The 72,089-nt window shown below is 31.2% G+C and overlaps 7 protein-coding genes across 7 annotated transcripts; 2 read left to right on the top strand and 5 right to left on the bottom strand.

The window, feature by feature from the left end:
* Nucleotides 1–4,146: 4,146 nt before the first annotated feature.
* On the bottom strand, nucleotides 4,147–5,660 carry TRIADDRAFT_9432 (uncharacterized protein; the record flags this gene model as incomplete). Its single annotated transcript, XM_002111304.1, has 2 exons — nucleotides 4,147–4,188; nucleotides 5,523–5,660. Coding segments are annotated over 2 exons (180 nt in total), but the record flags the coding sequence as incomplete, so codon positions are not given.
* Nucleotides 5,661–27,442: 21,782 nt separating this feature from the next.
* TRIADDRAFT_3407 (uncharacterized protein) lies at nucleotides 27,443–28,501 on the bottom strand (the record flags this gene model as incomplete). The annotated part of the gene is made up of 1 exon (XM_002111303.1): nucleotides 27,443–28,501. A coding segment is annotated over one exon (1,059 nt), but the record flags the coding sequence as incomplete, so codon positions are not given.
* An 8,769-nt stretch (nucleotides 28,502–37,270) lies between these two features.
* TRIADDRAFT_24388 (uncharacterized protein) lies at nucleotides 37,271–39,963 on the top strand (the record flags this gene model as incomplete). Its single annotated transcript, XM_002111780.1, has 10 exons — nucleotides 37,271–37,430; nucleotides 38,146–38,277; nucleotides 38,384–38,472; nucleotides 38,696–38,761; nucleotides 38,894–38,941; nucleotides 39,139–39,253; nucleotides 39,347–39,439; nucleotides 39,524–39,624; nucleotides 39,706–39,774; nucleotides 39,898–39,963. 10 exons carry the CDS (start codon nucleotides 37,271–37,273, stop codon nucleotides 39,961–39,963), a joined length of 939 nt encoding a protein of 312 aa, XP_002111816.1.
* Nucleotides 39,964–40,891: 928 nt separating this feature from the next.
* Nucleotides 40,892–47,604, bottom strand: TRIADDRAFT_23692 (uncharacterized protein; the record flags this gene model as incomplete). Its single annotated transcript, XM_002111302.1, has 19 exons — nucleotides 40,892–41,025; nucleotides 41,121–41,172; nucleotides 41,283–41,393; nucleotides 41,472–41,594; nucleotides 41,681–41,734; nucleotides 41,827–41,898; nucleotides 41,990–42,046; nucleotides 42,134–42,202; nucleotides 42,332–42,394; nucleotides 42,514–42,558; nucleotides 42,666–42,752; nucleotides 42,933–43,015; nucleotides 43,110–43,282; nucleotides 43,487–43,534; nucleotides 43,673–43,720; nucleotides 44,043–44,095; nucleotides 44,938–45,045; nucleotides 45,439–45,483; nucleotides 47,542–47,604. The coding sequence occupies 19 exons, from the start codon at nucleotides 47,602–47,604 to the stop codon at nucleotides 40,892–40,894; spliced, it is 1,488 nt and encodes a 495-aa protein (XP_002111338.1).
* A 1,285-nt stretch (nucleotides 47,605–48,889) lies between these two features.
* TRIADDRAFT_55224 (uncharacterized protein) lies at nucleotides 48,890–50,817 on the top strand (the record flags this gene model as incomplete). Its single annotated transcript, XM_002111779.1, has 7 exons — nucleotides 48,890–48,986; nucleotides 49,159–49,226; nucleotides 49,487–49,513; nucleotides 49,889–49,948; nucleotides 50,030–50,110; nucleotides 50,603–50,660; nucleotides 50,738–50,817. The coding sequence occupies 7 exons, from the start codon at nucleotides 48,890–48,892 to the stop codon at nucleotides 50,815–50,817; spliced, it is 471 nt and encodes a 156-aa protein (XP_002111815.1).
* Nucleotides 50,818–51,731: 914 nt separating this feature from the next.
* Nucleotides 51,732–56,490, bottom strand: TRIADDRAFT_55223 (uncharacterized protein; the record flags this gene model as incomplete). Its single annotated transcript, XM_002111301.1, has 16 exons — nucleotides 51,732–51,861; nucleotides 51,945–52,048; nucleotides 52,148–52,217; nucleotides 52,396–52,507; nucleotides 52,606–52,720; nucleotides 52,792–52,834; nucleotides 52,949–53,065; nucleotides 53,431–53,495; nucleotides 53,976–54,034; nucleotides 54,289–54,412; nucleotides 54,725–54,848; nucleotides 54,992–55,057; nucleotides 55,281–55,504; nucleotides 55,932–56,005; nucleotides 56,167–56,208; nucleotides 56,388–56,490. The coding sequence occupies 16 exons, from the start codon at nucleotides 56,488–56,490 to the stop codon at nucleotides 51,732–51,734; spliced, it is 1,572 nt and encodes a 523-aa protein (XP_002111337.1).
* A 2,049-nt stretch (nucleotides 56,491–58,539) lies between these two features.
* Nucleotides 58,540–65,541, bottom strand: TRIADDRAFT_24608 (uncharacterized protein; the record flags this gene model as incomplete). The annotated part of the gene is made up of 23 exons (XM_002111300.1): nucleotides 58,540–58,709; nucleotides 58,798–58,896; nucleotides 58,972–59,020; nucleotides 59,151–59,228; nucleotides 59,363–59,485; nucleotides 59,606–59,653; nucleotides 59,790–59,881; nucleotides 60,026–60,086; nucleotides 60,184–60,259; nucleotides 60,363–60,497; nucleotides 60,598–60,650; nucleotides 60,726–60,806; nucleotides 60,906–60,959; nucleotides 61,113–61,251; nucleotides 61,993–62,168; nucleotides 62,260–62,371; nucleotides 62,760–62,846; nucleotides 62,951–63,064; nucleotides 63,698–63,811; nucleotides 64,377–64,474; nucleotides 64,601–64,807; nucleotides 65,010–65,198; nucleotides 65,317–65,541. Coding segments are annotated over 23 exons (2,580 nt in total), but the record flags the coding sequence as incomplete, so codon positions are not given.
* Between the last annotated feature and the right edge of the window lie 6,548 nt (nucleotides 65,542–72,089).

The following is a 72,089-nucleotide window of genomic DNA, read 5'->3' as shown; positions in this document are numbered from 1 at the left end:
CTTTTTTGAAATATAGTTATACGTATAATATAAATAATTGCAATAACGGAATTTTTGATTATTACTACCTTTCAGTAGTTTTATAAACCAACATATCAGTATACACGTAAATATCATAATTATAATTATAATTAGACAGTTGTAAGATCACGATTATATTCAATAACATATCTTATGCCAGCAATTTTTACTACTTGTAAAATCTATCGCATAAGTAAACTAATACATTTTCTTTAAGTTGATCACGTCATCACTTGTTTTAACAGAGAGATAAATTTGTAGTCATGCAGAGAATTTTTCATAGAGGTTCAGTAAGTCTACACCTAAAATAAAGTGCTACACTGAGATATCGCACTATTGTACATCATCAAAACCGCTACAGATTAAGCGGATATTACGATGACCAATACATAAATTTAATTGCAATATCTCAGTATCTTCTACCTTATTGATTACTTCCAGTTCTATAGCAATATTTTACCAATAAAACATAGATTCACCAGAGGATAATACTAATACAAATTTAGTTTGAACAAATAAGAATTTATGCTATACTACGATAAGATGTAATCTCTTTTCTAGACTTAATCAGGAGAATATAGCTCCATTATAATAAATAATTAGCGGGTGAACGTCCATTATTTGCGATAAATGCATCAATGAGAGTGAGAAGAAGGACTAAGAGAACGAATTGGCTGATTAATATCTACGGGTATTTTTCCATATTTATACTGAATAAATATTTTTTAAACCTCTATTGTTAACTTAGGTAGAAGTTCAAAACATAAGCTATACCAGACCATGACTTACTGTTCACTTTTAATACATTAGGAAATTTGATATCTATGGTAGCACTTTCAGAGTACTAATCAAAACATAACTTTAACACAATCTAGGTAAAACTTCAGAATAAAGCTTGAATCATTTAGTTACTGACCATGACAGCACCCTTACTTCTATTCTAATTACTTTATTAATACGGAAAATAGTCTTATATAATATGATGTTAAAATGATAATAATAATGTTGATTAAAGAGTGCTTTAATACGATGATAGAGCTATAGATAGTGATATGATAACAAAAAATTAATTAAGCCAAGTTAATCACTTTTGTTACCAAAATGGCAATACTTTATAATACTTATGTATTAATCAATAACTTCATAAATCCATTTTTTTAGACCATTTTACTAATTTACTAGCAATTGCGGTATCTTTTGATTAAATCGATTGATTTATAAGTAGATATCCGCAAGAGTGTTATTTTCTCAATCGCAAATGCCTTAAATTAACGAAATAAATACCGATAGAATGATAATGTGCAATCCATAAGAGTAAGATCTTAACGGATTAGGATCAGGTATAGTTCGCAATGATTCATACAAAGGCCTTTAATACTCGAATGTACTATTGAAACTCTACTTGCCAAGACCAGCACGATTAATTAAGTGGTCAGTTGATGGTTGACCAGCGATGAAAGGTTGAGTACCTCCACGCACAGCTACCGATGGTAATGGCCGATAAACAGCAGATCGTTGAGTAGGATGTAAAAATGAAGTTGCTGGTACAGTTGGATCTAAGTGAACGCCTAAGTTAAAATATTTTAAAAGAAAGTTCTAGTTAATAAATTAGCAACATAAATTATATCAGAAGAAGTAATCAATCCTCCTAAGTAATTGGTATTGATGTAATTCATTTTAGGAAAAGTATTCTATCAACATCGAGCTGCATGTAAAAAAAACGCTTACTCCAAGTAACTGTGCACTCTATCAATCAGTCAGCGTTAAAAGGGTTTAAGGGAGTGCTATCATCTCATTCAACAACTGGAATTCGCAATAAGAAATATTTTAAAGATCTTTAATTTATTCATATATAAGAAAGTACATGTTACGATTTATAACTATATATATTGATTAATAATAAATCATGGATAAGACTACGGATAAAGATAAAAATTAATTAATTAATTTGAATAATCTCTTACTTCTATTTGTCGTATTTGTATTAATATTTAATATGATTCTACCAACAGCAGGTTTTAGCTTGTCATAAATGGCATAACATTAAGATACTTATGATGCCAGGTTGTTGGGAACTTTTATCTAGCTTATCTCTCAATGTTTACTTAATTGTTGCTTATTTTGAATTATTACTTTCGATACTTTTATTAAAGAAAAGTTGCTATTATATTAAATTTCTAGTCAATTGTTATAGCTATTTGAAAGTCATTAATCTCAAGCTATTGTCAAAGTATATAGAATACTTGTTATTGCATCTGGCAAGTAAGTAATTATAGATATAAATAAGAGGAATTATTAGGTTCAGTATAGTATACATAATTGATATGACCAGAAGTCATCACCATACTTCAATATCATAATCGTATCTAGTATACCAGTGGTAATGCGTTTAATTACTGTTGTTAAATAGTAATCCTCTAGTGACTATATATATCGCTTTTCTCTAATTAACTGAATATTAAAGTAATAATTTTAATCTAAAGAAAAAATATTCAAATCACTAAAATTTCGGTCATAGTGTAAACACATGTCAGTCAATCCAATTCTGTTTGAGTGAAAGTAAATTTTCGCAGCTTTTGGATATCTACCAATATGATAAAGCATTCTTAAAGTAAATGAATCACTACTGGACAATTACCTAGTTGACTGCAAGAAAAACTACACCTTCCGGTACTACGTATTTTTCAGCCGATTAATCATACTTTGCTAATTATTTATTAGTCAGATTTTAGGTCCAATCTTTGTAAATATTCTGCGGAAACCAGTCACCATCGAAAATAGAAATCATTAATCATACTGGTAACTACCGGATAGCTATATACACATGTCTAAGAATTATGCATATACCGATATGGTACATACTATTTATGCATCACTAATAGATTAATTATTAGTACCACGACTTTTGTAGTCTGAAACAGTAAAAAGTGTTGCAATGAATTAAAAAAAATGAGATAATGCATGTTTTTTGGGTCTTATTAATCACAGCCCGCATCCATAATTCATTAACTTTAAATAATAATTAGTGGTAAATCACTGATATAATCATTTATATTTAATATGTCAACAAAATGCCACCATTATGTCTACGAATATATGGCGAATAGACTAATAAAAATATCAATTATTGCTTTACTTTAATATAAGGTATTATTCTTCTACGTGGAATTTAGACAACTTCCGAAATCTATTTACCGATATTTATGAACGTACTAATTACTTGGCAATAAAATCAGAAATAACAGCATTGTTTTCTTGTGCAATTCATATTTGAAGGAGCTAAGTATGAGTACATCTAAGCAAGCTACTCTATAGGCTTTTGATCCAATTCTATTATTGTGTATTCAGAATCGTTTAATCCTGATGTTATTATAGTTTTACCATGATAATATTGTCCAACTTTGCCTGCTAGCAACAGAAAACTATCATTCAATTTATTTACTCGTAAGGAAGTTAACTTAGTTTCGATAGTTAACCTTAATAGCCTAATGTTATGCTTGAGTTATTTTCTAGGCTATAACGACTGTTTTGTTAATTTTCTAAAATCTAACGTAGCCAATCTTAACCATCACAAATATCTTTTAGGTACAGTAAAATATGAATTATTAATTTTAAAAAGCGATTGGTAATAAATTATTGGAAATACAATATTCAGATTATGAAGGGAGAAAACAAAACAATAACGGAAGTCTATTTAAGATTATGCTTTGGATTAATTACAATACGGGCTATTTAATATCAGAAAATGTTAAGTATAGACAAAGAATTATTGATTGCATAATAAAATTGAAGTCAATAAAAGCCATATTAGATATACTTCTATAACAAGAATTCGTAAGACTAGACTTAATGAGGTCCCTTTGATATATTTTTTACGAGTCAGACAGTTCATAAGGTGACAAGATATCCCACTATTCATATTACATTTGTTATTACATACTCATCCACTCTACTATAAATCATATCAATGTTTAAAAATCTGAGGAAGAGCATCTCACCTGTTGTAAAGTTGGAATACATGATATTAGGATGATAAGAGCTAGTAACATGGCTACTTTGATAAAATGGAGCATAAACATTGGAGTGGACAATTGATCCATTTCGATTGCTGTTATTGACAAATTTTTCTTTTTTTCTCCATTTGGCACGCCTATTTTGGAACCAAACCTATCATAAATCAATTATGCAATGTATTTAGAATAACTTAGTTTATCGCTTTCACCACCAAGGTTTAGTATAGTGTTAAATTGCATCAATTTCTTTACTTCGTTTGCAATATATCTATCTAATTTAGTTCTAATAACACCTATATAGAGAATCTACTTTTAATTACGGAAATATAATAATAAAAAATACCCGCCAAATGATAAAAATATTCAGGCTACAAGCAGTTAATATCTTAACCTCGATCCAACCGTTAATATGAAAATAATGTAGCAAATTGTCTCAAGAAAATATATTAACCAAATTAATATATAAAAAGTGTCGATACTAGTATAGCTTTTATCTGAAATATTAACACCATACCGGACATTAAAAAATTAAGGTAATAGAAAAGTATCTGTTCTAGACCTTAATAGTCATATGGAGCATAGGACACAACGATGAATACTAATACTGATTGCTGGCCAATTCTCAAATCAACCTATATGCGTCAATTTAAAAGGAATAGTTATGATTCAATATCTTCTTTCGATACTATTAATTGCCAGTACAGAACGCTTTAGATACGTTTATGACAATATAAAATATATCGCGACTTCCGTTGCAGTCACAATGAAGCGAAATAATGGCGAATATGTTCAACTTGGCGCAATAATAGACGTTTAATGACCTTTAAATTATTATGCAAAAGCATCATGCTAACATCTTTCCCGAAATCATAGAGATATTTTCGCTTTTAGTATTCTGCAATACAATCATCCCAATAGCAAATTGACTAGTTTTCCGGGAAATATTTTTACTTTATGGCAGTGATTGTCTTAAGATCTGTGACATGTTCGAATAACAGCTACATATTATTAGTATTTGGCAGATCTTCATACAGGTAAACCTCGGTAATTAGCATAAGTGCATCAAAATAGTGAATTAAGAAGTATTTTGAATGCTATTGGCTTGAAAAACTGTAAGGAATCAAGTTTAAATCGGATAACTAAAAAATAATGAATTCAATAAACCAACATTTTATATTAAAGCCAATAATTATTAATCCTAAAATGATTATTCAATAATCCAGCATATTTCTATTAAGGCATATTAATTTTTAAGTCATTATCGTGCTCGGCTAAAAAATTGACTTTTAAATTACAGTTGCCAAATACTTCTAGCATCGATTTATCGACAGAAAATTAAAAAATGGATATTTAATTTTTTCTCCGAGTGCTATCCATATCATAAATAAAATAATGATAAATTAATTGTGTTTTTTAGCTATATCAAGGCCAAAATTTAAGATCATAACAATAAAAAAATGACTGTAACCCGTGATTACAAATTCTTACCTGGACGCGTGCTTCAGTTAAGGAAATTTTAGTTGCTAAATCTTCGCGAGTAAATACATCGGGATAAGGCGCCAGTTCAAATGCTCTTTCTAGTTCTTCCAACTGTTGACTGGTAAAAGTTGTTCGATATCTTTTCCTTTTCTTACCACTAACTAAAACCTTACTAGGTTTCTCATTGGATGTCGGCTGATGAGATGATTGTTGAGGAAGTGATGGTGGTGGCATACGAACATCATCTTGATCCTGTTGATTAAATTTTCTTTTCTTTTGATTCATATCGATGTCATCAGAATGGTCACTGTATCGGCTACTTCGTTTATTATATTTCAAATCGCTCGCTACATTTGTGCAATTATGACCAGATTATGCAATGAAAGAAATAAAAATTATTAAGATGGTTAAATTACATTAAAATTAGCCTCTAGATTGACTCATCCATCCAATTATTTATTACTTTATCCTTCATTTTTAGCAATTGTCAATATTAATCCTTCTTTCTCATTCAAAATACCCAGCCTACCTCGTTAATAATACCTATTATTTCAAAACATTTAATTTATTTCTAATCTACCAACATCTTCCATCCTCATATGATTAACTTTTAATGAATTCATGTTATTATAATAAATATTAAAGTTTCCTGCTTTATTGAATGTGAAGTTATCCAATTCATCTTAATTTATGAGAAATGAGTTGAAAACGAAATACGTAATTGCTATATCCTGTGCAGTCGTAGAAATCAGAATATATAGATGCGAGGTTTCTACAGGTCAAATTTAGGCAGGATTATTACATTGTCATAGTACTCTAGTAGCCATTAAATAATTATGATGCTGTAATCGATGGAGTCACTAAATCCCTTCTAAAATGAAAGAAAAATATTTTTAAAATTTTGTAACAGAATAGACTTTTTTCATTTGAAAATTTGCAGTTATGCTTGTAAGTTAAGCAAGAACATTAGATAAAATTCTATTGACTGCTATTATTCACCTTGAAGGCACAATGATTTTGTTATGGAGCTATTATCACTAGAATTGAATACACTCAATGATTGTTACACTGTTCTAATAATTAATCAGTGTATCGATGAGAGGATAATTTATGTTTTTATTACGTTAATTGATTTCATAGATTATCGTCTGCCTTATCTAATGATAGGGAAGATGTAGAAATTAGTCTTAGATAATTTTAATCAATCCATTAATTTCCAACACTTGGTTGCACCTTTACACTTGTCATAGCCGAAATAGCAAAGACTACAATAACTACGGATAATCAATTCAATTAATTTTATACTTTTTAATTGCAAAAAGTTGAGCCTAGAATGATTTATAACTAGTTTAATCTATATTAAGACAGTCGATAAGGAGTTGCAATCATCATCATCTAGAAGCAACTTCACTTCGAATCAATAAATCAGATTATTCCATCACCTCACTTCTAAATAATAGCTTAATATTAAATGCGAATCATCTATTCTAAATGCAAGAATTACTTCTTGCGGCTTCTTCTAAAATCGACTACATCTTGAAACAATACCAAGTCTAATAAATACCATACAGTTGTATCCTAAGAGATTGGCTAGTCTTGGAGTCCTACTAATGATCGTTTATTATATTTCGCTCAAGCCTAATAGCGTTTTCACGCTATAATCAGTGTAATAGAATAAACTTTTTAATTAACTCTTCAATTCAAAAGATAGTAACTACAGGTGAATTTGAATGATACCTATAGGATCGCTTGCTATGCACAGGATAGATTTTTATAATCAATAGCTGTGATATTTTTAAAAAGTATACGGGTAATGTTTGGAATAACCAATCGAAAATAATTGAAAAATTCTCGCACAATACTTGCTGTATAAGCTAGTGACCTTTATGCTACTCAAAATAGGATAGATAGGTAGATCTTGATAGATTTTATAATTGTAATTTACAAAGATAGCATTAGGTAGACGAACTCTACACATTTTTTTCTCTACAGGGCCGTTCTAATTGTTATACAATATAAGAATCATCCTATTCTAAATAGTAATTTAAATATATTCTCATCATTAATGTAAATGATAATAATATTGGTAAACGTTCTATGGACAAGAATTAGTAGGTTTAAACTCAATTTCAAGCGTTGCCAGCAGTCGATCGCGCCAGCTTAATAATCGCTTATTAATCCCGACACTCAGAAATGTTATAACGGAATAACGATAGAGAAAATAAATAATTCTTTAAAGGTCTAGCTTTGAGATACTGACACCTTCCCTCTACGTGAACATGATACAAATTGAAAGCTGAAACTACTGAAAAAAATTAAGTACTTAGAATGCCGTACTAAAAATGATCACAAATAGGATAGTAAGAAAGCAAAATAATCTTATCCATCATTTGAGCCATATGAGTTCATGGATGAATGATAAAATTTAGGTAAAACTTAATTCGTTTGTCAATGTGGGGTTTCAATAACTAGACGCTGTAAGCTCAAACAGATTGACATAAGTTGCTATACGTCTTCGAAATGAGATCAAGACTATGGTACTATTTGGACTTAAAATACTAAAATTAATTGAACCGTATCTATGCGGTCAGTATTTCCCTTAAGATTAGCATCAAATAATGAATGGCATCTTAAGATGAGATATAACATTGGTAACATTCACTTAGTAAATTGGTAGAGAGAATATCTATCTTACTCTTACCAGATTTCTCTCCAGATATCCCTAATATACCATCGATGGAATGAGTACCATTACATTCAAATGAATTAGAACTGTTAGATGTTTTATGGGCCGTAGTGGTATTCATATGTCCTAAATGGAATAAGTAATGGTGACCGTGATTGAAAATTCGGATGGATTCTACATGCCTCAAGTTATTATTAGTAATATTAGTTGTAAAAATGGCCTTTTGACTACAAATAGGATACAAAAATTTTCTTTCTTCAATTAAACTATTGAATCAACATAATTAATGGTGATAGAAATAGATTGATAAATTGTGCAAAGATTGGCGATCAATGTCCGAAGTGAATAACATCCACTTAAATTTGGATAGCTTTTACTAACCTCTTCTTCTTCAGCCAAAAACAGCAAGCGTTAAAAAGATTTGAGCAACCTTTTCCCACTTTCTCCTTTCAAATTAAATCTTCTTCACGTCAATGATAAGATTGTAACTTGGATCGCACTCTAGTTAATGCAAATATGCACTAATCTCGTAGCTTGTTCAATTGGAGCTTTCTACTATTTCTTAATGGAAAACAATCTAACTTAAAAAAGTTACGACTGGGTAAAACGGAAAGTAATTTCAAGGTTAAATCAAGACTGAATCGATATCAAAAGTATGCAAGACTAAATGGCAATTGCGGCTGAAAGGCTTTCAGTTAAGATGATATTCAACTGTCAGGATAAAACATACACTAATTAATAATCATTGAAAGGATAACCTTTTATATACCATGGATTGCAATAATAACGACATGTAGGATCGAACAAAAGCTAGGCGAGACATGAAAACAAACGTAAGTTCTAAATCTATCATTTGATTGAAATATCAATGGGCAAATGGCAATCAATCACTTTAAGACACTAAAGCTATTAAAAACTGATTTCAATTATTATTATAATAGTCGCAACAGACATCGATTCCTCACTCAGGCTATTGTTAATTAGCTTAAATCGACAGTATCATCAATCCTGGTGGTTATAAATATTTGATCCTATTTTGATACAAATTCAACAATAGACTAATCAAAAATCAAGCTGATCGTACACTAATCGTTCCGATTGAAATATCAAGTATGCTGATAATATTTAAAAACTTCTTTTGCTATGGATGAAAGGTCAAGAAAGAAAGAATTAGAGAGTGATCTTTCCATCATTTCATATTAGATTCTCATTTTAAATGAGGACTATTTTATAATTATTTTTCCATGCGTTTTTCCATTCACTTTTCTGTAACATGACAATATCACTTGAAGTAACCTTTCAATAGATGGTAATTAGAACAGGTGCATAATTTTATTTAATGACAAAAGTCATCGAAAAGTTATAACTATAATAGGAAAACAACTAATCTAGCTGACTTAATAAAAAAGGAGTGCATACAATTATTCAAGTTGATTTGTAAAAAGTCCAAAGATACGGCTCCAGAATGAACAAAACAATAATCTCCATTCTGTACCCTATTTTAGCATGAATAACAATCTTTTTCTTAATGTAATGGAGTAGCTGAGTAAAAAATATTGCAGCTACTTAAACTGAATTTCTCTCTTCATCTGCTCATTCAAATCCTTTTTCACGACTGTAGAGGATTGTGTCGCTGAAATGGATATATTGATGATATTCGATAAAATTGAATCTGTATGCATCAAGGTATTTGTTTTTCTCTGGTTATTGATAACTTCCTATTTTGTTGTCATGTCATATAGCAAATAGTCTACTGTTGGATCTATTTTTATTTCATTGATGAAATATTATTACATGACATGATCGTGTTATAAACAAGTTGTAATAGCGAATACAATTGGTTGAAAAATTTAATATCATAATGTAATTTTCCAGAGTCAATTTTTTGATTAATTTTCACGCAAATCGCCCTTTCTGTATCGCAAACATACAATAATGTTCATGATCAATCTTAGTCTTAATAGGTAGCTTATTTTAAAAATAGCTAATTGAAAAAATGTTTAGTTTGGATACTTTAAGTTCGCTCAAGGCTGTAATCAATAACTCTAGTTTTACTATTTACATCAGAAAATCAATCAAACGGCTGTAAGCATGAAGATAAAGTTGGACTGTATTTCTTAGCCTATTCTTATTCACATACAGCACAACATGTTAATATAAAATGTATACGTTAGAATAATGATATTGATTGTGAAATAATGAGCACTAGACTTTACTGTGATAACAATAAAGACTAAGACATTAACATGACCATGTTGAATGCATTTTATTGATCAATATAATACATCACATTAAAATGTAGAAATCAATCAAAGACATCATCAGTTTGCATCAATAAATCAGAAAAATATTAGCTACCGAGACAAATGTTTTCTTTCTTGATTTCTATTAATGTATGACTATATTAACCTTTTTTACGTCAAGAATACTTCTATTTACAACAAAATAATATCAGTAATTGAGTAACCTTTATAGTCGGTTATGGTTAATATTTTGGACAACGATCAAGGCTTGCATTAATAGATAAATGGACCATATGTTACCCAATTGGCTTAGATTATCTATTATTTTAAAGCCAAAGAGTAATACTAAAGTATTTTAGCCAACAATGATAACGCACAAGCCGCTAATAATCTGAAGATTAAGTACGAAGTTGCTATATTATCAATACAGCAAATCGTTCATATGGAGTAAATAGTAATAATTCCCACGTCTCGTAACAAAGTTAGATAAAATTTGAATGTCTTTGCCTCATATAGAATCACTCAACTACCTTCAATAAGGCAATATCTATCCACTTCAATACTAGAAGCTATCAACGATAGATAAAATATGTTACCTTAAGCGTAGAAAAGTGATTTGCATATTAGAAAAAATTGATACTGATGATTTAAAGCCCAAAAGAAAAAAGTTCTCAACGTGGCTAACCATCCATGTGTCAATAATATTGGTTTCATTATTTCAGTTAATTCAACAACAATTAATAAAGACTATATTGGTAATAGAGCTATCAATCACACCAGATTAACTCGTTGATGATAGAAACCAGCTTACCATTATTAAAAATTGTTCAAATGTAATGCATAATTAGCACCCATTCAACATTAGCTGAAAAGAGTGGGAGTTGTAAGATTGCCATTAGAATGGAGAAACTGTCTTGTCAATGCTTTCTCATCTCAAAGATCATAAACATTTTACCATCTGGCTTATAAACTTGTCCAGGTTTTTCATGCTAACCCTACAAGACTGATCTAATCCTACCACTTGGTTAGCAATATCGATTAAAGATTAAAAATCAACCTGTCACGCTATTTTAATCAAATTCTTATCAGGGTCATAACATTTTATGCGTAATTGTTTATTTCTATCTTGATCATTTTCAATCACATCCAATCCAATCAATCTAATCAAAATTGATTGTTAACTTTGCTTGCACCTAATAACATCATTCTTTTTCATTGTTACTATCTGTCGGTCTCTTAACGTTATTTGCATGTTATATCATAAATGAATGTTGGCTTGACAAAAATCCATTCGGTTACTTGTTCAATAGGTCTGCCTTTCTATTTCCTGACGCCATTGGGTACGCATAGGAAAAGTATTGCAAGAAATAGCCAGCATAAAGAGCTATCCAATATATTTAATAATGAGTTGTGTTAACTTTTACTAACTAGATAATAGCCGGATAGGTCAAAAAGTACACTTTCTACCTACTAGATTGAGATTGAGCCAATATCGACTAATGTGATTTCACTCTATTTCAATATCTACTGTATGTTTGTTACGACAACAGTGAGCTTTCCTATTTGATTCTGCAACATCGTACTTCAGTACAAGGTACAAGATCAAAATAGAAGCTCTAATTATTTAATTAGAATTACTTAACGATAGTCAAACATTCACTTTCGTTAAAGATCGAAGATGATAATTTAAGCATTAGCTGCTAAAAAAGACGGTATCGATCATCTCTTTAAAATCACAGTACTACATTGTAATTCAGGGTAAAATAAGAAATTAAAAAACATTTTAGTTTACATCTTTCTTCTTTAATCTATCAACCTTAACGAAAATTAACTTTTCTGCTTATAATTAGACACCCAAAGCATCCGAGAAAAGAAAAAGAAACGAAAATTAGATGCACTGATATGATAACATTTTTGTTGAAGTAATCGATTGCGTATACGTATGAGTCAAATGCTATTTTTAAAAGTCTTGGTAAGACGATCTTTGACAATACGTCTAGAAATAAATTTATCAAGCTAATGTTAGTCATTAAAGCTCGAATTGTATCGAAAATCCTACATGATTACGCAGATTCTGCCAATTTGGAATTGCTGATGTTCTACGTGAAAAAATTGAAATATTTGACCAGATTTCCAAGGCACATTGAAATTAATTTGTAACAATATCAAATGAATATCATTGGAAATAACTTTCTGCTGATTTATTGTACTAATCAATGCAAATGATACTCGCGAATCAATTTATGCTTCCTTGCAGCTTACTCCGCCTACTCTCATTAGCAAGACAATTTGAAAAAAATAACGACACAAGTATCGAATTCAGTGCTACCATTTAATTGTTTTCTATCACGCAATGATCTCATTCAGAGAAATGTCAACTTTTCCATAATACAAAGATAACCGAATAAAAGTAGCAACAATAAACGGCTACAATAACAGAATAATAACATTACACATAGACTCGATGTCTATAGCACCCGTCCCAAGGATATGCTAGAAAGCTTCCGACAAGGGAATATCATTCTTAAGCAGTTTTTAGATACTGTCATCAATATTAGATTTACAAATAAAAGCTTAGCTGTCTACCTTTAACTTTACCTATTGCTCTACGTCAATAATACATATTTCTAGCTTTTACTAATAAAATCGATCATTTTTCCACTTACCTGATTCAATGGACGTCAAGCTCTATATTAGCAGATCAATACAGAGACATAAATATTACATTTACAAATAAAAGCTTAACTATCTACCTTTGACTAATAAAATCGATTAATTTTTAGCTTGTTTAATTCAATAAACGTCCATCATAGCAGATTTATATAGCACAAATACTGTACAATTGATGAAAATATCACAGCATTATTCGTAATCATAGTCTGCTATTTTATTCAAAAGACAAATTTTTATAAAATTTCTACGCTAATTATATCAAGCATACAGTAAAGAAAACGAATGTTTACTTTTATCTATAATGAATAGCTATTTTACCTACTAACCTTGTTAGTAGAATAATATAGATACTTATACCAGTTTTTAACTAAGAAATATTAAAATAATATCCAATATATTCTGCACTATAGATTAACGTCATCATGATAACTAATATCATAATTAAATGAGGGTAAAATTAATTGTAATCCGTTAATTAATATCATAGTTCATTTATTAGCATGGGATTCTGTCTCGATTCAATTTCATCGATACAATTAAAAAGGAAATTTGGATTATTGTTGGCCACAAAAAATTGATTTAATAATTAAATGATCGTTATCGTTATAAATTAGACATCTTGATGCTCTGCTTAAAGCTTTTTTAGTTAATAAATAAATTAATTTATGTTTATTTTTTAATTTAAAAAATTCACATCTTATGATGCTTGCAAGGAGAAAAAGAGATGACAGTTACACCATTGAAAGACGTAAACCGTTTATATTGTACGGAATTAAAATTGGCAGACTGAAGTTAATGTTTATTTGCAGGAGATACAATTACATACAAGGAAAGTAATACAGTAGAACAAATTGAATATTGCGATTGAAAATTAAATCAGTATAAGCCGATAGGTCAATCTTTTTATAACGTAATCGTAATCATCAAGCTAATTTTAATTCAAACAATACTATGTTAGCAAGAATCAGAAATAATATATTTTTTTAGACTGAAGTAGTAGTTATGAGATTTCGAACAAACACAAAGTTTTATTGTTAACCTCTAGGATGAAAGTAAAACTACAAATCGGATCAACCAATTTTTATATACATTATAAGAAATAGCTAATTTATGGCCTAGATACTCATACGGCTATATTTGTATTTTGGAAATACATTATATGTGATTATATTGTAGCATTTAATTCAGTTAGTCAGACATTATTGTGCTAAATAGAACTAGCCTACCTTGTTATTTTAATTTACAACAATATCTGTACATATTAGTAAGTTCAATTTGCGTTATTTCATCATGATTATTCATCATAATTATTTTTTTAAACTGACAATATCCTGAAGATAACAAGTAGCCAGGATATTTATTCAATTGCCTTTCAATTATTGTAAGCAGGTCGTTTTCGAAAGGCTGACTTTCTATGTCATTATTTATTCGGATATTCACGAAATACTAAAAGTGAGGATGAATTTTGATTGGTTTTCAATGATTTTTTTATTTAAATCGTCAAGATGTGATGAGAAAAAATATAGTCCTAAATTAAGTCTAGTTCATGGATACATTATCTAATAATCATGGAATAAATTCTCTTCTGAGGTAAAAAAAATACCAAACTATTTCCTAGAACAATAATTTGTAATAACACTAATGTCGGTACGGATTTTAATTAGAAAGGATTTATTCCTGTTTTATACTATGCTTATTAATTAGTAATAATTATAATTACATCGTAATCACGGATGATTTAATGATTCCAATTATCAATGTTTGCTCTTAATTTAATCTCTCGATGCAGTAAAGACTGATTCTCTATTTAAAACTTACAATTGATCTTCAAAAGGCAACTAAGCGATTTTTCATTTCACCTTTGTCTGTCTCTTTTCTAATGATCAATCTATATTGTAATTGTTTAAGATATCAATAACATTTTATTATTTCAATTACTGACAGATGGGATTGAATGAAATAGTAAATAAAAGAACAGATTTCATCCACTTCCTCTCACGTCTATAGGAGGAAATTTAGTGTTCTGAATAATGCAGTATTATTAATGAGATACTCTATCCCGTTCCTGATCCGCTTTAATTACTATAGCGCCTTCTGTTGCAAATTGTTAATACATCATCTTAAATTGACCCCATAATTATAATTATCCATTATACCATAACAATGCTAGAATTCTACAGTATTAACTGAGCGTAAATGGATCAATGTAGCTCTTAAAGACTAACTATCCACCAGGAGATACATCGTACTGCACTGTGTGCTATCTTAACCCATTGCGATAACTAAAGGGCAATTTTGATCAATATAAATAAATTAAAATAATCAATTTCTGATATAATTACTCAAAATTGTATATATACATATTTCAACTTGATAATCGACTAGGTTATTTAAATAATTTGCTTATTTATTATTGACCAAGTGACTGTTAGAAACCTGCGCAATTTTTTCCGGGTCGATAATAATGGTGCGTTTACATGCAAAACTCAATAGTAGCTGTTTAAACAACGAACTTGATAATTAGTTCATCAATACCATTGCCATAACTATTAAATGTGCTCATTATGATCTATTAACGACGTGTATACGGCAGGAGTCTGAAAGTTGACTATTTAATTTGTCACTTGGCAATCTTATTTCTTTTACCTATTCGCTGTCACTTCTAACACCTCGACGCTAATTAAATCCTATCATCACTGATTAAATAAATGATTGCTATCATATTGAAATATTATTAAATTGATTAAAATAACTAACATGATTAAATTCTCTTATGTAGGATAAAATTAAATTTAATTTAATTCTCGTTGTCATTCAATCAATGAAGAAAAGAAGCCATAAACTAAAAAAAGTAATACAAAACTATCTGTTTTACAACCTCTTAGACCTTTACCATTTCAAATTCAATTTTGAAATTGCTATTATTAAAATTTAATAGTGGAAGAAAAGAATGGATAAGCTAATAACGCATAAATTAAAGTCTTCATCTTCATGATCTTTCGTTGAATCTATGATATCTACGATAATGAAGGTCCTGTTGATAATCAATTGCTAGACGTTTATGACGACTTCCTTCCTTTCTATTTTTAACTCAACTTAGGACATCAAACAAGTTTTGGTAGACTTTCGGCATCATTTCCTCTATAGAAAAACAGTTGATCAGATGTAACTAAAGTCATTCAAGCTGTTTTCTTAACCGGTCAATTGTAGACAACAATGCGATCGTAAAAACAATCCTATACGCAGACATCCATCTGCTATGATGTTAATTATTTCCTTCTCCATGCACTAAAAGATTACTAATTCTAATGTAGATAGTGCTATTGAAAGTCGAATCATTTGACGACGTCAATCCAATTTACCTTATGCGATAAGCGACTAGTCTTATTGAAACTATATGATCATGAATGATTAGATCAATAACGATAACGAAATTATTCGATAAATTAACGTGTTATTCTTATCCACTCAAGTCTATTAATCACTGCTGTAAATTATGAAAGCAATCCTAGATTCCGACTTGTTATTGTATTATCTGCTAGATTTAATTAGTCGCTGTGACTAATATTTTTTACGTAATAAAGAGAAATTGGAATCGACTTACATCGATTCTATGCAAAATCCAGCCACTCAACTTACAAACAATATTAATTTCTATAAAACAATTCAACTTATTTACCCACTCTTGACTATTGTTGACTTTCCATGATAACTTCACGAATAGGCAACATTTATACACGTGTGCTACTGATCAGTCAATCAATTTATGCCCGCAAGGCAAATAACATTTGTCTTATAAATTGAACAAAACAACGGTTACATTCAAGCCGTTCTACAATTCAAAGGTGTATTAATCGATTTACCTTGCGATGTATAATGTTCATGGAAGGCTAGTGAAGATCATATTCTTCTACTGACTGTAATGCTTTCAAATCATCCTGAAAGCTATATTCAAGAAATGACGTTAAAATTTTAGATTTCTTTCCATCGTATTGCACTAAGATCATCCGCTGAACACAATGATTGAGTACAAGCTGAGCCAGTAGAAACTTTAAGACCTAAAGAATTTATTATAAACGCTAATTTGTTGATTTTATTCTCCTTCAGCATTTTCAAATTTATCTTATTTAATTAATTGCCCTATAATTTCTTTGTTATGTTATATGTACTACAGTTATATGATAAAGTGTCTTCTCTAAAATACAACAAGAACTACAATTTCTTACAAACTTCACTTTATTACGAAAGATTAGGTTCGTCTCATAACTACCAAATTTCGGATATGGTCAACTCTTCTCATTTACATCTCAAAAATGTAGTATGACAGCATATACGTTGGTAATAAGCTTATTAAGCGTACAGTATGGGTTCCGTATCCTCTAAGAGAACCGAACTGTAGTGACTATTTCCACTGAAAGCTAATTTAAACTAGAGAATATTTGTATACAAGTATATAATCCTTAATCAATTGCTACGATGAACTTATCGATAGGGAAAGCATTTCCTTCTCGCAAAATAAAACGATCATTTTTACAGTCAACTACCTCTCGTAGGCTATAAATAATTAATTTCGAAGCATAAAAATGCGCTATACACTTCACTAAAGGTTTTTAACTTTCAATTCAGCTTCATCGTATTAAATTATCATTTAAATTGATCTTGATATTAAGTTAAAGTAAATTTCGAAGAAATAGTTTCATTAAAAGCCTATTTATACTTAAAACTTATCAATAAGAGAAGTATTTCGCTTTCATAAAAAAATAATTACTTTTATAGTTAACTACACCTTGTAAGCTATGAATAATTAATTCCCATGCGTAATTAATGATACGCAATATATTAAAAGATTTTTCCTTTCAACTCAGTTTCATCGCACTAAATCACCATCAAAACGATCTTGAAATCAAATTAAAAGTAAACGTTCGTGTTTCGATATACTATGCAAACACAACAAATTACTATCAATTGATTTTAGATACGATATTCACTGTTATATTAAAAATATTACTTGAGCTTAAATTTAAGCAATAGCAAGTAAAAGTACACCCAAACATAACACTTTGATATATTACATATGACACGTAATAGTAAAAAGTTTTATCATCTTTACTTCCTATACCCTACACTATCGTCGCAAACTTACGCTTACCAACGGATTCAACAGATACGATTAACTTCCTCGTATAGAATCAAAACTACTTTTATTAGTTTTATTGTACGGAAAGGCAGAATACCGTTTAGTATCTTGTACAATAAGGAAATGATCAAGCATATCTTTATTCCTTGTTATGCATACTTGCTGTAGTCTGACTGTATAAATCTGCCTCTTCTTAACACTAATTTATGTGCCGCTCGTTCTACTTTGCGTATTTCATTGTTACTTACTATTAAATGTAATGTTTGATTCTATCCTCCTTGGTTTATGAGCAAAGTACTGTATTTTACGCGGATATTGTATATTATTCAGTCAATAGTAATTTGTAAGACGGAGTACAATTGGCCCTCTGTCGTGTAATATCATAGACATAAATAATTAAGGGAACCTTATTACTGTGCTAAATCCTTTCTTTCCTAAGAAAGGCCAGCTTCATTATACGTGTACGACTAGCCGTAGTGATTTCATTAATAACGGATATAGGAGTACTTAGTGTGTGAATCATAATGTGAGAATTTTCACTTTTCAAAATAAACTTATTCAGAAAAATGCCGTATTAGTGCATTTACTAGTCCTATCATATCAAAGATGCACGTCATGGTGGCGATAAGACTTCTGCTAAGTTGCTATGGAGCATACCTTGCTCTTAAACCGTAAATCTTAAAAGAAGTATCACGAAGTAACTGCCACCAATACGCACATATATTCTCGTGACAAAGACGCAGCAGAGATACTTTCTGAATCTTTCCTATCTGCAACTACTTACCAAGATTAATTCCCTGTGACAACGATGCACTTTTTCCTTAAATTTCACGGCAGAAACGATATAGATCTTCCCCTTGCGCTTAAACGATAAAATAATAAACTCTTTTTATTGTAAAAAGCAACTCGCTTTCATATCTTCCATCTATACGCGTATGCGCGAGTAGCTATAGAGTATATATCTTATATATATGGAAATACAGAACTAATGAACGACATTGCTGTTAGACATTCTTAGACTTAAATTTGTATCAATTTATACTCTATTTTAAAATATGTTAGAGCACGCATAAAACACGAGTAAGTCATAATTAGAATGCTGGAAAATTAGTTAGTTTTACAATCTATAACCTAACGGCAAGCTATCAACTGTGGAACCATCAATGCAACGCATTTATATTTGACGGTGGTCTTCAACATCGTGACGTGAACTTTTCTCTTAGACAAATTCATGTCTTGCTTTGATAGAAAATATAGCTTGGTATTTGCTAATAATACCATTACCTAGTATTCATTATTTTTAATCGATAATTAGTTGCATACTTTTAAAATATTATTTTGAGTCCTGATAATTAATCAGTGTTTGTTTAAATTCGCTTCAAATTATTTGATTTTGCAATAAAAGTTGAGTTTTATAGTCTTTTCTGAGGAGAGGCACATAGTTTACTATGATCATCTGACGATGAGAGTGTTAAGATTTAGAGTCGCACTATAGGGAGATGTCAGAGATTACCATACTAGCCTGACAGTGGGATCAGGATGTTCATTTCCTTTTAGCAGTTTTAAGTTCTTCGTCGCTAAATCTTAGTTTATATCGAGAAGGTATTTCTTATGATTAGCAAAGAAGCATTGCTACATGGAAAAAGTGAAGACTTACTACTGGCTCATCAGAAAAACATCTCCGTGGATTAAATGTGTCTGTAAATACATACACTTAGCAACTAGTACTACGGATTTCACAACCGCTGACTTTCATAAAATTAGATTCTATTTTGTTTCAAGTAAATAAAAAAATGCTGTAACATTGAATCAATGCACAATCGTGTGCTATGCAAAATGCTACCGCTGCTTGTTCGTTGGATTCACTAACCTCCTGCAAAATTGCCAAAACTGGCTATACTAACAAGTAAATAGATTCTTTCTACCTATACCATTGCTGTGATATATTATCTTTTTAATACTGCTATTTATGACAAAAACATCAGCTGAAGAGACAAATAAGATTTATTATGCCTTATAGTAACTGATTTCTTAAATATTCAAGTTATCAGCCATCGATGTCTACAGTATAACAACAACCCAATATAAACGAATTGTTTCTGCTCATTTAATAAATATGGTACATGATCTTGTTAGTACTGCTATTTATGGCAAAAATCAGCCAACGAGACAAATGAGATTAATGATACCTTATAGTCTTTTGACAGTCAAGTTATCAGCTATCGATACCTGCAAAACAACCGAATATAAACGAATTCTTTCTACTTTTTCAATTGCTATGCTAAATGACCTTGTTAGTGCTGCTACTTACGACAAAGAATTAGCCAATGAGGCAAATACGATTAATGTTACCTTACAGTAACCGTATTCTTAATAGTCAAGTTATTAGCTATCGATACTTCCAATATAACAACTAAATGTTACTAATTAATGCTTGCATATCTATTATCGAGGTGCTGCACTCTATATTAACAGTACCCTTAAATAGATAAATTATTAATAGTCAATACCTGTCTGTATAGCACTCTAGCTGAATAACAAATTGTGATGACTGAAACTATTATGTTTCGAAAGATCGAGTGTCCTTCACTATCACAATTAAGTTACATGAGAATGACTAGTGAAATAGTAGTCTTTATTTGAGCTAATGTGAGGAGAATGATCCTGTCTGTTACAGCATGAATACGGTGTGACTAATCGAGTAGGTAAATTGAGCAAACTTACCGTATGCTGATAAAACTAACTAACGAGATGGATGTGTGAAGATAGCTTTTATAATGTAAGAAGCACAGCAAGAGGAAATTATTTTTAAAACATAAATGACTAATGAAAATATCTTACATCTATATTAGGATAGTTCTACCATACAATCAAACTAGAGTATAATCAGATTTCTATAGTATGGATTGTAATTTGTTATAGACTACACGAATAAGGAGTTAAGCTGCAGTCTAGTGGAAATTAACTTTTACTAATAGACTATACCGTATTTAGAAGTAAACACTATAGAAACCCCTATCTTTATATTGGAGTACCATAAATGCTGTAATAGCCTAGGTAAATAAAATTTTGCATCACAAGCTTATTAACGGAAATGTTGTTCATTAAATTTCTCAGCTTATTCGTTAAGTTTTCATCGCGATGACACCTAATAAAGTTTATTCTGCACGTCAATCTAGTAATCAAGCTCATATTCTGATTTGCGCAAAGTATTAGGAGTAAGATTCTACTAGGCAATATGCAACATGTAAAGTTGCATTGGTTGTAATAACGTTTCCCTTTTACAAATATTATAAGGAAGGTACTCTGCTTTAGTATTGCCATTCAAGGGAACAGCCAATTCATTATAAAGGTTTAAACTTAATATAACCTATTTCTACTTATATTTGCTATTCACACTTACTGTATTGCTGTAGCGATATTAAATGAGTATTTGCAATAATTTTCTGTGCATTCCTTAAATATTTATGTTTCTTGGAAAAAATCTTCCGCTATAATTAGTATATATCAGTTTAGATATAGTCTATCAGTTATTTTTCTCTGCCATTATTATATAAGTGACGAAAACATGAGTCAATTGTAAAAATTCAGCTAAGCACATATCTTCTGATAGCAAATAAGAGTACTATACGCTTGCTACAACATTTTAGCACCAATTAACTTGGGATCAACACAGTAATGGATAGTAATTCTTATAATTATTAATGTATGATACATATTTTTAGCCTTAATATAATCGCAATTCCTTGAGTAATTATAGCCTCATAAAGTAAATTAAGATAAAAATCTAAAACAAGGTAGTATATCACCCTGAACAGCTTACTGTACCCTCTGCTACATACCTGTATTGATAGACAATTATATTTGCTTGTATGGTCTTTATCTTCGTAGTTAAGATATTAAATTATTAATATATAAAGAAAATTTTATATCTTTATAATATATGTACGAATAATAAGAGGCATTACAGGTGCATCTCGTTTAATAAAATAAATTCTCTGTAAAAGATCTCAATTTGCATAAATTAACAGCGCTTTCTACTTTGCTATATAGAACACAAATGTCAATCTGATTGTTTTGATGTACTGCAATCAGTTTATAGCACTGATAGCTCGCGAAAGCTTACCTAGTTATTCTATATTTCTCATAAATGAATTCTTAATATTCTTGCGAGTCTTGCATTTACAAATCACAAATTTTAGAGCCACAGAGTTAATAGCCAACGCTTATGAATTGTTCTCTTCAGTGTCTATAAGAGATTTGGTATAATATGAAATAAAAATTTGTAATAAAATTTCGTATATTCAAGACTTATTAATAGCACGTTAAATAGCAAAATAGATTGAAGAGAGTCGGAAAAATTGAAGCTAAAGTATTGGTAAAAACCCATATCCCAATACCGCCTAATTCTGTCTAATATACCTGTCAGTTTTCAACGTAGATGAGTGTAATATTATAATGCTGATTGCTATGGAATTAGTATAAGAAGACCAGTACCGTGATTATAATGAAATGCAAAAGCAAAGCTATGAATACCAGATATCATTGAAAGTCTATAGTTAGGTAAAAATCCTGCTATTACGCTGAATAGCCACTGTTCGTGATAAGCAAGCACGCAAACAATCTTGGACTTTTAGTAACGTATAGATATAAAGTTTAGCGCCATTTTCCATATTCGTGTTCATGTGATACGTAATTAATACGTACTAAATATTGCTACTTAATTTAATATATTGTCAATTAAGATTCAAGAGAAAATAGAGACAACTTAGCTATAATACCGGATTGTACGGTTTAAAATAACCTTCAGCTAATAATAATATCAATAGAGTGCAATAATATACATTTCGTGTTCGGTATTGTAGAAAGCTGTAAATATCATAATGGAGACTTATCTTACAATTTAGAAATCAAGTAAATCTTGTATAAGAAAATTGTTAAGTGTGCACCACAAATCCTGTGGAAGGGTATAAAAGGGCGAGCGAATGCTCAGTCCGAGAGTTGGTTGGTAGATAGGGAACTGAACGGTATTGGTCACTATTCTAATAAATAACTATACTAGCCTAATAGAACAGTCTTATTCTTGTGTGCCAATTTAGTAGTCTAGTACTATTACACGTTAGATCTCCAGTAGTAGTGGAGCGAATAAGTAATCTAATAGTCTAGTTTAGTGGATCAGGAAGACAATTTGTGATAGTATTAAACATACCTTTTTAGTTATTAGCCAGCAAGTATTTACTAGCTATCAATACCTTTCATCTTAATCGCTGCATTATGTATTAAGTTACTCTCGTGCGAATATTGCGATTACTGTAGCACTATTAGTTAGAAGGTTGAGTAAGAGCGTCAATATTATTATCTTTGTGGCTGGTCTGGAAAGAAGGAATAGAGTCCTGTTAAGTAAAACTTATGACAGTACTTTTGATTCTTAATTCGTATTTTCTTCACGACCCTATTTATGTTATAGATACTATTTGATTAATTTAATATCAGACTTTGGCGTATTTTACTTTGACGTAATATTCCTTGAAGCGGATGTAAGCTTTTTCGATACCTACGATAATGTTCTGTTCGTAATGCTTCTTTTGGTCATGCATAATATTTATTCTTTACTATCCGAGTTTTTAATAAATAATGTGATGAAAATCAAAGTAGAATACGCGCTAAATCCACAAAGATCTGTCCTCAGTTCTGCAATTAAATTAATTGACTCTTAAAGATGCAAAATATTGCAAATAATGCAATAGCTTTATTCTAAAGTGTATCAAAATAACAAATCATTCAAAGAAACATCAATTTTGGTATAAAGCCTTATGAATACCCCAGTTTGAGTATCTTTATGACATCATTAGATTATTTAATATATTTGTGTATAATATATATTTGAAAAAGAACACCATAGAGCAACAGACAACTAATATAATCTCGGTTATTTCATTCATTATGAGACTATATATAATCATTTTTATAATTCATTTACCCTCCGATTACCTATCAATATCTCCCATACATTAAAATAGTTAGAACGTTACCTACAACTACAATTAGCTCTTCAACCTTGCCGGCTCAGTAACATAATAATCATATATATCGGTAAAGTATACAAGACAGACTTCTTGATCAATGCAATGATAAGTGATATTTTAAGAGTTGAAAGAACGCGACATGCAAATACAAATACTGAATAATAAAAATATCTATAGTTATATTTATAAGTTTAGAAATTTATTTTACTGACTTATGTTTATATGTTTATTTAAATCGTCGAAATTGTCAATAAATTAGAGCAACACAACAGAGTTGCAATAGAGAGGTAAGACCAGCGTTTAAAATAGCAAAATCGCTGTATTTTATATACTTTGTTCACAATCACTGGTATACTCTATACAGCACGTATGATGTGTCGTAGTATAGAATACTACTGAATTATAACTTGTTTAAATAAAATAAAATTAAATAGCGAATATATTTTCTCGATACTAATGTACATTGCACATCTATAGGAGTGGTATTGTCTTCTTTCTAGAATATCCAAAATAATCTAATCTAATCTAAAACTCCTTCTACTTTATTAAAATTAATAACTTTGCGCTTATTCCATTTACTGCAAGGCTAACATTATTGGTATAACTTCGGTTTATAATTATAAAATCAGCATAACTAACATATGTATTTATAACGATAACATTAGCCTAAGGAGTGCTAGGTAAGCCTAATTTTAAGGATTAAAGAATACAAAATTTTAAACTTTCGCGGAAATTAATACAAGATTTACGTAACTCCTCTTCATGTCCTAATTTTTTACCCCAGAAATAAATAATACATTATTTAGATTGGGCATTGCCAAAATTGTACAAAAGACAAATAACAAGCGTAAAGAGATTTTACCTTCCCTCCTATTTCTATAGTGTAAAAGATGAGCGTTGAATTTCTTTTTTTCTAGTTACACTGACCCAACATCGATATAGAACTATTTCTTATAATAGGTTTCCTGCCCGGCCCCTTTTCTTTAACTACAAATATAATTAATAATCCTTTCATATAACGAAAATAGCAATTTCTTACTTCAGGACAAAACTAAAAGTTTTCGATTCAAGTTGATCAATCCTCTTTACCCGCTGTTACAGTGTTAAATACTGTATTACAGCAGAAATAACTATGTTAGGATAATTCTGTTAGCCTATCCTTATTTAGTTAACTTCTAATTTGGATATACTGTGTTTTAATATAGCACTAACTTTTTATGACAGTGACACTTATACACACACTGAAATTAATAGTTATAATAATGAATGCAAATCATCTACTTACAATTCGAATCATTGTGATTGTAATTTACTTTGGTAGACTGTAAATTATCATGGAAATGTTCCGTGATAGGAAATATCGTAATCTGACTATTCTGTATTCGTCATTACATGTCTATGTTCGTAAATACTGTTGTCTGCATTAAGGGAGCAGTAGCTAAAATTAATGTCTAATTCAGTAAATGATTCCAATGTTAATTGTATTAACTATGACTCATGAACTATTGAGGAGTAGTATATAAATGCAGTATATCGTGAAATAAAGTGAATTCTCCAACTTAGTGTTTAACGTAAAATACGAGGCGTTTAAGTCTTTGTGTAGTCTGCTAGTAGAGCAAAAGTGTTCGTGATAGTGCAGATATTGTTCCTTGATACGTGGGCCAAGGAATTGACTTATTGATCGTATATTGCGTTATCTTGTTGCAAAGCTGTTTTGTGACACCCGCCTGGGATAATAATTTGTCTGCTGGAAAGTTCAGTTTCGTTTGAAGGAATGCTAGCTTAAAATTCAATTTAAGGCGTCAAAATTGCTCTAAAGCATCGTGTTAATATTTGTCACGCCTTTATCAATTTCTACGTTGCATATTAAGTTGTTTATAAAACGGTGATACTTTCCTAATATTTCTTTCCATTACTAGTTTAATATACTTATAATTTGGACTCGTACCGTACTAGTTAATCATTTAACAACAAACTAACAACTATACGAGACAAAAAATTGAGACCAGTTCCTTTTAGATAATTTAAAATTATTTATTTTACATAAGCGTAGTATAATGTTGGATATTGAGTTTAATATCCATTGTATTTTATGCATAAATCTTAACAATTATAGTCAATATTGCGCCTTGTGGCCTGCATTTAACATTCATGTTAAGGTTGAAAGTTGTTAGTCAACTTCCGATTCAAATAGAAGAAAATTATTAATGTCATTCATGGTAAACGGTAATTGTATGCTTAAGCTGCCATTTTAATCCTTCAGCTACACAATATATCCAGTGTCATCATTTATTATTATTGAAATTTTTTTTATCGAGTTCATTCATTTGATTTATTCATTCTTTTACTTTGAACAAGATCCCTTTCATATGACAGGATAACTTAAACAATTTTTTTCCTTTCTTTACTTTACTTCCCTTTATCCACTCTAAGTTTGTTGTTAAATATGATTTCATTGATCTAAATAAATTATCCAGATATACTATTTTCTTTAAAGTAAAAGTCTATCGCTAAAGTAACATGTCTCTAAAAATGAATACTATCCTATAGCTCTTCAATTTTCGGATCATATTCACATTTTTACATATATTTCCTATATTCATAAAAGAACTAGCATTTTTATATTATAATTACAACAGCAATTATCGAGACTGCTTTCTTAGTATCTATTTATAACAGATACGTATAAATACATACATACATATTCCAATTCAATTCATACTTTTTTTGTCTTGAATTCTATATCATCTTTACTCTAATAAATTAGTCGCGACATTTTTACTAGCTTAGATATTACAGATGATCATTGATAAAGCTTACAGTATTTAGAATAATAGATTTATCTTCGATTACTATATTATGAAAATGATTTAAAATTTACAAGCTTCTCTAAATGTTTGAGAGCGTAGATGATAGTGTTTTATCGCGTAAAGATTTAATGTAGTTAGGAAAAACAATTTTATTGCATTTATTTAGAGTTAGAGTACAATAAGTGTTCATGGGTAATGTTGCTGCTGTTGATAATATTGATGCGGATAGGAACTTTGTGATAATAACGGATGACTAGTAAGGTGGGTTGGATAGCGAAACGGCATTAAAGATGGATGGCATTGCTGCTGTTGTTGAGCTATTAAACAAACTTCATGTTTCCTTGGATTGTAATGATAGATTAATTTGTTGATTAAACGTAGAGTTTGTCGCCTTTCTAAATCCATTAAGCAGACGGTATTGCGTTTAATAACGCTCTTCAAGATTAATAAGTACTTATACTTGATAGGATAATCATTATGAAAGTGGCAATCTAAATAACTTACTAAACGTTCTTCTTGTTGTTCAAGGCGCGTAAAATCGATAAAAAATCGACTACACATATAACGTGCCATAGCGCCCATTTGTAATTCTGATTCTGGCTTGTAGCCTTGTAATAATAGAGAACAATATTTTAATAAACCGCCACCGCGTATCTCTTCAGGCTTTTTTGTGGCGATAATTTTCTTATGTAAATGTTCAGTAGCAAGATCAAAATCGCCGTATAAGCACTCGGCTATAACTGTTGGATAAAAATTACTACTCATATATTGGCTATCAATTAATGTTAATTTGTAATCATATAAGGAAAGGATAGAATCTAATAAAATTTGAAATGAGTCGACCGAAAATTGAAACTGACGTTCTATGGTATCTACAAATTTAAATTCAACATTTCGACCGTAATAATTACGAAACGATATCAATGACCAACGATTAGCACCATTGAAAACTTTGACTAATTTAATCAGATATGCTTTTTTCAGCATGTAATACTGGAAACCATTTCGAACTATTGAATCCGGTAGATATTCAAGTAAAGTTCTCAATACTGTAGTTAAGATAACTTGTGCCTGGCTGTCATCGCTCATATCCACGTTGAAGACTAAATCAATGTCGTTGTAATGAGGTTTAATAGCAGGTCGTAGTTGTTGCTGTTGGTGATGATGTTGATACTGAGAGTTGTTTTTATAATAGTGATGTTGATTTAAGATATAACTAGCTGTACCGCCATTTAAACGTATATTTCGCACATTAACATTATCTTTTCTTAAGTTATTTCTAACTTTTCGCAATAATTCTTTTAATGGGATTTGTAAAGTAGGTAAGTTACCGTAACCATGAATTTCAACACATGTCTCTAATAGTTCAACCAATTTACCAACTTGGCCATAATTTAGCGTTTGTAAATGTTGATTATGACTTTCAGGCATGTTATGATGAAATTAATAGCCGGCCAAAAAATAGATGATAATATTATCGTCGTTTTTTTAGCTTTTTATTCGTGAAAGAACCAATAAATTGAGAGTACTTATCAGAGAGGATAGAACGACGATATCGACGATCAATTGCTTTGCTACTGTTCTCTTTTCGTTTACAATTACTGACTTGAGATGTGTGAAATTCACTGTCGCTTTTCCTTCAATACTTTCAATTAAACTATTGTCGTTGATCCTCTTTTCTTATTACAAAGTTTATATTCTATTTCAATATTCTGTGTTTCTTAAACTCTCTGTTTCAAATGCTGTTTTATATTCTTGATCAATAATCGATTAGATTTCTTTATAGAAGAGAAATAAGAAAAAATTTTGTAAGCATTTCCTAGGTACGGCTAATAAATAAGATATGCGTATAAACCATGTATGTCAATATGAAACTAAATAGGCTGACGATGTATAAGATATACATACAATGCAATTTATTACAGACTCACACACGTAAATTGTATGAATAAAGACTGTCCTAATTTTACAATATACACAACACATTACTAGTAGTTCAGCTGCTATAATTTATCATATATAACATACAATACTTTACTAAGGCATATAAAAATTTTTGAATCGGCCATTAATTATAAAAGTAAGCCGTACTCGAAAGCATTCAGTAAAAAAAACTAGCACGCTTGGCAAAGTTAAAATTGAAAATACTAGGAAAGAGAAGATTCAAATAAAATTCTCAATTTCAATTTCAACCTATTACGACATTATGATAAATTTTCTTACCTTTTAGATTTAAATCACAAGCCTCAAAAATGCTTGCTAATCGAAGAAGTCGCCCCACTCGAAGCAAAATTGAATGGATAGGATAAATATAATTGATTAGGATTATTATTCTATCACAAAATTGTGGCGCTATTCAGCACCAACCGCCAGGACAGTAAATCTTGAAAGAAAGAAAAATCCTTATGGCTTATAATGAGTGAAGTAGCTTTATGATTAATCAGTTATTTTTACTTGCTAGTATCTCAAAGAAATTCTAAAAGGTACCTTTTATGAATTAATTTTAATTTCTCGCCTTGCTCTGGTACATCAAGTGCCTAAATCGTACCGATTTTGCTGCCGATCTATTGACGCAATTTTGTAAATGAAATAGAAGTTACAAAAATGGGTATCTACTAGGTATTAACGAAATGGTCATAGACTAAATTGCCAAGTTGAATGAATGAAGTTCCACTACAAGGAGTGAAAAGGAAGTATTGATTGCTAAATATTAAGTCAACGAATTGATAAATGGCCTTGTGAAAAATTTAACAGAAGATTTAAGTTTTTTTTACCTTCTTATCAATATACTTGTTCCGAACTATTCCGATAGCGTGATAAATTTTTTGGTTATGATTGAAATAAGTTTTTATGATAGGTATAGATCCATGTGAAAAGTTAGAAATGAATCAACGTTATTTTTATCTCTCGATATCTTTCAATGAACTAGATACAAGTGCTAGGCTCGAATATGTATGGTACACTAGAAGAAATCGTCATAAATAATAAGAAGGAAAGTGTACAAATTGATCAATAGCAACTAGACTAGTTGAATGATTGAATGAAAAAAAAATTAACATTAATCAGTAACGTCTGGATAATTTCATGCAATAGTAGTATATGTATACACTGAGTAATGCATCATATAGAAAAATATTCGAATATCCTCCATTGACATGCATTCCCTTCCCCGCCTCTTTTAAATCAGATTGTATGGTGATGGAGACAGTTGATGGAAGTAGAGAATAAAAGGAATACAATAAAAATTATATTATAAAAGTAAATGAATGCATAGAAAATGATGGCCTTGAATCAGACGCGATGGAAGGAGGTGTGGTGAAAGTTCAATTAATTATGGGAGGATTATTAATATTATTTTCACTTCAATTCATCTGATCTAAATATAAAATCGAGCTAATACGAAATAATAAATGATGCTTAATGGCCATAGTACTCAATGTATTGTTGTAGTCGTTATGTTGTCTAATTTTAGTCCAATAAAATAGCCATCAAGATATTGTATATTTTTCATTGAAAAGCAAAAGGATAGAGTAGACGATACTATATCAATACACAATCAATTTCAATACTCTCTTTCTTTACATTTTAGTAAGTAAATCGATCAATACCGAAATTCAATCTTGGTGGTACTTGTATATCTAGGCTATAATACTAACTACTGTACGTTTAGTACTTGTGCAGTATTAACAAATGCACCTCCATCATAACTACTAAAAAATAACCAAATAATATGGAATAACCTATGGACAAAATAGAAGAATGATATTACTTTTTCGATGATCGATTACTAGCATTAAAAATAGACTAAAATTAAAAATCACTATCGTACAAGGATAAAATCTCCATTTGCAATTGAACAAACAGATTTTAATAATGCTGACCTTTACCATTATTCATTAATACATCATGCCATCGTTTTCAATGATATTGCTCTGGTAAATTCAATATGTTGTCAACTTAAAAGTATTGAATATCTAGTAGAGGAATTTTGATCTTTGTTGAATATATACTATTCTTTACGTGTTCCGGTCTATAATGATATTTTATTTTAGAAATATCGTCAATATTATTGATCGATGTGTTGTTAGAGCATATCAGAAAGTATGAAATTTTTAATGTTAACAACAACAATGACATCTCTACATCTTAACTGTATCGTGCAATAAATAAAAGGTGGAATGTCGTTAGTAGCTTAAAATATATTCTATCAAAATTATATTCATTTTGTCTTTTCAAAGTATTTTTTTTTGTTCTAGGAGAAATACCAACACGTCATATCAAACTTGAAATTTTATTACATATAGAATGAATGAATAAAACGTGATTCGAATAACAGTTATATGCATGCATTTTGATTGATATTGACGATCATCTTATACCGTTCATAGCAGAAAAAGTTAATAATGATTAAAAGATAGAATAAGAAGGGAAGGAAATGAAAATGTGATATCGTATTAATATTCAATTTATGTCAACTTGATATTACAAACAACTAGAAGCCTTGTGTAGTTTTCTAGTATGTACGAACGTTAAGTAAAGAAGAGATTAAAAAACATCATTATTGCGTACTCGTATAGATCAACACAAGGTATATGTATGTATAATTAATCGAGTGACTTGAAAATAGTGAAGGAAACAGATTTTGATAGCGTTATATTTTTATTGCGTAGATTAATTGCCTTGATATAAGTAAAAGTTACGACAAATTTATATACCCTATTATAAATAATACTTTTTATTAATGCGATGTCACATGCTAAATCATTTGCTACAACATAAAAAATCTAACTGTATCAATTTATTACTTAAATATATATCAAAGTAAGATATTTTAAAATTTCTCGAATGTTTCTTCACTTTATCGCATGATGGCAACATACTCTAAGTATAGTATGCGCCGAAAACCTTCTTGAAATTGCTGTAAACTTAGAGGTTATCCTCTTTGACTACCAATGCTTTCAAACTGTCACCTACAATTTTACTCTACTGTAATTTTTCCGTAGAGGTGCTATATAATTAAAAAAATACTGGTAGGAAGAGTGGATCAATTCTATTCTAAATGTAGGACTAATATAAATATGATGGAATTTCGATGATCAATTTTGATTGAACAACATTATCAATTGCACTTATTGAATTTATAGAGCATCCCCTAAGAGCAATTGTATGTGAGGGTATTTATCATCTAGCTTCCTTTAACTAGTACCCTCCCATTTATATCCATTTGCAATTCAATACAGATTTTCTAATCTATTTTATAATATGCTAAATAAAGGCAGAAAAGGGAGTTAATTATTTAATATTTTGGCTAGTTGCTATCAATGAAATATGATTTCAAAATAGCTTATATTGACAAGTCCAAATTCGCAAATAAAAGTAATGTAAAGTATGCTAGCAGATGTTTAGCGTTGGCGGTTGGCGGATATAGTCAAATTTGATTTCTGTTGACAAATAGTAACAATTAACTTTTCTTACCTTGTGTTCGAATCTTGAAATAGATAAATTAAAATCTTTTAGTAGTTATTAGCTTACTAGGTAATAATAATATTTCAATAATTTTACGTGCTACTCTAGTCTACTTTATTCAATAGCATCTATATTTATATAACTGTCAACGTCGTACAATTGATGTACTGTGTTACATACTTAGTAACAGTAGATCAAATTGCTGTCGCAATGGTGCGAGCAATTATTTTTTGTTCTATTTCTGTTGAATCATTCTGAAGTTCAGTGAATAACCAATAAATTGACTATTGCATATAGTACTATATTTAAATTATTAAGTTACTTGTATGATGAATTTTTTTTAAATTGATACGGGAGCTATGTTGACACAATAACTTGTAAAAGTCTTGTGACTTTAACAGTAAATCTTCAAGTCTACACCACAGTAAACCGTATGAGTTTAATAAAATAAAAAAGTGAATATTCCTGTAGATAATCCAAGAAAACATTTAATTACGAGTGATTTGCTTGTTATTTGTGGATCTATATGATTAACAAGATAGAACTGCTAGGCATTTCGAGTTCGGTACAGTAATATTTCAATGTGACACGATAACTTCCATAAATGAATTATCTTCATCTGCCTAAGAATTCGTTATAAGTGTTATGAAAATCTCGCTAGAAATACACAACGCACTTTTAATACCTATTTTAAGATCTAAATTAAGTTTGAACATGATAATTTCGTAGTTGTTAAAGCTAAAAACTGTAGTAAAGACAATGCTAAGTATTTACTTCGTAATTAAACATACTGGTAGCCTTTAAGTGGAGATAATTATAATTTTAATAATATAAAAGTCATATACATAGACTTAAGTAGAACATGAATGATTTTTTTGAATAATTAAATCATTTCAATGATACGGCATTTTCATTTCATTTATTATTAAATATCCAACATGATCCTATAAGTTAATTTTAAGAGTACTATAGACTACAGCAATGCATGTTATATCGGATGCTGCATAGACTTTTAAACTTAAGAAATTCTATCATTAAATGATTTAAAAGCCTAGTTATCTAAGTACAATTTTTCGCTTTAGTGATTCAAACTAGCCTCTACTATAGGTATTCTAAGCCATTTTAGACAATTCTATACTTCAAGCGATCAAATCGGTCTGCTAAAGATATTACGTTACTTGTTCACTTAATGGACGGAACAATCTATGTATTATATCGTTGCGTATTCGTTTGTTGAAGCGATTCGTCTAGTTGTTAACTTTCATTAGGCTAAAGATTCACTAATTCTATTCTATTGCTTTCCAATAGACCGAAATTAATTAACTATTACAAAATAGCCGATGCCGGTAAATATCAATAATTGCTATCTAACAACTCAATTTAAGTTAAAAAATCATTATGATTTTATCAAGATAATTTCATGTAGTAGTAACATATGATGCCTCGTTTATGTATGCGTAAGAAAGAGTAAGGCTATCGCCTATCGTGTACATTTATTAATGAAATACTTGTAATGGATTATGTCTACTAAATCTAACATGGAGTATTTACAATTATTCGAATATTCTTCTTGTCCTGTTTGGTATTATTCGACTGACTGAGCAACCAGGCTAATTTTGATAGGTTGTTTCCTGTTCTTTAAATAACTATTATGATAAATAAAAATAATGATGAAATTAAAATACCTATAATAATATGGTGGTGGGTGTCCCATACCTATTCATGTTCATTAAAGTGAAAAATTACTCATTATCTATTTATAGGAATATAAAAACGCTATATCTAAATATTTTTAAAATACTAGTGCTGATTGGTATTTATATCCTAAATTTGAGTCAGATGTAAATTCTACTATTACGAAACATAGCATACAATTGAAAGTTCGCTATTGCGTAATAATATGATTAGAAAGGCCTTTATTAGAATAAGGCAACGTTTTTTAGAGACATATCTCATTTTAACTGATAACGTTATAAACTTTAATTAAGATATATATTTATACGCTAAGTCGCTATTCTACCATGTGTCGGTTAATGGACTCCGGCGCTAAAACATTATATAATAGGGCTTTATGAAATGTTTTTGTTGATTATTTATTATAATTATGAAAGCTATTGGAAAACAAAAATTAAACATGGTAACATCATTCTCTAAATAAGTTGATACATTGTCGACACCGGAATTGCGATTATATCCAGATAGTGTATCTTATTCTGATGCACTGTATTGCAGCAATAGCGAAGTTACTGCTTGCAACGCTAGCGAAAGATTCCCAAAAGTAGGTTCAAAAGGTTAATCAGTAAGTATTACCGTTCATTGTTCTCTAAGATCAATTAGTAGAAGAAGAATTCGCTTCTTTTCTGCAAATCTTGTATACGCGTATATATCTTTCACCTCATGAGAAAATGTTTGTGCTACTTTAATTATTACAGTGGTTTTCGTAGGCAGCTTGAAATAAAATGTAGTATAGTATTGGATATGTTGAAAATGTTATAAATGTACTGGCAATGCAGCACAATAAAAACTCTATTATATTTCGATTGCCACGATAGATGGGCTTATTGGCTAGTATGCAATGCGGTATGCCGTATATATACGCGTATGTTAAGGATAAAATGGGTCTTACTGTGGATTATATTGTGTTATTATTAAATTCTGATATTATTTCATTACCCGACATTAGTCATCACAAATGGAAAGGAGCGTCACAAAGAAAAAAAAAGCGAATACTATATGATATTTACCTATTTAAGTTCAATAGTTCTAGGACTTGTGATTAGTTGAATTATTTGCTATATGGTATAAAACATTGTATTAGAACTGTACCAACAGTAGTAGGAGTTATTTTAATTAGCAACTCCATGAATTGCTTCCGAATTACGTAATACCCTACTTAGTATTTGCAGTAGTCCTACGGAATACATCATCTTTTCCGATTCGTCTCTTAGTTGATTGTAAGAAGAAAGACAAAATTAATCGTTAGTCATTTCGGGAATAATCAACTGGAGTAGAGATTGAGTTAATGTATTTTAGAGGAAGCTTCCTAGATAGGAGTATATCACTAGTGCATGAGCAACAGAATAAGGTAGCATGATTACAAGTTGTGTATTCAGTCGTTGCTCGAGCGATTAATAGATCACTACAGTATATCATTTATTCTATTTGATGTGCACCTACTATAGTTCTAGTGTTGATATCAATTATCGTCCAATACAGTAAAGAGGACCGTGTTTAGCTACGAGTTAATGGCTTATTCTGGCGAGATTATAACGATATACTCCTCTAATTCGCCTTGCAGAATTGTTACGAACAGTATACTATACACCATAAAGGATTAACCGATCGAATACTACGTTAGCGGATCATTTAAGGCATATTGAAGATATATCGAGAGAGGTAGCATACCCTTTCCCCTTTTTTGTCTATTAATACGAACAGGAATACATATCATCGTGTCCGAAATATAAATTTGCTGTGACTGCGACATTCTGTTGCAAAATTGGGAAAAGCATACCTTTCAAACTTTAATTTATAACTCGACCTCTACTGTATGTAGGAGTGAAATACTGGTAGTATACTCCATCACTGTCCACTTCACTTTCAAATGGAATATTTCTAAGAACGATTTACTTACAATACTATAATATATAGTATTAGAATATGTGAGATTATAGTACTAAAATGATGTTGTTTATGATTATGAAGTTATTGAATTCTAGGTGATTCTTGCGAGTTTCTACATATACTGTGTAGTATAATTTTCCACTATAGTTATGTTGAGCCTTCTATTTCAATCTTAGCGAATGGAGTCGTGAATGAATGCAAGCATAGGTCTCGTACTCTCTGGAGTTGGCATAATCACTTTGACAATCTGTGCAATTTCCTATTTTGAACTCTAGTCCTGTACTATACTGTACAGTATGTCCAGTACTGTACAGGACAGTAAGCAAAGAAATAAGGGTTTACACTACTTCACAGGCCTAGTACCCATACAGTACTCTACAGTACAGCTTGCACAAGTCAAAATAATCTTCAGTCTTGTTCCGATACAAGAAACGCATCCATTAAGGCCGAAGGAATAAGCCACAAAACAGAGTTTACCTCACAGGTCTAGTACGCATACAATACTCTACAGTTTATACATTTGCTTCGTCCTAATGCCCGTAGTCAGTCATCGCTCAGTTTTAGAATCCATATACACCAACCGTGATGTACTCCCTCCATGTTTTCTCTTTAGCAGTTCTTGACCATGTCATGGCAACTAAAGTAGTCCATGATCTTAGCAGTTACTTTTGACTGTACTGTAATAGACTTCTGAACATCTTAGAACATTGCTGTTTGCGATATTAAAATCTCCAGAACATGATCTTACTGCATGCAAAATTTGGAAATAATGTCTGGACACATCTTTCATACAGAACTAAAATATGATGTGTCCAGACTTTCCGGACACCCCAGTACAGTATACAGTATACAGTCTACAGTACATGTACTGTACTGTAAATACTGTAACTATTCCTTCGCTTTAATGTTCTTCCTATGATCACGACAAGACTCCAAACTTGGCCTCCCCTACTGTAGAGCTAACCCTAAAGCTAAAGAAAACTTTGAAGCTAGTAAGCAAAGGTTGAAAATTGAAGCCATAATCAAGCTTGAGTAGCGATCTTGGAAGCTAGTTTGGGAAGGTTTCCTCTTTCAACAAGTATGGCAATGCAAATGCAGATAGATGATAGTGGCGAGGAACCTAGTAGCAAGATTATGGCACCGTCGTCGGTTTCTCCTAGTATCTCAGTTCTACTACATCCTCTTGTGGTGATGAATATTAGCGATCATTTTATGCGATTTCTAGCGCAAGAATCTTCTGAAGATAGCCAAAGTTAGTCAACATTAGAAGTCATTTCTCTGCTATGGAAACAATCGATAAAACCTGAAATCAACTACATTGGTGCATGTAGTTGAAGTCATACGGAGTAAACTCCGATCTAGTCTTGTTCTTTGTCTTGTAGAACAGCGTATTGGCAATTGCACTGCATGTCGCTCTGCCAATGACAAAATGATAACATGACCTATTTAACTTCTGCTTTCATTTTAGCCAGTGATGATTAACGTATACAAGCATGCAACGATAACTATCAGCATCCAACAGCAACATAAGATCGAAAATTTAATCTGTGAACATTATTCTGTAGTTTCTTTGATCGCTCCTTAATTGAAAGTTAAACGAGATCCTACAGTACCGTAGGCATATAAGGATAAATCATCACTCTTCAAGAATTACAATAATCATTTATCGTATTGAATGGAGCGAACTACAATAACTATTATAATGGTGTAGATACATGATTTGTACTGAGCGACATCTTTACGATATTACGTATTGCATAATCATATGCGAAAGTGTTGGGATTATCTAATATTATATATTAACTTTATCGATTTCAAAGTACCGTATAATGTCTCATGCGGGTTGGATTCATTTTGCCTGCTAGACTAAATATTACCATAAAAATAATATTTACTACAGTGTAACGTCTTTAATTATTGTACCATATCCTGATTAACATGAATTCTTCTTTTTCTACTACAAATAGTTATTGGAGCTTTGATTGGTACTCAAAAAGGGCGCACAGTTGAAATTAGTAATTCATACGAATTGGATTGCAATTTTAATACCGGCAAGCCGTTCTTGAACGTTGATTATTTCAAGGATCGTGAGGAAAAGTGTGCGTATATGTATAATAAATTAACCATATAAACCAATTGTATTACTTTATTCCGTTGTTATAATATCAAAAAATGACATTAGGTATATCAATTGTTATATTTTAGTTCGTGAATTAACTGATGAATTCATGTTTATTGGTTGGTACACTATTGGAAGTTCGCCGAATGAGACAGATTTAAATATTCACCAACAAGTTAGTATTATCGTGGTGTACTACATCCTAATCTTTATCATCTTGTACAAGTAAATTCACAGTAGTCTTGTTACCATGGTGCAATGCAGCACTTGGATAGTTGTGCATTTACCACCTCATGAATTGATAAATTGGTCACCAGTCACACCGTGTCGTTGCACGTTATTAATAACATATACCAAAGAAATAAAAATTTTTATACTATTTTTATTTGATGTAACAGTTTTGCCAAATTTATGACAGCCCTCTCTTATTAAAGTTGAATCCGAACTGTAACTATGCTACCAATGTAAGGCTAACTTTATCTTTCGTAGAAAATTATTTTCAAAAATTACTTTAAAAGTAATGGATGAACTTTATCATTTTCTTATATGTAGATATCAGAATGTTGCATTATAATATTATTTATACATTGTTTTAGTTACCTGTGGCAATTTTCGAAACAGTAGTCGATGCTGTGGATAATCAGGTTTGTACGGATTTTAAATTCTTCGAGATAAGTTAGAAAGTAACTACCAGAAAATTTATACTACTGTAATCATACAATTTACACTTTTGTTCCAATTTTATATCGGTACTGAACAACATGTGAGGCCTATGATAAACTCTGAAATCACATAATTTATACCTTTCAATTAATTGTTGTCTTTTTTGAACAAATGTTAGGCTAAAATTTTATTTTTAGAAATACCGTATACATTAGCTACTGAAGACTCGGAGAGAATCGGAGTCGATCATATAGCTAAAACATCATATTCTGAAACGACTAGCACTTCCTCAGGTAAAATTTCTTCATTGACTTTATTGGTCTGCAAACATAATAGACTAAAACTGTAAATAGTTTTGGTGATATAACTGTTTCATTTTATTACAGCTGCTGATAACTTGCTTGCTCAATATAATGCAATTAAGATGTTGCACACACGTGTTAAACTGCTGACGGATTATGTCAAGGCTGTAAGAGCAGGTAATACTGTTAATCTATAAAAATATTGTTCAAGTGACGTGTATGCCTTAATTTTTCAACGTGAATTTTTCTAATGACAAATAGGGAAGCTATCATATAAACATGAAATATTGCGCGACATTTCCAGCATGTGCCAGAGACTACCCATTGCCAAGAGTAAACAATTTACTGTGGAATCTGTAAACGTTAGTAATTTACATGCTGTTGGTAATTAATTACTAGCTTCGACTAAACACTTTACTAATAACCAATTTATCTTTAATTAGCAATACAACGACGTCTTATTAATGGCTTGCTTAGCTGCTATTACGCAAGGTTGCAAAAATAGTGATGAGGTATTTATTTATTATTTATTCAATGTGCATGTGTCTGTATATCTTTTGTAATTTTCAATGGATTAGTCTAAATGTAGGTACACTACATTTTTCTTAATCTATAACCTGCTTGCTTCCTTTTAGTTTATCACTAAAGCAAATGACTTATATGAGGCCTCTGGTCATCGTATGCGTACCTTTTTCTACTGATGCTGGTCACCGAATGTGATTGTTTTTCACATATACAATATTCACTGAAAGAGAGATCTGTTGATATTCTTTAACACCCATCGCATATGTACATCTAATATTATAATTCTTGTCTAAGGGTTGTAATTATATTATAGCTAATAGTAAAACTAATGATGTTACTACAATGTCGTAATGTAACCGCTCTCATCTTTTTTCATAATACTGATCAATGTCATCTATTAAAATTTTCTTCTTAACTTAAAGAAATTACTGTAATGTATAATTTGCGAAGATTCTAGTAGGTTGTGTTTATTTGAATAGTTTGTACTGTAGCTACGTAAAACCAAATGCACCACGATAGGTAAGACATAAATTTTGGTGTAAATATTTGTGAGTGATATTGCTGATAACCATTTCGATGATATGTATAATCAAATTTGATCAATGAAATGACGGCAATAAAGGTCAAACAAACATTCCAGGAAAATTTTTGAAATATTTTTAATAAAGTAATATGTACCATTGTCAAATAATTCACAACAATAAAATAACTCCAACTCCTTTGTCAAGAATTATTAATCTTACATTAAGTTTACGGTGTATACCAGAAACTTTTCGATATAAAAGTAGATCATAGCACCAACATCGCAATTTACTCTTTCTCTATCATGAACTAACTGGATTCTTTGTCGCTTTTTATACATCGGGAGCAAGAACGAACGAAAGTACATTCCGCATTTTACTTCAAATTTCACATTTAAGTAACTAAATCATAAAGTAATCCTGTTGTTCGACTAAAATTTGATATAATTTAGAAATTAAAATTTGAATGAGGGACATTATCTACTGCAAAATTGTATTGCTTTTCCGATTTTTCAGGTTGAACACCTTGGATTTCATTCTCCTGCGAAATAGAACGGAACTGATCACTTTTCTCTTCACAGCATTAACTACCAAAAATTGTTAATTCTAAAGATGGATAATTATTTACAGTCGCGAGGTATTTATCAATTATTTCCGAAGACAGCTTCGAAATTTCAGTATTTTCGCTATTTTGTAGTTCTTCAATTTTTGTCAATCCTAAAGATAAGATAAAATATTATAAAAATTGATTGCTATCGATGTATTATTATTACAATTCACAATAATTTCTAGCAAATTACACTAGTCATTACCTCCACATTCTTCGATAATAATTGTAATGTTTCCTATGTCATTGGGTAAAGCCTATACACAGCACCATAAATACATGACATTCAGATATTAGTAACAGAGTGTCGGAGTCGATTACCAAAATCTACTACTAATCTATCTTATACGTATCTAATATGGCCAACCTTTAAAATATTTAAAATACCATCTAGCAATACATGAACAATTTGAATATCTTTAATTGTCAACATTTCGCACATAGGAGTAATAACACCATCGGCTACCATAAGGCTTATCTAATAACAGACAGGAAATCAATTAATAAGTGAACTTGCTTATCGTGTGAAGCAAAATTTTAATTCCCAGTAACTTACGTGTTCAGCTTCACCATTGACAGCGAGGTTACTAACCGCCCAAGCTGCCTCTTTACGAGTTTGAAAGTCAGCATTTGCTAAGCAGTTAATAATTAAAGGGACTAAACCAGCCTCGATAACCATCTAATTGATTAAAACAATAATTAAAGATTAATAACTATTAAAAAATAACACAAGCAATTAGAAGTTAGTTCAGTTAATTTATTTACGTGTATTTGCTTAGGTATGCCAGCAGTAACATTAGATAAGAACCACATTGCTTCCTAAGTTAGTATAAACGTATTTTCTTAGTCGTAAACAGATTTGATTAACGACTGCACCGTATGCATTATAACAATTATATTTTCAATCTTACCTTTTTAACTTTCTCCTTACTATGAGTTAATAAATTTTGGAAATGATTTAGGGCTCCATTGTCCAGAACAATCTTAGCATTAAAACATCAATGCAATATATAATTAGAAGTGGTTTTAAAAATTATACTCATTAAAAAAAAGAATTTTGAACGGATTCCTAACCTGTGTATGATAATCAGTACCAGTTACTATATTCCCGACTGCACGTAAAGCAGCGGTCTAATAGTTAAATAAAAGTAAAAGTGGTTAATAAAGTTTTTATGCTACTGAATAAATAGCTTCTAAATCATCAAGATAGATCATTACTTGTAATTTAATTTCTTTTGCACCCATAAATCCTATAAGTGTTGGCACGATCGAGGTATTTATTACAGCCTAAAGGAGAATAAGATAATATTTAGATTTACTTAAAAGTTTATCTGTAACCATATTCAGAGTGAGCATGCACTGGTATTTTAATAAATAATCACCATCTTGGAAATGTAGTTAAAATGCGTTAATTACCTGAACTTGCTGTTTACTGCCATCCGTTAAATACGACAGCGCCCAAACACAATCGATTAAAATCTAACAGTATTGCAACATTCATAAATTAGATAACAACAACCGTGTCGAATGCATATTAGCTTTGCTGCCAAAAAAAATTTACAGAATTTGAAAGACAAGAATACAATGTATACACTTACATCTAAATCGTTATGGTGGATTAAAGCAACAAGGGCACCAAGAATCTATATTCAAGACACGTACGCATATATTGCAGTATTTGGATACGGATTCAAGTAAGCAAAATTACGATCAATGAAATCGTTGAAATAAATGTTATATAAATGCTTACTTGTAGAACAATTTCTAATGAAGGGGGAGGATCTTTACTCCGGCATAGATTGACTAAAACCCACGTCACATTACGTAAAAATGACAGCTGAAAAATATCAAAGTTTGGAGTTACGTTAATACCAACAAATGCGTCGCCAACAGAAAGTTTCTTTACACTATATCCCGAAAGACCATATTCCGTATCATGTAATTGTAAGTAAATAACTGATAAATCGACCATTTATTTATGCAAGATGCATATGATTAATATTGATATTACACTTACCGAGACGTTGGGTGAAACGAATTTTAACAGCGGTGTTAGCAGTCCTTGACTAAGAACATAATCTCGTAGTTCCGATCCATCACCTTTTTTAAAGATACAGCATTATATACGTAGTTAATACAACAACCCTTTAAATATAGTTAGTTCAATGGTTGTTATTAGATAGTTTTTTATTACCTATAATATTTCCTAACGCCCATACAGCCTGTTCGCAGACATCGGTGTAAGATGAACTCAATAAGGCAATAAAATGAGGAACAGCACCGAACTGGACTACAGCTCGGGTTTGCTCTGAGGTTCCAGACGCAATATTAGTTAAAGCCCATGCGGCTTCAAATTGTAAAGAAGGCCTTGGATATTTTGTTAAAATTAACAGTTAGATTTAAGAAATGCAGTATTTCACCACTCCTTTGTATACAATTAAATGTACCGTACCCGACATACAAGTATATTTATTAACAACTTTATTACTATTTTTCTAGCTTATTGAAAACGATTGCATTGGATTACAAATTTAGAATATTAAACTATTATGATTGCTTCATAGTACATACGAATCATTTCTCTCTAAGCAGTTGACCAAAGTGGTAACCACGCCGGTACTACGCATAAAGCATAACCGCAGATTAAATGATATAAAACATTTACTTATTACTAGTATCGGACTTAAATTGACAAAATTACTATCAAGATCGAGTACACGGGATATTATTTTTACTATGCAATAATCAATTACTTACTTAACGATATGATCAATTGGAGGTGATTTATCCTTTGATAATAATTTTCTGAAAAAGCATGATACAGACCGAGATCAATGATAAATAAATTCATCCTTAGTAATACTGAGCAGTTATTTGTCTAAATTTGATATTAAAGCTTTCAAAGTGATTTTATACTATCAGTCACATATTGCATGCTTGTTGTAATGCAAGTGTACACAGATATTGGATAACATGGAGCATTTTAAGGTTTATCGTCTACGTGAAGTTTTCACTAACATATGGCTTGCTATAGCGATAACTACTTAAAATACTACAAAAGATATCCTGAATTATCCTTCCGATCCGTTATAAATTTAAATCATAGGTTATCCGGTTATCCGCTCACCTAATCGCTTGAACTGCTTCTAACTGAACATTTGGATCTGAATTCTTTGCACGCTGTAGGTTATAGCACATGTGTAACATATTAATCATACGTAATTACCAAGAAATTACAACTCATGCGTGTTGATCACTACAGTATATATTCTTAACTACCTGTAATTTTATCATTAAATCTCAACTTTAAATATGATTAATACTTATATAATGTGCGCTATTACGAATACCAATAAATCTTATCGTGATTGCTAATTTATGTGAGCTACCACTATAAAAACTCGCACAAGTAGATTAGCACTATATATATATATATATATATATACAGCTTGCGCATAACTTGAATATCAGTTACATAAATTGGCACTAGCTTACAGATAAATATTCTCCCTTTCTAGCCTAGCGAAACGTCTATTTATCAATTTTTAACATGTTACTAACCTGCGCAACATGGGTAATTACCACATTGGTAGCATAGTCCTAAATTATTTTTGAATATATCAATAGCGTTAACATCTACTTGTATATATATAAATTTCAATTCATTTCTGAATTTCACATCGAGGGTCAGCTTCATAACGCGGGAGTAGCCGTTAGCTATGATTTATACTGACTACAATAAACCATACTATTGGCAATCATTTGCTATCTTATTGCAACTATAAGTCATGTTGCGTTACAAAAATGCTCCGCCAACATTTTTTAGCTTGTCAACAACTCTACTATTGTCTAGCGTTATCATAGGTAAAATTTAAATGCAGAAACTACTAATGTTAACCAAAGTATTCGTAATCTATTAGTATCATGGCTTTGCGCTAAAAACATTTAGTTATTCATTAAAAGCATTTAAAACAAGAAACTATATTTGGCTACAGCACATTGATATCAACAGATTAATAGACAGAGATTAAATTAATCAAAGTTACCTCAAGCGCTCTATCATCCTCCTCATCGATTTCATCATCTACGGGTACATTTCGACGCTTTGCAATTTCTTCAGATCTCTTATTCTAAGTTTGTATGTTACAAATGAGAATAAGAATTAATCTTCAATCAGAAAGGATCTCACGAAGATAACTTAGGTGAATACGGCAATGTAATGCAATATCACTGGGTCTAAGCTAAAAACTAGTCTATCAGATGAATAGCATATGCTAAGTCTGTTGATTTATATACTCTTAGAAAAATAACGGTAAATGAATAGTATTATAATAGCTTTGTTTATATGGAATTTTAAGCATTCTAATAAGTTATTTACATATCAGCAATTGCATATAATCACCATCGTAAACTAGCTATAATCGTATAATCTGTTACAAACCTAAATATAGTAAAAAAAAGTTGTCACAAAATAAAGCTACTTTTGAAAGTTATCAATACTAATAATAATTTGGCATCACTACCTTGCGTAATTCTATTTTCACATCGACCCTTCTTCTTCTCAGTTCCTACAGCAGAACAATTGGATAATATACTAAACATGCCATACGTACACTGGTTGTTAGATTATAACAATAATTATTTATTTCTAATTAGTTTGTTGATATCATCTAGCTTCCATCTTCAGCAAAGTTTAATTACGTCATTTTTGCGATTGACCGTATCATGTGCGACATTTTTACAACGGCTTTTTTTCCTTGATAAAGGTTTACATTATCAAGTTTGGGTAAAAATCGATTCTAGCAATCATTCTACTGTAATTGCGTAAAATTATCCTGATGCGAAGATAATTCACTCCCGTAGAATGTGATACAAGGTTCATTTGACTTGCAAAGCATCGCAATAGAATGAAAGGTTTCAATTTAGCCTCAATCACTGTGTTTTAGCATGGTGTGGCCATGGTTTATTTAATGATGTATAGCCAATGTATGGAGGTAGTCCTTTAATAAGTCGTCTATCATCTCCTTTCGGTAGAATTCATCAACCTAGCAAGGTCAAAATCTTTATGAACGATCTGTGCTTTTCTCGCTCAATATAGCACAATCTAGTACAGTATGATTCAGTGCTGTACTATATGCATTGTATGTCAATATAATTATATATATCTATATATATACCGCTGTATCATGGCAGTAGACTATAAGCGTCGACAGTACGACGGCAGACACTGTATCGTCTTGACCAAGTTACCAGGGATGTTGACAGTAGTTTTATAGTGCTGTATCGACTGTATGGGCACTGTGCTGTACAATACTGCGCGATGCAGTAAAACTCTTTTTATATGGCTCTAGCGCGCCGCCAAGTTGGCAACCAGCAGCCTGTAGCTTCACGAAGCTTGGTAAAGTAAAAGACAAAATAGAAACAGGTAGCTCTGTACATTGGACAACTGCTGTATAGCTAATAGAATCATGTTTTGGGAGCTATTGGAAACTGCTAGAAACATATATTTGCGAATTGTGAACGACGGAGAATAATGGATAGAATGTGCATAGAAACAACTACTTGAAGCCTAAAATTGTCGTACTGCATGTGATTGTACAGTAAGCACTACCAGAGACTAACGAAATGGGATATAGTCGCTGGTATTCATTCAATTTATGTTGTACATTCCCTGGATCCACTGAATGCTTATGTACTGTATAGTATAATTAGGTCTCCACAGTGACGGCATATTTACAGTAATAGCCGTAACAGGAGACGATAGCACTATCTGGTGTATCATTACCACCAATTGGAACATATGATTGTAATATACAGTAATCAAAGTCATCTCCATTTAAGCACAGGAGATAAAAGCTACGGCACTCAAGTTGGATCAGATCTCGGAAGTAATGTATATTCTATCGTACTATAGATGGAAATCAGGGAATAATTACAAGATAGCTTCCTTGACGCTACTTGTTCAGCAAGTGTACAGTACTGTACTTGCATCAGCATAGTAATGGCGATGAGCACTGATTTGATTGATAACACAGTGTGCGTGGCCGACGAGAAGTTGAACTTTTGTGGACCGAGCTCTACAACGCAGTATATTATTCTTTTGGAATTGCTGACGTGAATTGACTGCTAAAACTAACGTATCCGCTGACTTATCCTATAACTATATAAACTCGATTATTGCGGTATAGCCACGAATGTATGCTCCATACTGGACTATAAAATGGAGGACAAATTAAGCCGCTGAAAGTGATTTTAAGATTTTTCTTACAAAATGATGATACCACTATTATTCTACAACATCTGCGTTGTATCAGTTCCATGGTGGAACCATGTCCACTACAATTTATGACAGTCTTGTGTAGTCCACTACAATATCAAGCTTGGTGAAATGACTAGTCAAAACGACAAAGCTGGCCGACAAATTGATGCTATTGTACAGCGTAAAATGTCGATTCTTTAGTAGGAGGAAAAGCTACTATGGCTGATCCACTGTATGTACAGTACAATAGAAAATCTACCCATTTTTTTGAATGCATCTAGCGTTGAATTTGTTGATGTTAAGCGTCTTCTTTGAAAGTGGCCAAAAACGTGCCATTTACTACAAGTACTGTAGTTTGATCACTAACCTGTTTATCCTTGCCTTTGTGCTTGTAAGTTTGTATCCGATTACCGCGCGTTCCCGGCTCCATGTCTTTGAACACTGTTCGTACTGCACCGACTAAGGTTACAGTACGCAGTTCAATGATTGAAAGTAAAGATCAGTGTGGCTTTGATAACTTGAACGATATTCCAATGTTGTATTCGAAAAAGGTAGCGAAGCAACCAGTTGATCAATAAGACGACAAGACGACTGCAAAGACAAGTAAAGTAATAACTATACCAGTTGTGATTACCCCTTGCATCTATGGCAAGGTGTTTGCAGCAACTTGAACTTTTTTTTTTAATGAACTCAAGCCTCAAGGTAAATACAGTATTGTACAGAAAAATGATTGCAGAGTTGGAGGGGAAATTTTCAACTTGAGCTGGAGTACGGTAGGTACAGTACAGTATACAGACGGGTGAGAACGTAGTCTGACAGCTGACAGAAAAAAGATTTTGTTTTTGTCCTTTGTCCACAGTCCGAGGTATGGGGTACATTGTACTGTACACTTGTACAGTACAGTAACTTGAACTGTAGTGATGTTTTTACCTACTGTACAGTGTACAGTACTGGACTGTACTGTGTACAGTACAGTACACTGTAATTTCTGGATCCTCGACAGTACAGTACTGTATAAGAAGAGAATTTTCTCCAGTTTTTATGGCCGTAATTGACTGTTAGCAAATGCATGAAATTTTGTGCGTCCCCAATTTGAACAGTTCATTCCGGCTGTCTTGTATTTTAGTTGGTATCCTGCTGCACACTCTGATACTGTGGAATACAGTACAGTATTGCAGACTTTGACTGTCAATATACAGTAGTGTACTGTACACTGATGGTTTTGACGGACAACCATAGAGGTTGAGAAAGCCTGTATTGAAGTCCTATCGATTTTATCCATTTTATTTCAATTACTGCAGAGTACGGTAAATAGTACTGTACGTACTGTACAGTACTGTACTGTACAGTACTGTACTGTACACTGTAGAGCACAGGACAGTAATATTGTACTGTACTGTACTGTACAGTACAATTGTACAGTACATTACAGTACCGTACTGAGTGTACAGTACACTGTACAGTACACTGCACAGTACAGTACTGTGACCGTAACCAGTGTACAGTACAGTACTACGTACCGTACCGCACAGTACTACGTACCGTTCCGTACAGTACTGTACGCACTTTCTCCCGCCAATTTTTGGAAACTGACCAGGGTACCGTACTGTACTGTACTGTATCGTCTGCTACCGGGACGGCCAAACTCATACAGTGCGGTATTACTGTACAGTATGATAACATAGTAGCCCCAGAAAGCCGATGATTGCAGCAAAATGGAAGGAGACTTGCAAGTGGAGGATCAATCAAGCAATCATCAACAATATCAGAAACAGTTCTTTGGATTTAGTACCCCAGAAATGCTTGTAGGTGGTAAGTAGAAGCTAGTAGAGTGGCTATGCATGTACCAATAGGATGGGCAGTATGTTGATTGAGGAGGACCAAAGGAATTGGTTACGTCCAGCCTCAACGCGTTTGTCACTCTAGCTTGCAACATGCGATGACAAACTCTTGTTTTGACAGCATCGTTTTTTATCCTTCCTAGTCACTAATGCTGGAAAATTTTACTCTGAGGAAATGCGCAAGAGTGTTAAGGAACAATTAATCAATAAGGTTTGTAAATAATCTACAACTTCATCGTCTGGACAGTACTTGTAGTCGAAAAGGCTTATTCGCATGGATGCATCATACCTTTTACCTCCACCGATGATGACAAATGAAGTAGCTTAGCTTATACAAGCAGTAACGTAGCCGTAAGATGGTAGTAGTCAATCACACAACCAGTGCTTTCAACTTCCTTGATAGTGTACATGAGATAAAAGAGTGTGGTATATCCATTGAATGATGAAAAATGACCTTGTCTACTTTTATAGGGAATGTCTTCTGAAGATGCCAAACAGGTAAAGCCAAATACTCGTATATGCAACAACATTGGTTGATAGAAACGACTAATGTACTCACTCGAGATGACACAGACAAAAACTGTTATTACAACAGAACTAAAGATAGATGATGCCTATTTGACATAAATCAGAATTATGTATAATGCAACCGAAAGAAAACGTAGTAATGGGTGTATCATTTAAATTACTTGCTTAGTTTTGCCAAGATTTATATCAAGAATTGACGAATAATCTTAGCAAGAATGCCACAGCATTAATGGTACAGTATCAAAATCACCAACTACAATGATTGTCTTATATCACAACCAGTAACGAGCTAAAGAGACTCGTGATAAACCTTCTTTCTATTGTTCTACTCTATTGATCAAATAGCAATATCTACCAGCAAATGTATTCCATATTCCTGATGATATCTTACTACCTGAAGATGAGGTTAAAGTACACTGGATCGACTTGATATATATTGAATTGCACTCAATTAGACAGCGATGACTAATAAAATAATCATTGTAGGTGCAAATTAACCAGTATACCGAACAAGAAGAAGAAAAACTGGATCATGAAATCGATTTGGTATGCCAAGAAATTAGAAAGGTAACTTATATTCAATAGACTGCTTAATCAATGGCCCTAAACTTATGCAGCTGTATAACCTGCAAACCATACAACATCCTCATGATATTGAAATCATAACACAGTGATATTTATTATTTAGTTACAGTACATGAAAGCAAAGGCACACCAGGAATCGCAACGGCTTTCTGAAACAACACAAACAAAGGTTTTATTCCATTACTAGATATAAGCTTCAGTATTGTAGTTATCTTTAGATACAGCAAGGGTAACTTTTAGTATTATCTACTTCAATCAACTAAGCTGAAATGGAGCAGTTATTATCGTTTAGAGTTTTCACCAGTTTATAAATTCTTTATCGTAAACACCATGTATATCGATTCCAGATTTTATATAAAGCTTATCAGTAATATGCTGTTTACTACTGTGAAGAATAATCTCAATAGAATTGAAAGTCATACTCCTTTTTTTTTTAACATAATACAACAGTTCTTGTATTGATTTAAACTGTAGGTGAAAAAGATCACCTCTGAAATAAGAAGAATGGAAGAGCTGATAAAACAGATAGATAGTACGTCAAGTTGCACGTTTTCAGTAACAATTTTAAAATCAATCGATTTACCTTGTGATTTATTTGTGATACCCTAGATGATGCTGCTAAAGTGAACAGTTTAAAAGAAGAAGTAGTTCTTCAATTGAAAGGACTAAATCAAGATAAAATTCAATAAAAATAATGTATAAAAGATGGCTTTTCCGTTAAAGCAACATTCTTAATTGGATATGGTTGGTTTTATCAATGGCTACATTTCTTCATATATTAGTAGCCTTATAATTCTGGATCCAAATGTAGTCCTCCAGTTAAAGGGCAATGATGACTGTAATTACTGTACACCTCGCTTATTGGATATATTGTTGTATTACTTTATCCAATTAAAGAGACAACAATACAGTAAGATACAAGACATGTACACCACATGAAACTATATATCATGATATCCATTTGTAAATAAATCAAACACAATGTCATTTAGGTTATTTACATAAAACATTTATTTGTAGCTGCTAGTAGTATTCTTATAAACAGGTGCAAGCTCGATTTTGGATTGATGTTGTCATCTGGTATAAGGGTATGACGTGCTTAATACACTGCAATGGGTTAAATTTTCTATAGGAATTAAAAATACTATATCAACTCAGATTAATTTAGAATGTCACTGAAAACAACGATGAACTGTATTTATTGTAATATTTATGAATTAATATGAGCATTAAATTTTCAATAAAATCACTTTTCTGTGTCTATTATTATATACATGTCTTCGATATTTCGTCGTATACAGTAGAAGACGTTTGTAAATTATCGTTAGCATGCTCTGCGTTTTATACAGAGTAGATGATAAGTGAATAGTATAAACATTGAAATTATTACATGCCCATCATTTCAAATTAGGATATTGAATATTCAGTCGTACGAGCAAATAATATACAATTTGTTGATCATAAAATGACATACCGATTAATTTAAAGCTAGCTGAAATGATCGTGTACGTCAATTTTTCTTCCATCAGTCATTTATTGGACTATCGATAACCTTGGATTTCATTAGAATTCATTTAGGATATGATTATGATATGTACATCTCTTAAGATTTATGAACAGATTGTATAATTACAATAACAATATCATAAACAACTGCAAATAAGAAATAAAAGGCCATCAAAAAGTGTAATATATACAGAATTTTCCCCATCGGACAAGGCGTCTTTAAATTGCTAAAGAAGAATAAAGATAATCTGCTTATTAATTATCTGAAATTAATGCTTTAAAATGTTGTAATATCCTAATCATAATCAACCTGCTAGCATGCCGCCTAGCCTTGTAGATCATCATAGGTATGAACAATCCAGCTTGTAAATTGATAAAAAATGATCCTACAGAACTTAGGATTGCTATAAATGCCTGATAGATTATAAAAGGTAATTATACATACGGGTATATCGTTGCACGGTAAGTAATTTATTTGTGCAGGCTAGTAATATAAAACGATATATATATTACCTTTGGATTAAACATTGCAACTATAAAAGCGATGCCAAATGTAAGGATATAGACTAGAATTTTAGTAATCCTAGAGTAGGGTGATGAAAGATTTAAATAAAAAGACTTTCATAATTATAATATGGGTAATAAAGTATACTTAAGCCGACTAGTTTTAGTATTATCGCTAATTGATATTGATAAAATTGTGGTTATTGGAAATTTAAGAGCGTATGATACTGAGTAAAATAAACTTATAATTGTTTTACCATAGCCAATTTTTTTCCGTAGTAGTGCGAACCCCATCTTCTACTTGGGCAGCTGCCTCCTCAGACATTCTCGCTTTAAAGTAATTCCAGATTGTATCTAACGTTCCACACACTGAAAAAGTGCCAAAGCAAGATAGTAAGTTTAATACAATTTTTACCTAATTAATTTTAATCTAAAATAGTAGCTAATAGCATAAGGTTATTTCTCACATGTGTGCCTTAAAGCTGATCCTAAAGTTAAAAATGAGACGGTGATACTGATAACGATAAAGATTTCAACCAAACTAGCAATCCAATCGTACTTCGGATAATGCTGTCGAAGAATCTATATATGGTAGATTTTATTTTTTCTTAAAGTGATCACAGCAGATAAATATTTCGTAATTACAATTTTACCTCAGTTAATGGAACAGTCGATATTTTACCGTTTCTTTCTGCCCTAAATAGCGCAAAAAATCGAAACTTTAACCTTACTACTACGACGCAATAATACTGTTATTCGCAGGCGACGAAATGATTTACTGGAAGATATCAAAATTTCACCACTATGTACCATGCTAAGGAAATGTTGCAGTGTCCTGCTAAGGTCGTATTCTGGTTATCGGGTTGCATTATAGTTGGCTGGATATCAACACATCGTTGAGGAACAACCCCAAGCACAGCATACGACCTATAAAGCGATATTCAAGATCCTTATATTGCTGTATAGCTAGTTGGTATTTGTAATGTATTAGGAAGAGAAGCAGCTAAGTCGAATAAATTTAAGTACGGTAGTTTACTATTCGATCAGACATAGCACAACGGAACTGATAAGAGACAAGATAAAAATTGTAGTAGAGTAATCAGCTTAAGTAGCTTATTTACATCATAAAATGCACATTATCAACTACGCTATAAATGCTATTCATTTTATAAAGCCATATTACAGTTACATTAGCTCTCACTACTGATATTCAAGTCTGTTCATGAACGATATATCGTATACTGTATTGTTATGGCAATATAACTAAATAGTTCTGATAGAATTATCCATACCAAAGGAGATTCAAGATCACCACCGTCCCTAACGCACTTATTATGGCTGTATTAAATAGGACTACCTGCAAATTTAAGATTGACTGATATTAAGTATGATCATAATATTTTGCATAGAAAGAAGTTAATATATAGCTTGCTCCTCTATTTCTTAAAAAGATATAATGTCAAAGCTCGTAAAGTATTTTGAGTTAAAAGTTTAATGATATCAAAATTACTGTATTGCGAAATATATACAAATCTTAAATGTTAGAAAAGATCTGATACTTATTTATATGTATCCAACTATCAAGCCTAGCTTTGAAAAAAACTATACAATAGCAATATAATTACTCGATGGAAAGATATTGTTAAAAAAATGTAATAATTGCGAAATTTAAAAGCTGTTTATAATAATTCCGTTTATACAATATCATAATCGCTTTGAGATGAATTATAAGAAGACACTAAAGTAATCAAGATCGAACTTACTTGCATACCGTATTAAAATGATATATGAATATCAATTCCGTAGCCCAAAAAAATAGCGACACAATTTTACGTACCTCTCGGGTATTGAAGCGGATTCTAGCAAAAAGCATGGGCATGATCAAAATGATACCACCTTTTTAAAATAGAAATTGAAAATTTTCGATATATCAGAAAAAGCTAAAAATAAGTTCGCAGTTGTTGATGGTACGAATTTTAGGCTTAATAATTGTATAGCAAACTATATGTCCATCATAACTTTACGGCAATCCATTAAATTCATTTACTGGATCTATCCATTGAATAAGTATGCTTAATAGAATCATGACCATTCTATGATATCTCTAAAGTAGCGTAACTTAGGCTAAAATAACGACATAGTAGTTATACCGAGGGAAACTGTTGTCATTAGAAAAGACGAGCCAACATAGCTCCAGTTGTTGTGTATTGGGAGATCAATTTTTAAGCCAACATAAAAAGTAACCGATACCTGTTGATCAACAATATCAATATCCTATTAGAAATACCGTTTGAAATGTTAACAAATTATGGCCAATTTAATAATCTTTGCTTATATGTATCTATTTGGTTTATAAGTATTATAATATCGAAGTAAAGTAACTAATTAGGAATTATTAATATTTCTGATCAATCTTAATCGAAGTTAACTTAATAATTATAGTACGACGGATGATACAATTGGCGTGATTTGACGCCTTATAAAAATAACCTATCGTACAATATTCGAGTAAATTGATCTAATCCATTCATGATATATTATAATCAAATTTTAGGGATAAATGCAAAGCGTATCAGAAGATCTCACCGTAACTACTAAGGCAATACATTTAACGATTGTTAAAACAGAGACAAAAGGCTGAACAATTTTTCGAAGGAAAATGATAACAGCGGCCCAACTCCATACAAAGATGGATATCATCACTGGTAATCTAATCAAGTAGTAAGAAGATAGTATTAAAAGAGGAGTTAATGACAACAGTAACCGTTAATAGGAATAAATTTTATATCTGATTACTTGTTATAAGTATTAAATTAGTCACAAATCAGAACTGTAGGTATGATATAATCTTACGGTAGTTCAGTTATCTCTGAATAGGCCTGACCACCGGCTAATGCAAAGCTGATCAAGATAGATAAACTGAAATATCGTAACAAGAAAAATGAGATAGGGATTACTAAATGAAGGTTGCTCGTTTGTATATCTGTGCTGAGTTTCCTATTATAGTTTTATTCTTTCCGATTTAGGAGTAGTACTATCTATCATTCTATTACTATACTACTAAATTTAGATTAATTATAGATAGAAATGATAACTGCTGATTTAATAAGTACGGCGAAGACTATAAATAACTCTAACGTACAATGTTGCAATGACTAGAATATCAAACAGTTGATAAGCTCCAAAGGGTAGAAAAAGTTTGGAAATGGTATGTAGGCTAATTTCATCATCTTGTGTTTCGTCTTGATCTTTATCTTGCACCATTAAATCCTTTAATTCTGCAAGCTTATGCTCGATGATAGCTAAAGCTTCAGTATTATTCGTTTCCGAGGTTAAAGGCGTTGAATCATCTTCAATACAAACAAACTGAGACAAGTAGAAATATCTTGTTATCCAATGGTAATATTCTAATTTCATTACTAGCCTGGTTCAGTAGGCAGATATCTGCTATAATAGATGATTAATTTATTCCACTAAACCGTAAATTTAGGATATCTAAAAGTATAAACCTACATCCTCAAATTGATTGGCTTCGTGGATTTTAATCGCTGATGCTTGTTGTAAAAGTGTAGTAAAGCATAAAACCAAAATTGACTAAAATTAAAGACTATAATTAATGCCAACTTTCCGCACAAAAATTTTGCATTCGTTTTAAAAGGATAAGAAAATAATTCTATACAGTTAGTTCATTTATTTTATCAAAGCAATGCTAACTTGCCGAAGAAATAATTTACGCTTCTTATTTCGATATATAGCAAATATCGATATAGTAATAGCATACATTTACTAATACCTGTGCAAAGAAGCTGATAATAAGATTTAAGATCAAAGGTTGCATGCCAGAATGAGACAATGTTACAGGCAGACCTAATAATCAAGAGATATTCATCAATAATGATGTACATTGAAAGGTACGCTATATGGAAGCTTTTGCCCTCCCCCAAAAATGAATGAAGTAAAAAGGATACTTGATTATTTGATATCTTGCTGGTTGCTGGTTACTTTAGCCGCAGTGATTAATTACTTACCGAGAATACCAATACCCAAAATAGCCGCAATACTGACAAAATCTAAAATGAAAAAATTGCCCATATCAGTAAAGAATCAAACGATCAATGATATCAGGGCTAAATAAGATCTCTATTACTGCAGATTCTCTCTATCGTAGTTTATTAAGTAAATATCATCCTCTACGTTTACGATTGATAATTTTTATCTATGAGATTTTTCTCCTGTTCATTATACTGACATGCTTGTAAGAAAACGGTCCAATGCCATCGATCGTAACGATTTTTACTTGATTCACTAGTATAGGATGTATTACTATAGCTGGATTGTCTTGAAGCGTCCATGATACGATGATGGAAATTAGCCTTCCTTCCTTACCCAAACAAGAATTCAGCCTTACTTTACCGAATAATATTGCTAGCAAATTAAATTGAAATTTTACCTTTAGTATCGGATATATACAGTATATATGTGACGGAGATTGTGGGCTAGATTGGTAAACCGTAAATTAACATCTGCTACCCTCCAACGTCAGTATTGTACAGTACGATGTTCTGCGGGCGGTCGAAGATCAACATTGTAAATATTGAAAGCCAAGAATAGTAACTGCATGATGTACCAACATACCTTGCTTCACTAATAACTTGACATCTGCACGTTCTCTCAAAAGTTAACTTACCAGTTCAAGGATAACGTTCTGGAACTGATTTTAATGTCCTTCATTAGAGTGCATGTCCGATTAATTATTAGTTTATTGCATATTAAAGGGCTTGCTTGCCGGTATGAACTAAATCATTGATCCCACCAGATCAGACATCCGACACATTTTCATAATATTACCTAAAATATAGGATCTAAGGGTAAGGCTTAGCGGGATTATTATTTCAATTAGGGTAGTAATTAATATTCCGTTGAAGCTATAGGATCACCATCACCGTTTCGTAAGGAATGGATGCCGTAAACTGCGATACTATTCTTACGGCCAGTAGATCCGTAGTATAGCTCTAATTATTTCTTCATTGGATCATTTAAAATAGCATTAATAATATCAACGTAACTGCACCACTATTGAATGAATGCTGTCCTCTTCTCACTTTATTCCATTTACTATTTTTAATTACTTCTACACGTAAACTAGCACACCTTCTTAATGGAGTAACATCGTCGTCAATTTTTAAAATCTTTACTGAACTGCTCCTACAATTAATTAATTAATTGTAGCTCTGCTGTATATCGCCTTTATTACTTTATCTTTTTTACCACTTACAAGTATTGTAATGGAGCCAATATCTCCGTTAATTGAATGTTATCGTCTTCTATCTAGCCCAAGGAATCATTTCACAAAGTATCTTCGCTATTGGCTTGTAAGACCGTCGTCACCCCTAAAAAGACAATACAGCCGCTCTTACTACAACCATTAATTACTTGTATATACTGTATATCCACGAAACATTGCTATATTCTTTAATAATATCTTCTTATCACTTAGAAGTGTTTAACAATATTATTGCTTCTATCGCCTGAATATTACTCCTTCGATATAGTACTACTAATCGTCTTAAACTATCTTGCGAAAGTAACACACTTTGTTATGGGCTCTGAACCCTCGATAACATGAAGATCTTGATTACATGTGATCAAATCAATGACATAAATCATAGCTATGTTTGATGAAACTCTATCAAATGTTTTACTTTTATTTTTCCAATCAATTTTTTCAATGTTTAGCACAAAACCAAGTCAAATTTATGTGCATAATCCACTTATGCGATAGAATCAGGTCATGATTAATTTTCGAAACAGTACAAATAAAACTTCATTCTAATATAAAGTTAACATGATTAAAAATATTCTTTTACGCCTGTTAGTATTCTTCTTATTATAAAACAGACGTAAAATGCTCGATGATATAAATGTTATCAAATGACTTGGAAATCAAAATTTTCTTCAAATTTATGGATTGCAAAAGAAATATATGATAAATTCCGTACTACTGCTATAATTATAAATTCTAGCCCGGCATAAAGTTAGTTGCCGTTATATACCTCAACATCAAGAAACAATTGTACAAATTTTAGAATTTTACAACAATCTTGTGATTGCAATGTGTAAGAATTAAATTCTCATGTATAAAAGTGGTTTAAATACTTGTATTTAATGAGCCATATATGCTCATAAAGATTGTTTAGCGTATGATAGACTACATGGTTCTATGCATCAAATTGCTGAGAACTTCTTGATTCAGTAGTATTAATTAACTTTAATTAGTAAATTGATTTGATCGTATTTCGACATAGTAAAATATCAATACATTATAAATATATAATCAACATATATCTATAAGGATTAATGTACATCATATACACACAATTTAAAATTATATATTGGTTAGACTACGCTGAGGAAGTTAATTCTTCGGTCAATAAATCTTTTATTACAGATTCACTTTGAATATTCACAGCCAACTTATAATCCTCTAGAGCTTCTTCTTTTCTCGATTGCTTGCCTTTAACATAGGCACGTCTTTTTAGAACTATGGCATCTTGAGGCTTTAACTTTAAGGCTGTAAATAATAATGTATAACCATGATTTAATATTGTAAGAAACATACTTACATAAATCGTCTATATATTCAAGATAAAATATCCTACCAATGCCATAATCATTCTCTGCTTCCCCATATCGTCCCATTATTGCAAGTAAGTTTCCTCGATTAAAGTAAGCATGAGCTCCATACGGGTAAATATCAACTGATACATGAATGAATATATTTATTAATGTAATTGTTATGAGACTTTGTAAATAATCAAGAAACAATGTCCTACTTGTTTTATTAAAATCTTCCAAGGCACCTTCGTAATCTTTCATCATAATCTAGAATTGATAAAAAGAAATAAATTTTGAGAATTAAAGCAAGATCGGTATAAACTTTTATCTGACTTACAAATATCCTTCTTGATCACTTTAAAAGCATTAATTACAAGTGAATCAGGAATTAGCTTACCTTAGCAACACCTCTATTATGAAGAGCTGACTCATCATTTGCATCAAATTCTAAGGCTTTGTCATAGTACATTAGAGCCTAATAAGTAATAAGTATAATTATCATATGACTAACATTTCCAAACTTAATAAAATATTGCAGTCATCAAACTATAAGAAGCACCTTAATTCAGTCAATATAAATCCTTTAATAAAGTAATTTTAAAGACTTACTTGTTGGAATCGGCGTTGAATAAAATATAAATTGGCTGCGTTAAAGTAGGCTAGGCTATAAGTCGGAGTCAAAGCTATAGCAGTTTGATAATCTCTCATAGCATTTACAACATCATTCCGAAACTGTAAAGAAGAATTAACCAGAAATATGTTAAAAGGGAGCCTTAAAATATAAGGATATAGTGAAAATAGTGTTGTAGTAATATTTACTTCTAATCCAGATGTACTGATCATCCTACTTACTAGATGAATTACTCCACGGTTAGTATAAAGTTCTGCTGTCTGCTTAATCTGTAAACATAGCAGCAGTCATAGTCCGACGATATAAAATGGAGAAATAATTTATCATTATTTTTTACTTTATTCGAAGATTTTTTAAAAAATTAATAGCGAAATAAATGCAATGGTGCAAGATTTATTGCCTAACCTTAATTGCTTGATTAATATCAGTCAAGGCTGCAAATGTATTGCTCATTTGTAAATTAACTACTGCTCTTCCTTCAAGGGCACTTATGCACTCTAAATGTAAAGAAGATGTTGATAACACTATTATAACATCATAGACCTAATAATAAGAGCCATTCAATTATTCCTCCCATGTCCTTCGGTATCAACAAAGCGAAATAAATCTAATTGGAATCAGTAGGCAGGTATTTTTCTTACCTTTATCTATATTAAGAGCGATCGTAAATTGATTCCAAGCAAGCTTGAAATGGCCATCGACCTGAAATAGTAGTCATAATTGTTAGTAATCAAGTTTTAAAGTAATATCTTGACCAAGTATATGACAAACGCCGAACAATCAAGAAATTAATTATCACCTGCAAACTATAAGCTAAGTTAAGACGTGCAGGTAAGTAGAAAGGGCTCAAACGTAAAGCTTTCCCATAATCCCTCCTTAAAATTTCCAAAAAGTTATCAACAATAGATTGTGAGATGTAAGAACCTTTATCAATGATCATACAGTAAATAGTTTATTACACGCCTATGAGTACATTACCTGCTGATAGCATTGTGATTCAAGGTAACATAATCCATCATTACATTTCCTCGACCAAGGTAAGCATCGAGAAAGAACGGATCTATAGCTAACGCAGCATTGAATGCATAAATTGCATCTTCATAGTATTGAAGGCTAATCCATTAAATAAAATCATTATCAGTTTGATAAAATAAAGTCTAAATTATTCAGTATTAGCTGCATAGTAATTCCACTCAATAACATCTCTACTCACTGATGATAACAACGACCGATGGTGTGGATGATTTTGACATCTTTTGGATTTTCCTGAAAGACGTAATAAAATGTATTAATTTCATGATTGCTGTAACAACAAATCTTATTCAGCTTTTACTTCATTACCTTAAAGCATAATAGTGTATCTAACAAGGCGTTTTCGTAGTCGCCAATTTCAAAATAAAGTAAACTGCGATTTTGCAAAACCTATCAAAGATAACGTTGATAATTATAATCGTATCAATAATATTTAACAATAAGTAAACAACGTAAGCAGGCACAAGTATAGTATCTTGGTATCTTTACCTTTTGATCTTCATCATTGTCGAGTAATTGAACAACTCCATAGTCCTGCAAAGCCTATATAGGAACGATGTTGACCATACGATTATATATTTAATTATAGTCCTCCGCCAGAGATTTAATTATCGCGATTAACGTACTCAATATTATTAATTTATTACTTAAATAAATAAACAAATAAATAAGATTAGCAACTTCTCATCATCGTACTTTATGATATTCTTTTAACTTCTGGTAGCAAAGTGCACGATTAAAATAAGCTAAAACGCATGTATGATCTATTGCAATGGCTTTAGTTAAATCTTTGGCAGCAAAGTTATAGGCTTTAATCAAGTACTTAAGTGCTCCACTATACATATAGGAACGGATAATAACGGCAAAAGATTAGTTTTAATTGAGAACAAAACAAGAAAATGTTATTCATTCAATTACCGATATAAATAAGCTCTTAAGCTATTAGGTTGCACTTCTATCGCTTCATTACAATTGAGGATAGCCTTATTATAACGGCCTTTCATTCCAAAATAAGCTGCACGACTTAGATATGCCTAGATTAGAGCGTTAGAAATTAATAGAATTTCCTTTTCTTTTCAATAAAATTATCAACCGTGCTTTAAAAGTGCACTAGATTAAATACCGCATAAATTATGTTTATACTTTCTCTCTTATCAACGCTGACCCAAAAAATGTTGAAATTAATACTATAATAGATCATAGCAATCATTTCTGATTATACCTGGAAAAAATTGGATTTGATAGCTAAAGCTCTGTTAATATCCTGTATAGCTCTAGGATGTTTTAATTTGATTCTAGTAAGCCCACGATGATAGTATGCCTACAAATCAAGATAAAATGTCTTACATAAAGTATGATTTAATAAAACAAGTAGCCTAAGAAAACGCAATCACCTGATAATGTTGAGGATCAACTTTGATAGCGCTAGTTAGAGCATCGACCGAATGTTTATACATTTTAAATTCATTATAACTTAAACCGATCAAATAGAATGCTTCAGCAGCTTCACGTGGCATGTCAATCAATTTAGTAACATTCCAAGGTGTCTAAATAATGTTAAGTTATTATAAAAGACGGTAATAGACATATAATCACAATAGATTGTATCAGCATTACCATAAGTTTGACAGCTTCCTTGAAATGATCAATAGCGACGTTGAAAAGTTTGGCTTTCATGCTAACTTTGCCAAGTAATAAATATAATGGTGCGACAGGCTGAGCTCGAATTGCACGATTTAAAGCTTGAATTGACTGTAAATACATAGCATAAATTGACGAATAAACCTTTAAAATACTCTAAAAATAAGTTAGTATTTATGATAATCGAGATTAGAAATATTACCTCGGTATATTCACCCAAGAATGAATAAACAGCAGCTTGTTGGGTGATTGATAAATCAACACCTTGGTTGAGATTGAATGCAAATCTACGATAGATGATTATAGTATAAATTCTACCGCACGATTACAAAATTGGCATTAAAACTTTTACTTGAGAACATAGCTCTTACCTTATATGTTGCCCTGCGAGATCAAGCTCACCCATCTGAAGTAGTAGTTTACCCTAGCAAGGTTAGACGAAAAAGTAATATAAGATGACTGTAAATAATAATCACAACAGTATATAGAATTAATGACTTACTCGATATAAGTAGTACTTAGGATTATCTGGTCGTAGATGGATAGCTCTGGTGTAGTCCTTCAACCCGAATTGTATCTACATAATGTAGTTAAAAAATATATCTATGAGTAAGTGTGTCTATTTACTAGTAGTGCTGACACATCTACTATTAGCTGTGTATTGTAGAGAATATATCACAGCATTTTTGACATACCAACGACTCATAGCAGTAAGCTTCTGCTCGGCAAACATAAGCTCTGACATAGGTTGGATCAATACGTATCGCCGATGTTAATCGTCGAATTGCACTGCAAGAAAGATATTAATTCATCAGCACTTTTCAGATATAAATTACCATACTTTCCATATGGCATAAAATATCTTGATACTCGTTAATTATAGCAAAATTTACTTGGTATAATCATGTTTTTGCCGCATGTATATAACTCCTAAATTGACATGAGCCAGCACGATTGTTTTGTCTAGTTTTACAGCGGCTTCAAAATCGCTCACAGCTTCCGGCCATCTATTGACCAGTAAGTGAATACAAATATTAAACAATTTAAGCTAATTATAAGAATTTAAACAAGTTTTTGATGGGAGATACTATATATTAGAAGATATGTTGTTACTTTGACTGTAAAAGAAATCTTACTTTGGGTATTCGATTATAATTGTATAGTATTCAAAGTGCAGCACTTTAAACGTTTAATTTACAAATTTAGTTATGCTTGTATGAAAACTGAATAATCTTCTACTACTCTATTAGTGATTAATGGTATAACATTTTTACAAATATTTATTAAAATTGCTATTAATTAAGGGTGATATAACGCAGCTCAATTTATCTCCTGCATTTGTATTACAGAATTTAAATTTAACTCAGTATTATATAAGAAATCTTTTCCGTCTTATCGGGCTATAGTCAATATGAAGAATTTACTCTACATTAAAAATGACATTAATTTTGCTAAGTACGGTACGCAGTACGATGCAATACTATTATGGCAAGAAATCAAATAAATGTGAAATCTTCACGGCCGCGATTTTTTCACACATTTAAAAAATTAAACGAATTATACTATAATACGATAAAAACTATGCGCATGACTAAAAAGGGTTGCAAAGTTCGCGGAATTTAACACATGCAAAAGCTAACCGTTTCATAGATGCGTATATAATACCCCGATGGGCATACGCCAATACATTATCATAGGAATCATCTAAAAGAATAGATGTGCTAAGATCTTGTAAGGCCATCTTAGGGTGGCTTCTATGTTGGAGAAATTAAAAATAATAACTACTATTAACATTTATTTACTTAGTTTTCTATTATAGCCTTAAGATAACCATGCTAGTGAGAAATATTTTAAGAGAATGATTCTAGTATGACACATAATTAAGTATGAATCGAAGCTAGTATTATAGTAACTGCTGCATTTAACGCCTTTTATAGCTTTACTACAACTATAGCAGTGGAAAATTTCAACAAGAAATCTATTTGAAGTATGGTTCTAATATGGCGCATAATAATGTGGAAACTATCTTTAAGATTACAGTAACTGCTGTATTTACCGCCTTACTACAGTTATGACAGTGGTAAAAGTTTACTATTGCTAAAAGTATGGTTCCAGTATGATGCTTAATTAATTAAGCACAAATTTTAAATTTAAGATTAAGTAACCGCTGCATTTATCACCTCTTATAGCATCACTAATACTGTGGCAATAGTAAAAATAATCATCGATAAACCGGTAAAATATGATCCTAGTAGATGCATAATTGATCAAGCTCAAATTTTAAATAAATAGGATTACAGTAACTGCTGCCACATTTACCGCCTTAAAATGCATCCTCTATGATAAAAAATTGTCGCATCGTCTGGATTAAAGTGAATAGCAATTGATAAATCCTTTAAAGCACTTGTAAAATTGCCCTTTAGTATAGAGATAAAACATGAAATAATTAATCTTTGCAGTATACAAACATGTTATCACTCGATGCCTACTATAATAATTTCTTTGTTTCTATAACTAAATTGAAGTTATTAATAAAAACACACTAATTGTGCTTGTGCTCGACCACGATAACTTCTTGCTTCGGCATTATAAGGTGTCATTGCTAGTAATTTTGAAAAATCGTTGATAGCACTTAACCAAGATCCTTGTTTAAACATATACATTCCATGCTTAAATATCGCTTCCGTTTTCGTGGGCATCAATTTGCTAGTTATCGCATAATCTTCTAATGCAGATAAGATGTCATTTTTCTACGGAATTTTCAATGTTAGCAGAATTAAATGATTCTATTAGTATTACGAGATTTCAGATATAGATGACTTATAATATTTATAATTTAAAGCTATCATGTTATTTTCTAATAATAACGACATTATCATGAGACTAAATAAAGACTATCGCTCATTTTTGGATAAAATCCGGGTATAACGATATTATATTCACAGTCAGTACCTTTTCATACATTTCAGCTCTTCTAAAATAAGCTTCTGCATCATCAGGATTTAGCCGAATTGCCTGCGTATAATTAATAGCTGCCATTGTAGCATCGCCAAGACGTCGGAATATTTCAGCTCTAGCTCGATACGCTCTAGCGTGATTTTTATTTATCTTTATAATAAAATTCAGATCATCTAGTGCTTTCTATATGGATTAAGGAGAAATCGAAATAAAGTTAGCAATTTTTACATACTTTAGATAAAGATCATGAAAATTATTAATAATTGATACACTAAGAAGAAAGCTAATTTCTAGCAATTACATAGTCCTCTCCTTGCAATAAATATAACAGATGTCTTTGCCAAAATGCATCCAAAAATTGTGGTTCCATTTTTATAGCAAGTTCGAGGTCTTCTTGTGATCGCAACAGTTGGCCAATTTTACGCAAAAGAGCTCCACGCCGTGATAAATTATAAGCTGTTACCTTATTGTGCAATTTAATTTCATCATCTAAAGTACCGATTTCCTTCATAATAGCCTTCAAAAGGGTAAAGATTAAAGGATTTCATTTTTTTTAAGTAATGTATTCAAATAGATCATTATTCGTAAATCATTGTCTAAGAATTTGTAAGAGTGATAAATGATAGGGCGTCACCTCATAGATCTGAGGATTACTATCTTTAATAATGGGATCTAATTCCTCGATATTAAATCCTTTAATTGTAGTTGATTCAGCCTCGACATTTTCTTCTTCTTTTGGTGCCACACTAAAGTCTAGCAACGCATGAAGGTAAAATCAATATTAATAATTACTAGACAGGATAAAAACTATAGCCAATACTAGTATGAGATTGTCTTCTGCAAACTATTTATTAATGTATTAAGAACTTATTTGAGTCATAAAGTCAAATGTAAAATACCGAATTCTATTTCACTAGGTGGATAAATTTCGTCAAACCATTTTTCCCATTGTTCTTTAGTGGAATCATAGGAATCTAAATTGCTTTACATATTACAGTAAAAATCTTAGACACTATATTAATACTAATAATTTAGCCTCATAAGAGCTACTTTTATACGCGTGAATACTAGTTTGTTAGCCCAAGAACTGTACCTTTCAGGATTAGCTGCTTGAAAATTTTCCACATCCATTGCAGATGGTACTGTTTTACGTCTTTGCCTGACCAACGCTACATCAACTTCATTTATTTGATGAATTGATTGACTTCTTTGTAGGGGTTGTGCTGATTGCTTAAGAAATGCTTCGATTTTTTTAATTCGTTCTGCCGATATAATTCCTTTCTTTCTTTTCTTTTTCGTTTTCTTTCTATAAATTGACCATATAAATATGATTGGAAAGATGCAGATAATTATAATTAATACGTTTCTTGACTACCTTACTCGCAGAAATATTAACTATAATGTAAAATTGTTTTTATTATGATCGATTCTCACTTTTGCTTGTTCTTATTGCTAGCCCAATTTTTATTAGTATAATGGCCTAACTCTTCTAAGGCACCATCATGAAGGTCCTGGTCCGATAAAGGGGAATCTCCAGAATTGATAACTCCTTCTAATATCTCTGAGTCAGTTATTTGATATCTTATTTGATCAATTTGCTCTGCTTGCATTTGAACCTAAGTTAGTAAAATAAAAGACGATTACGCTTACTCTTGTGGATTATTTTTATACGATTAAATAAATATATTGATAGCATTATTTCGCAAATATATATCTGTATCGTAGATGTGCTATTTTACACTAGACTGCTACAATCTTCTTACTAACTTCTGCCATTGTGGAATCATAATCAGTTGGCAATCGTAAAAACTGTTCTTCAAATCTGATAGGATTCGGTTGGGAATTACGTCGTCTATAAGAAGGAAGGAAGTAATCACTTTTAAAATATCCGTAAAGCGTATTTTTCGTAGAAGAATTTTATAACTAGCTATGACAATGGATAGGTTATCAATAATAGCAGCTGATACGATGTTCATGTTATAAATATCTTTATAGTAGTTCAGTAGAACTTACTTTATTTCCGACACTTTAGGTAAAGGATAAATGTTAGGATGTTGCTTTTTGACCTTGGAGTTAACAGAAGGCAGCTGCTGTAGACTGTCAGTAATATCACCATCTTTAAGGGCCGACTCTAATTATGTAGAAACGGCAGTAATGAGCTAAATGTGTTGAATACTAACGAAAGTGGGCAGGAATAGCTCAGTGTACTATTACCTTCTATTTTTTCATCTTGTTCAATGGCATCTATTATATATTATATAAGAAATATAAATTTAATTTAAATAATAGTCTTAAGAGAGAATCAAGGGACTGTTGTTTAAATGCGGAATTTAGAACTTGTTGTGCTGCATAATATTCCTGCATGAGTACACTTCTTTACCAATGAGAATATTATTGCAATTAAATAACTACAGAAATTCTTAATATCAGTGAATAACTATTACAGTACTTTATGCGAGTAAGTATACTCGGGTTCTACAACGCTGTTTCTCATCCTTACGTCTATCGACCTATAAGCTTATGAACTTAAATCTTCGATCTTAGAATAAAATGTAAATTTACCATATACTGTACTCGTATACAAATTGTTATAACCTCCGCGTTGTTACAATTTAATTGACTATATATATATCTATTCCGACTTTTTATAATTATATATGCTTAAATTATTGTTAGTTCTCACAGGTACAAGTTGTAACTATTTATCATTTAATGAACTTAAACCCTTGATCTTAAAATAAGTTATAAATTTACAGTACATACTACTTTAAGTATATACTGTACTATAAACTACAGTACATACATTTGTAATGGAAAAAGCTACTATTTATTACTGAATAATGATTTGTACAGTATTATTCTCAGTAATTGAAGAACTACAGTACATATATAAATCTATTCTTAAGTTGGCTAATATAAGAATGGATTTCGCTAAACTCTACCTTCTTGATCAGTTTCTTCAGCAGGTGGTTTATCTTCGATTATAACATTCGCTGAAAATTCTACTACTTTAGAAATATCATTCACAGATCCATGACGTCTGCCTAAAATTCTATAATGCATAATATACGATTAATTGCAGTTTAGCTATGAATATATATTTTCGCAGATATTAAAACCAGTGATTAAACTCGCCCCAAAAATACGTTAAAAGTCGGCAATTAAATTACGATTTTAATTCAAATAAGATATGCCGCATGTAAACAAGAAATCATGTTAACGCAGGTAACTTAGACTACTTAGTCTAGATCTAATTAATGATCAGTCAATAATTTCACATCAATCTAATAATTAACCGAGATATTTGTACGATACTTCAAAATTATTTCGCTAACCTTAGTCTCATTTCGCGATCTTCCGGATCCAAATCTTCAAATTCGAAATCTTCAGATTCACTACCTTCAGATGTACTTAAAGCAGTCAATGCAGTAAGGTTATTTGGTTTTAATACAGGAAATGTAGCACCAAAGTATTGAGGAAATAATTGATTTTGTATCGTTTCCGGAGCTATCTGAATTTTAGGAGGTCCAACAGAAAATAACATATCCGAAAGACCCTTCTCTCTTAGTATTGCCTTTCCAATCAAAGCTAGGCCTTGGGTTTGATTAATCTAAAAAGATAAGTATAAACCCGCAAATTCATAAAAATCTGCGTAAAAGACAATATGGCACTTCAAGAAATATCAATATCATTATATTTTTCAAATCCTTTGTAGTTTATACAATAAATTTGACTTTATTTCAATAAAAGTAAAGTGCTGAACCCTAGGTTATTAAAAAATGACTTCTTTTAATGCTTACTAAATTATCAATATTTTCATCAAGTTGTTCAAACTCCGTTTCATTATCGTATGAAGCTTCGATATCCTTCATAATTCTATCTGCTGCTTTCGTAACTCTTTCCTTATCTTGCAGCAAGTCTTCATCAATATCTTCATCTTGTTGCTTTTTAAATTTCTAATATATTAAGTTATGTTTGGGAAATTCGATTGTAATAGAATTTTAAACCGACAAAATAAAATAAGAAATTATCATTTTCTAAGGTAAACAATCCAATAAAAAGTAATCATCTATAGAACAGTTAGAACCTGTAAAACATTAGCAGGAATATTTCCAGACACATTTTGACTAATAACTTGAAATCTTGGTGGTAGATAGATAGCAGAAGTAGGCAAACAAAACTGATGCATGGTAGTTCGATTCTGGTTCAACTTCGTTTTTTGATACTTCTTATTGGAATTTATGGATTTGTAGCGAAACATCATATGGCTTGGCATCCCTACCACTCCAATCTGATCAGGATTTTTTAAGTCTTGGCTATCGAAAGGTTGAGACCCTATATTTAAAAAACGAAAGTGGATAAATGCATAGAGTTAGGCAATTTGCTGTTAATTAATACTGAAAGGTAAGTGGTAGATGGTAAAGTAAACATTAAGATCGAATCAAGATCTAGAAATTATGCAATAAATATTTACTTTATAGTAGTTATTCTCAGGTTATAATAATTTTGGATCAATGATAACCAAGGATCCTTGGTTGTCATTGATCCAAAATTAATGGTAGCAGACTAAAGTAGAATAATGCTAAGACACAGTATAGTTTTAAGCACCTATACAGTAGCTCAATATCCTTATCGTATTATTGATATCATAAAAAATCCATAAACTGAAGCTTATGATCTTGTTTAATATGCAAAATTAATATCTTCAGAATAATCCCCTTATGTAGTTAAAGTTCTTGTAGAGTGTGCGTACACTTTATACAGAAGGTGTTCGAATGTATAGTACTGCCAACGTTTTAGTGGTGCCATTTTACACAGAAAGAGATTCAATTTAATTGACAACCTGTTGGCATAGAAACTTAAACATGTAATGCAATCCTAAAATGAAGCAATACCTAAGTATAACTAAATACTGCAGTATTTTCGTCCTCTAATGAGATCTAAATCATCTACTAATATCATGATCATCAATACAGCAGCCAAATGAGCATTCTACGGCTCTTTAACTTTCCAAATATAGAATGGAATAGATTAATTGTATTTAGCATAGATCTCTACGTCTTTACTCTGAACTATTCAGTATGACCGCGTATTAATAAAATGAGAATTCTATGTTTCTCTAACTTTCCAAGTATACTGTAGAGCGAAGTAGCATTAGTTACCGTTAACATTAAAAAGATTTCGCGCCTCTGATTTGTTATTTAAATGACAGTGCAGTAATAATACCAGCACCTTAATACGATAGCCTCTATTTATCATTTATGGCTACATAATGTATGGCTTTAATGACATTGCAAATAAATACCAACAATAATTAAGAAATTTCTTACTATTTTCTCCATGAGCATTATTTATTTCTTGTGATGGACTTTCTTCAATTTGCTCTTTACTGCTAGGTGATATTGGGCGACTATGTCGAAAGAATTTACGTCGATATGTTGGAGCAGAACTAATGGATGAACTAGTATGTTCTCGCTGTGAGCCAACATTACTACGTGGACTAGTACTACGACTCCGATACTGTGCTAAATCAATTCCTAATTTCTCCAAATCTTCAACATATTTAGAAATATCTTTAATAACAGTGGCTGCAACTTGTAAATCTTCCATCTTAGCTTGCCGAGTATCATTTTTATCCTCCTCAGTTTCTTCATATTCTTGCAATCCAGTCACACTAGGCTCCTCCTCAATAACGCTTTGCAAAAATTCATCTTTATCAACAACAATAACATCAGTTGAAGTTGCTGTATTACGTCTTGGTCTTCTACTACTTGATCTGAAATCAATAGTTTGCCGAAGGATATTAATACTGTTCCGCTTTCGTAACAGCATTTTCTTTTCACTTGTTAGGCTATTACAGAAAAATTTATTAAAAAAAGGGAAAGAAAATTGTTACCCATATTCATACATAAATCATCTATCGTATAAGGAATGAAATTACAATTTAATTACCTTGAGGCCGTACTTGTAGCACTATGTATTACAATCGAGGTATTATCGATAGGAGGTGTTACAGTAGGCCTAGAAGGTTGTCTTTGATGTAATGTAGCGGCTAATAACGTCTTCTTCCCTTTTACAATTGCTGGTTTAGAAGCATCGTTACTATCCATATGGTTTCCGTCCATAACAACAGGGCCAACATTTTCCGTAATGATAAATTTCTGTTTTAGAAAAGATGTAATAAAGTCAAATCTATAGCATTAAAGAATGTCTTGTCTAACATTACGGGCAATTAATATTGGACACTTATGCTATGAATGTATGACAATCTTTAGGGTAATTCTTACTTGCTCAGATTTCCAAAGTTTCTTACTCGGTTTAGTTGTTTTTCCAAGATCATCCTCAAGCTTACGTCCTTCTAGTAATACATTTAATTTTGATACTTCATCGCTATTTTAATTTGAATAGAAATGAAAAAAAACGATGAGTGGAAACATTTTTCGGATATAAAATCAGCTGTCTTTATCAATTAATCTACCTCAGTTGAACTTGCTTCGACTCTAGATTTTCTTGCTTGCTATTGATAACTGAATACATATGAAATAAAAATCTTTAGCATAAACATTACAAAATCTAGTATCAATTTTAGAGCTCTCTTTCTTATGTAGCACAGCTTATGCAAGTATTGCATCATTACCTGCTAAAGGCTTCGTTTTAAACGTTTGATTTTTAGTACTTTCTTCTTCTGTGCTTTTATTCTTATTTAAACTCGATAGCGTTAAAACCCCCAGTAAATCTCTGAGATTTGACATAATATGGAATATTTAAGTACAGCAGAATAAAGCTATAAAATGGAAACTATATTTGTATCTATAATCGTATAAGGTATAACAAGTTAATTTTATTAATTACCTATTATTATCGGTTTCTAACGTATTCGTTTCCTAATTCAATATAGCAAAAAGGATATTTTTTTGTTAGAAAGCATTAATTCTTTCCTATTGATATCATTGTATCACAATTAAGAGCATACCCGAACTTTATCTTCATAGCTATGGATAGTCTCGTTAGAAATACCTTTCGTACTTGTTACATCAGGCTTCTTCTTATCTAGCAACTTGGTACTTAATTTGA

The sequence above is a fragment of the Trichoplax adhaerens genome, genomic scaffold, assembly GCF_000150275.1.
Source record: "Trichoplax adhaerens TRIADscaffold_4 genomic scaffold, whole genome shotgun sequence".
NCBI classification, from domain to species: Eukaryota; Metazoa; Placozoa; class Uniplacotomia; order Trichoplacea; family Trichoplacidae; genus Trichoplax; species Trichoplax adhaerens.
This window is presented reverse-complemented; position numbering and strand designations above follow the sequence as displayed.